The sequence below is a fragment of the Pituophis catenifer genome, unplaced genomic scaffold (assembly GCF_029215685.1).
Source record: "Pituophis catenifer annectens isolate HBS135680 unplaced genomic scaffold, rPitCat1.0.hap2 SCAF_2, whole genome shotgun sequence".
Taxonomy (NCBI): Eukaryota; Metazoa; Chordata; class Lepidosauria; order Squamata; family Colubridae; genus Pituophis; species Pituophis catenifer.
The window spans coordinates 8,789,642-8,861,730 of NW_027256882.1; the positions used below are offsets into that span (position 1 = coordinate 8,789,642).

Sequence of the window (72,089 nt, forward strand, 5' to 3'; positions counted from 1 at the left end):
CAATATAATACCAACTGGAGCATCCCACCTGAATAGAATATTTCTTTTTTTAAGTTCAGTCACCAGAAAACCAAATTTCTTTCTTTCCAATAACATCTTGGGCGGGAGCTCTTTGTATATCCAAATCTTTCTTCCAAACCATTGCAAAGTAGAGTTGTAAGAATTTTGCACAATATTATTTCTTATCTCCTTATCTGTAAAATAAATCACTTTTGGAGTTGGCGACTCCAAAAGAAATGGACATGGTTCCCCGAGAGATCCAGAAGTCCCTCACAATGCTGTTTTTTTAAGGGTTCTGAACATGTTGCTCTTTCTACCTGCTTCAATTAGGGAAAGAGCTAAATAGAAAGATGAGGAGCACTGAGGACAAAGATGAGAGAAATTACATTGATAAAAGTTCTCAAACTAATTCGACTAAAACAGATTTTCAGATATTACATCATGGGCTTTTTACTGAAAAGCTTTGTAGAGTTGGAAATGTGAAAAACGTGATGGGACATTTTATTATGCTCAGTGGACATGTAAAGAAGGTAATACAGAGGATTTTAAAGATAAATGTTCAATATTTTATTTGAGGATTGATGGAGGATCAGTTAGGAAAATGCCATGGAACATTGGTTTAAGAACATTCAGAAGTACCCAGCAGGGAGGAAAAGCTTGTGAAATTGACAGAACTTCCAGAGATGGACAAACTGCCTATTTTAAATAGAGAAAAGGCAAAATCTACATGTATTGATGACTGGAAACCATTATGGATTTAAAAAAAATAAATAAAGTTGTGATTTATGGTTTTCATACAGAGGAAAGTATAGATAAAAAGAGTCACAATGTAACTTTAGGAAAAGAGAGGTTAAAATATAATTCTACTTATAACTTCTGTGAAGAATATTGGAAAGTATTTGTTGATGTATTTTTTGACAATTTAGACTATTTAACATTTCTTAAAGATTATTGCTATTGCTATTTGTTCTAAAAATTTCTCAACCCATGCACAAAATTGGTGTTGGAGAAATCTCCATCTGGTTCAGTTCCAAGCAAGAAGAAACGCACCGGAGGCAAAGGAAGTAAGAAAAAGTCCAGGGATACAATAAAGCAAAAAATCTTATAACTAGAGCCACAGATGTTAAAGAGACCTGCTGGAGTTGAATTCAATGCACTGTTCTGTGCAAGTTTGTAAATTAAAGAGTACATCAGCTACATTTAGTCTTAGGTCAGCTGTTTAAAAAATATATTATTCAAAGGAGAACTCAGAGAAGAAAACCAGATTTAAAAAAAATGAACAATTAGAGTTAAAAAAAAACCATTTAACATTTTAGCATCTTTGAAAACTAGTTAATTGCATATGTGGTTAGAAGAAAAACATGTATATGATTAACAGTTTCTCTCAAAAACAGAAGAATAACAGAGGACGCTGTAGAAAACCTGGCCATATTACTATGTGTTTCTGAGCAAAAACTTTGACTTTCTCCACATTGGTTAAAGGTGCAGATTGTGACACAGTCCTTAAATGATACATATTTATCCAGATCCAAGAAGGAATGAGGAAGGTTGATAACTTCTTAGGTGCTAGAAATATACAGATAAATAAATAAAAAATATAAATAAAAAAATATACAGATAAATAAATAATAAATAAATAAAGACTAGAGGTGACATGATAGCAGTCTTCCACTATTTGAGGGCCTGCCCCAAAGAAGAGGGAATCAACCTATTCTCCAAAGCACCAGCAGGAAGGACAAAAAGCAACAGATGGAAACTAAACAAGAAGGGAAGCAACCTAGAACTAAGGAGAAATTTCCTGACAGTCAGAATAATAATCAGTGGAACAACTTACCTCCAGAACTTGTGGGTGCTCCAAAACTGGAGGTGTTTAAAAAAAAAAAAAAAAAAAAAAACCAGTTTCGGCAGCCATTTGTCTGAAATGGTAGAGAGTTTTCTGCCTGAGCAGATAGTTGGACTAGATAAGATCCCTTCCAACTTTGTTATTCTATTAGTCATGAACCAAATAACTCTGGAGTGTCCACCATCAGAAGAATGAGATGGATGAATTGCTGCATCTCTTTCTCTTCTACCTCATTTATGGGATATTTAAATATTTATTTATTTATTTATTTATTTATTTATTTATTTATTTATTTATTTATTTATTTATTTATTCAAACTTCTATACCGCCCTTCTCCTTCTGGACTCAGGGTGGTGAACAGCCAAGATAAAAAACATTTATACATAAAGTTAAAAATAGATTTAAAATAATTAAATAAATTTGGCCCGTAATTTAAAACTTATCAATTTAAAAATCCGTATCAAATTTTAAAACCAACCATAAAATCAGGACAGACCGGCTAACTGAAAAAAATAAGTTTTTAGGGCCCGACGAAAAGTCCGGAGGTCAGAGATCACGCGTATCTCTGGGGGTAGATTGTTCCAAAGGGTAGGTGCCACCACAGAGAAGGCTCTCCTCCTGGGGGTCGCCAGCCGACATTGTCTGGCTGACGGCACCCTGAGGAGGCCCTCTCTGTGGGAGCGAACTGGCCGGTGGGAGGCTATTGGTGGCAGAAGGCGGTCCCGTAAGTACCCCGGCCCTAAGCCATGGAGTGCTTTAAAGGTGATCACCAACACCTTGAAGCGCACCCGGAAGTCCACTGGAAGCCAATGCAGCTCGCGCAGGAGAGGAGTCACATGGGAGCACCCTGTCGCTCCCATAATCCCCTGCACGGCCACATTCTGCACCAGTTGGAGCCTCTGGGTGTACCCCAAGGGGAGCCCCATGTAGAGATTGTTACAATAGTCCAGACGAGAAGTGACGAGTGCTTGAGTGACCATGCGTAGGGAGTCCCGATCCAGAAAGGGGCGCAACTGGCGTATCAGGCGAACCTGATAGAAAGCCCCCCTGGCCACGGCCGTCATATGCCCTTCTAAAGACAGCCGTGCATCCAGGAGGACACCCAATATTGTCCATATTGTCCAAATATGGATACTATCAATTATTTAGGAATTGTTTTGCAAACCAATTTATACGGCTGAATTTCAGCTCCTCTCTTATTTTATTTCTACATAATTTGACCTGATGGCTAATCCAGATTATCCAGATCTTCCAATTATATTGGATAAGGATGGAGGACACTATCTTCCAATTGCCTTTTGATTATTTCAGCTCAAAATAGTTGCCCCTGCTTATGTAAGCTTGAAACAATTTATGTGCTTGGCCTGTTGGAATGTGTTGAAATTCCTCTAACTCACATTTATACATTTCTTCTGGTCGTAAGATACTCCTTTGTATTCAGGTCTGGTCTTAGAATGATAATGTAGCACTTGGGGATGAAGATGCAGACCAGCAGACCAGCACTGGAGGCCAAGATGGAGAAGACTTGCACAGCCACCATGTATTTCCCCTTGGTGCTCAGGTAGGTGGGCAGGAAGGAGATCCAGACATTGCAGAAGACCAGCATGCTGAAGGTGATCAGCTTGGCTTCATTGAAGGCTCCAGGGAGATTCCTGGCCAGGAAAGCCACTGTGAAGCAGATGGCAGCCAGGAAGCCCATGTAGCTGAGGGTGATGTAGAACATGAAAACAGAGCCTTCATTGCATTGCAGGATGATCTCTCCGGGCTGGGAGTGAAAGTCTGAGTCACGGAATGGGGGAGAAGTTCCCAACCAGATGGAGCAGATCATAATTTGGACACTAGAACAAGAAAGGATGATGGAGTTGGCCAAGCTCTTCCCCAACCATCTTTTCACTTGGTTTCCTGGTTTTGTGGCTAGGAAAGCCAGCACCACTGTGATGGTTTTGGCCAAGAGAGAAGAAACGGCAACTGAGAAGATGATGCTGAAAGCTGTTTGTCGGAGAAGGCAGGTGGCTTTTCTTGGTTGACCAATGAAGAGAAAAGGAGACAGGAAGCAAAGCAGGAGGGAGACCAGGAGGATGTAAGAGAGGTCTCGGTTGTTGGCTTTCACAATGGGAGTTTCTAGATATTTAATGAATATAATTAAAACAAGTCCTGTGGCTAAGAACAAGAATAGGGCAAAAGAGACCAGAATGATTCCCAGCTGTTCTTCATAAGAAAGGAAGGTTATAACTTTGGGGATACATTGGATTCGGTCCTCATTTGGATATTTTTCATCTGGACACTTGGTGCATTTTTCTGTATCTGAGTAAACAAAAAAAGGAATATTTGTAAAAAATATTCTGTACTTTCACCTTTCAAGAAATACTTTCCTGGGACCACATTTGTCCCAGCAGCATTTCTGAGATGTGTTGCTTAAAATCTTTTCAGAAAGAAGGTAAGAAGAATATCACTTTCTAAAAAAAACAGCAATATTTTTATAGTTTATGAAATTGGAAGAAGTCATGGAATGATTTCTTGTGTAATTTGCAGAACCTACATTATTAGAAGTAGATAATGAATCTTTCTAGACACATTTCCTGGATTTTGCCAGATGGCATTTCTTAATATACTTGATGCTGGATGCCTATCTTCTGAAATTGAATTAGCTAGAAAAAAAGGTTCTGCAAATAATCTGGAATCTGAACTAAAAAGCAGAAGATACATTTTTTTTTCCTGCTGGTAGAGAAGCTTGTCTAATCTGCTACACCCTCCTATCTCTTCCTACACCTTCCTTCAAGGATTTTCTGCTATTCCTCCCTCTAGTAAGAAATTGTGCAATTTGAAGATAATAGCAATAGTGCTTAGACTTATATACAACTTCACAGTGCTTTTACAGCCCTCTCTAAGCAGTTTACAGAGTCAGCCTATTGCTCCCAACAATCTGGGACATCATTTTACCGACCTCGGAAGGATGGAAGGCTGAGTCAACCTTGAGACAGTGAAAATAGAACTGCCAAACTGCTGGCAAAACAAAAAAAACAATTGAGCTTCAGTCTGTCTTTTAACTTGCACTTTTATGACAGTGTTTCAGATGAATCCACTTCCACAAGGCCTGTCCTTTTCCTTGGTGTCCCTCACCTTCATGGATGGAGATGGTCCCCTCAGGACAAGGAATACAGTCGTAGCAGCAAGCAGGCTCTCCTTCTCGCTTCCGCTTGACAAATCCAGGATGACAACTTTCCACACATTGGGACAGAGGGAGAGACTAAGCAAAACAAGAAGGAGCACCAAAGAAAATGTGTTAGGACTCACTATCCAGGAAAAATGGAGGTTGAGATGACATCTCCGGACTCTCGACTAAGCATAAAAGGAAAAAATGCCAAAGAAAAAATATTGGGATGAAGCATGCATGAAAATGGATGTAGACATTAACATTAGCCAAATAGTTCCTGGGCTTCATTTAGATAAATATGAAATCTTTGACTCATTCCAAACATATTTAGGAGAGATAAACACTGGCAGATAGTTTATTTACTCACTCCCCTTTGCTTTTGGCATCTATAACATTGAAATAAAGGATTTTTCTACTTAAGAACGACTGCAGGGATGGAATTGATTTCAGCCTTTTCAGCCTTAAGTGACAACCAGTTTGGTTCCTCCTCCAAGCCTTTTTAACATGCATTTCTCCATTCTTCACATAACTATGATTTAAACTAGAGTACAATGATCTTGCATTAAATGTTGGAAAATAAATTATTGTAAAAGATTTATTATTATTTTTATATCTATTTTTAGGTCGATTAAATAAAACTGTAACAAAGAAAGAAACTTCAGACCAGTAAGATCTGGATAGGCTTCTTCTGGAGTATATAAAACATTGCAAAACTGCTTGCCTTTGAAAGTAATCAAAACCATTCCCCAATTAAGATTTAAAAGAAAAGAAATCCTTAAAAATTAGGTCTTTCTTTATTTGTGGGTTTCTTTCCTCAATTCGCATGGCTCTCAACTAAGACTAAAACTGACTAGAACTGGGGTGAGATGAGATGCAGGAGAGGTCATGAGAACTTGTCCCTCAAAAAGGGGATCTTTTCATCTTCAGCAAGTGGGAGATTTGTGTCCAGCTCTGTATCTGGGTCTTTTTCTACTACAATTTGAGGACACCAACTTGCATGGAAAGAGAAGTCTGCATTTCTTATTACTTAAATTTGGATCCTCCTTTTGGCTCAGAGGGACTTAACATAGCTAGTTTTTTTCAGATGTATTACCCTCTTACAAGCCAAAACTTGTAAGGGAATTACAAACTTGGCTTTTCAAATTCCCTTGTAAGGGAATTAAAAACTTGGCTTTTCAAATTCCCTTGTAAGGGAATTAAAAACTTGGCTTTTCAAATCCCTTGACCTGGTCTGATGACGGGGTTTTAAGGGTTTTAATGGGTTAATTTTAAACTTTTTAGATTTTAGTTTTTATTTTTATTGTGGCTTGTGTTTTATTGTTGTGAGCCGCCCTGAGTCCATTGTGAGATAGGGCGGCATATAAGCCGAATAAAATAAAATAAATAAATAAATAAATAAAATAAAACCCAAATCTAAAGTAGCATTTTCTTTCAAACTCTTCCTTGTTATTTCCAAAATGAGGAAGGGCTTTTCTTTGAATCAAAGTTTTGTTTCACTGCTTCAGTTTGCCAGGTGATGGGCATTATCTCACATCAAATCACCCTTTATGGTTTCATTTGAACCATGAATATCTTTGGAGCTTCTTCAGAGGAGCAGAAGGCCTATTGCTTATCCTGGTGAAAGAGAGATATGGGTAACTCTGGCCAGGTTTGAGCTGCTTAAAAAGATTATAGAACATCAGTGACCTTTCAAGAGAGACATTTCTCCACCTGGACAAGGTGAGGCTTATTTCTCACATGGATCAACAGAACCTCTAACCAGCCATGACTATATTTCATTTGATTCAGTCCAAACCTTAATGCAGACACTGGTTGAAAGAACCTGAGGCTATTAGGAACACAACTGCTTAATCCATGGTCTCCATCCTAAAGAATAATCACCCAGCATCCAATATTGGACATGACTGAATCTGTTTAAAAGGATATTCCTTATCATGGCATCTGAAGGACACTTTTTAAGATAGTACTGAAGTCTCCACAATCCATCTAACAAAATGTTAAGTTTTCTCTTTTGTACATTCAACTCCCAGTGAGGATCATCTGCCATGGTGACTAGAATTAAGCCACTTGAAATGGGTCATAATCTTTAGAAAAAAGGAGAAAACACAGCAATATTTGACCCACCTTGTTGAGCAGATTTATCCATGAAAGAGCAATTTCGTTAATAATAATTCTCTGTCTATCAATACTCCCCAGTTTCCTTTTGATCAAATCCCCCTCAGGCGAAATCACCAAGAACTCAATGTCCATATCTGCAGCTATTTCTCCATTATGGTCTATGTAAAGATTCCAGAAGGAAAGATTGTAGAACTCATTCTTCTCCAGAAAGGGATGGAACTAGAATGGAAACATCCAGAAATTTTAAAAGCAGAAACCTTGGTTTTTTATCCCACCTGGTATTTTCATGTATGAATTTTTCTTCTAGTTTTTTTTTTTTAATTGCAAACATGCTTAATGCTGAACGGTTGTAGGAACTGGGCATGGCTAGTCTAGTGAAGAGAAGGACCAGGAGAGATATGATAGCAGTCTTCCAGTCTTCCAATATTTGAGGAGGGGGGTCAAGCTATTTTCCAAAGCACCCAAAGTCCAGACAAGGAATAATGGATGGAAACTGATCAAGGAGAGATTCAACCTAGAAATAAGGAGGAATTTTCTGACAGTGAGAACAATCAACCTATGGAACAGAAGTTGCCTTCGGAAGTTGTAGGAGCTTCATCACTGGAAGTCTCAAGAAGAGACCGGACTGCCATCTGTCAAAAATAGCATAGGGTCTACTTGGGCAGGATGTTGGACTAGATCAAGGGTCAGCAATCTGCCACTCTGGAGCCACATGTGGCTCTTTCATCCCTCTGCTCCGGCTCCCTGTCGCTCAAAATATGCTTCACAACTGCCAATGTGTGACAAGTGCCAGCACATGATTTATTGAGTTTTTCAAACCGCGGTAGGCCAACCATGGATAAATCCAAGAAAAGAAAAATTTTAGAAGAAAACAGAACATTTAATGGTACGTGGGCAGATTCATTTACTTTCACTGCTGATGAGACTGGTTTACCAGTATGCTTAATATGTTGTGAGAAATTGCAAACAACAAATGTTTAATATCAAACATATATCTGCTACCAGCTCCTTGGTAAATTATCACACGCACCCCAGCCACTAGATTGGCCAAATCTATTGCTCTTTTGTAGCACAAGGAGGTTGATCTGATTCCCCTCTTTCTCTAAAGGATTCCTTCTCCAGAGGAATTTAGTTTAGTTGGATCCTTGTTGGGACCACATACCTGCCACGGCTGCAGCCTTGGAGCCTCCAGTGTCTCTTGGGCCTCCTTCTTTCTCCTCCAGGATCTGGACAAATATGCAGCCTTCAAGACGTGGGCCAGAGTCATGAAGATAATGTAAACAGAATCACTGTTTTCAACGAATATCCCATTCAAATCATCTTCTGTCTCCACTGGAGTTTTTTGGGTGCATCTTTTCTGGCCTTTGACAGAAAAAACATGCTTTGGAAAAGAACACTGAAAATTCTTGTCTTCATACTGGGAGTCTAAAAAGGAAAAGGGTTCAAAAGCACCATATTTTGGGCTTATTTTTTGCAGAAATTCAAAACTCCAAATACTATGGATGTATTTGTGATATCCAAGATGAGTCATTATATAGTTTCCCAAACTTGTGGTGATCCAGATTTTCTCTCTAATGGGTCCTGACAAAATATCAAGTGTTAGATGAAAAATATGAAATGTATGTGAAACGATAATATGTTCTGTGAAGTGAACAAAGACATTGACTTGTTTCCACTGAGAAAAGCTGGAATCCCTCAAGGGTTCTGGATCTCCACTCATTGAGAATTGTTGTGATATAACGACACAAATTCCATTCCTGAGAAGCAAAGGAGGAAAAATCCTCAGGAAATTATCTCCCTCCTCTGTGTCTGGAGCAAGGAGGCCAATCAAGGTCCATCTGAAGTGTAGGAGCACTCGGACAATTGCTGAATACTGAAATACTTCTTTGAGGAGCATCCGGTGGAAAAAAGGGAATTTACTTTTATCACTCAGAGTCTCTGAAACAATTCTTTGACTGATCTGGAAAAACAATGAAGAAGGCAACTCCAAAATACGAACTTTTAATAAATCCAACTTTTTGTTTTGATAAACATCTTCGAATAGTTTGTTGATTGACCATTGTTTAAAATATTAAACACAGAATATTAAGAAGACTTTAGATAAAAATGGAAAATGAGAAACAATAACTAAAAAGAATAACAATCAAAATGCAAATCATATTTCTCAATCACTCCTACAATTGAATGCAGTGGAAGGGACAAAGAAAGAGATTAAGATGGACTTTGACTCGAACAATATTAAATGAAAAAGAGTTTCAACAAAATAAAAAGGAAAATAATTGCAAAATGTGTGGGATACAGCGAAAGCATACATTCGAGGGTTGGCAATGATTTATTTGGGAAAAAGAAATAAAAAGAAAAGACAATCTCAAAAAAAATTGGAAGAGGAACACAAGAAATTAGAGATGGAATTACAAAAAGACATGCAAAATAAGAGGATTAAAAATCAAATGGATTTGAAAAAACATGAAATGAATTTAATTGAAAAAGAGGAGTTGGCAAATAAAATAAAGATGTCCAAACAAAACTTCTTTGAAAATGCTAATAAGCCAGGTAGATGGTTGGCTTATAAAATGAAAAAGGAGAGAGAGAAAAAAAAACTAATTAATCAATTAATGGATAAGGAAGGAACTTTATGCTATCGAAATGAGGAAAGGAAGAAAATAGTACAGAAATACTATGAGAAACTCTATAAACAAGAGATAATATCTGAAAAGAAGATAAAGCAATACTTAGAAAAGTCTGAATTACCTAAAATACCAAAAAAAAAAAAAATACAAGAAGGGGATTAAAAAACAAAAGAATCGTAAAACGCTAGGTCCAGATGGTTTGCCAGCAGAGTTGTACAAAATATTACAGGATGTAATTAGCAATACAATGTTGGAAGTATTAAATGAACTTTTAGTAAATACAAAAATACCCAACTCTTGGATAGGGGCATATATACCGAAAGAAGACATAGACTTACAAGAAGTTAAAAATTATAGACCGATTTCCTTGTTAAGTACGGATTATAAAATGTTTGCATCAATAACGGCGAATAAATTGGAGATTGTTAAATGAATTTATTTACACAGATCAAAATGGTTTCTTACCAAAGAGACAGATCAGAGACACTATGAGAACAATCTTAAATACTTTGGAATATTATGAAGTACACCCAGAAAAGCAAATGGCATTGATGTTTCTTGATGTACAGAAGGCTTTTGATAATGTGAACTGGCAATTTATGATAAAACAGTTGCAGACTATGGACTTTGTGGGAAGATTTATAAATATGATTGAGGCAATTTATAGTAAGCAATCTGCAAAGGTGATAATAAATGGAGATATGACAGAGAAGGTTAATATTATGAAAGGAACAAGGCAGGGTTGTCCTCTATCCCCATTGCTATTTGTGTTGACGTTAGAGGTGCTAAATAGAAATATAAGACAAAATGAAGAGATAAAAGGGATGAAAATTAAAAAAGAAGAATGCAAACTACAAGCATTTGCAGATGATCTAGTGTTTATTTTAGAGGAGCCTCAAGAAGTAGGATCCAGACTGATAGAACAAATAGAAGAATATAGAGGGTTGAAAATTAATAAAGATAAAACAAAAATATTGGTGAAAAATATTACAGAGAAACAGAAGAGGGATTTAATGGAGGAACTAGATATTCAGATTACTAAAAAGGTAAGGTATTTAGGAATACAATTAACAGCAAGGTGTGTAACAATTAAAGAAGATAATTACTATAAATTGAAAGGACAAATTGAGATGGTTTGGAGAGATGGAAAAAATTGCAATTATCATCAATGAGAAGAATAGTGGTAATTAAGATGAATATATTACCTAGATTGTTGTTTTTATTTCAAACAATACCGATCGGGATTGTATTATCTTCAGCTGGTGCAAAATGCAGCCGCATGGGTTGTGATGGGAGAACCCCGATACTCCCATGTTACACCCCTCCTGCGCAGCTTGCATTGGTTGCCAGTTGCCCTCCGGGTGAGATCCAAGGTGCTGGTGATGACCTATAAAGCCCTACATGGCTTAGGTCCAGGATATTTGGCGGACCACCTACAGCCAGCAATGATATCCCATTGCCCGGTTTACGCCCATAGAGAGGGCCTACTCAGGGTGTCGTCAGCTAGACTGTGCCAGTTGGCGGCCCCCAGGAATAGAGCCTTCTCGGTGGGGGCGCCCACCCTCTGGAATCAACTTCCCTTGGAGCTCCAATTAGCGCCTGACCTTCGCACCTTCCATCATGAATTAAAAACTTGGCTTTTTAAATCGCTTGACCTGGTCTGATTGGGGGGGGGGGCTAAGGGTTAAATTTTAAATTTTTTAGATTTTAGATTTTATTTTGTATTGTGGCTTTATTGTGTTATTGTGAGCTGCCCTGAGTCCATTGGGAGATAGGGCGGCATATAAGCCAAATAAAATAAAATAAAATAAAATAAAATAAAATAAAATAAAATAAAATAAAATAAAATAAAATAAAATAAAATAATAAAATAATAAAATAATAAAATAATAAAATAAAATAAAATAAAATAAAATAAAATAAAATAAAATAAATAAATAAATAAATAAATAAATAAATAAATAAATTATCACATGTGGTGGACATGTCCAGAAGCAAGAAATTATTGGGCAAAAATTTGAATATGGCTAGAGAAAATGATAAAGGCAACACATTGATCTTAAACCAGAGCTGTTCCTGTTGGGTATCTTACCAGAGAAATTTAGTAAAGAAAATACATATTTGTAATAATGGTAGCAAGAATGGTATTTGCACAAAATTGGAAAGCAGAAAAAATTCCTACAAAGGGAGAGCTAATTAAGAAAATATTAGAATGTGCAGAAATGAGTAGATTAGCATTAGCGATTAGAAGGAAGGAAGAATCGGAGTATTACAACATATGGGGCAATTTTATCAATGGATAGAGACTGAATATAGACAATAGACAATGTAAAAATAAGAAACATGGGAAAATATGTTGTAATACATTAAATTTAAATGAAAGAAGAAAGAAAGTCCTCAGGGAGAAGGGCGGTATATAAATTCGAAATTAAATTAAATTAAAATGATGATAAATGTTGAATGTGATGACACACAAAAATTTGTATCCAGATGTTACACTGATTAATGATGAATTGTTTGTTTAAAAATAAAAAAAAATACTAAAAAAATCCTTCTGAATCTTGAGTCCATCTTCTAAAGTGTTAGCAATTTCCCCTGACTTGCTGTCATCTGCAAACTTGATGAATTTCCCCTCATCTAGATCATTTGTGAAGAAGTTGAAGAACACTTAGGCCTGAAGAGGGCCTAAGACAAAATCTTGGGGTACCACAGTGCATTCTTCCCTCCATGTAGATGCAATTCCATTGTGGACTACATGCTGAATGTGGTTGGTTAGTCAAAACTCTGTCTAAAATTTGAGGAACCATCTCACCCCAAAGAAGGCATGCTGCAGAACTCATCAGTCAGGGAATTCTGGTTGGCTGGGTCCAGGAGAAGAATGTTCTCTGTCATTGCTCCTGCCCTTTGGAACATCTTGTCCTACAGAGTGAGGACAGCTCCCAATCTCCTGACCTTCTGCAAGAGCCTGAAGACAGTTGGCTTGAGGCCCCAAATAGGTAGTCTTATGTTGGTTGATTGATCAATTGCAGATCCCACCTCCAAGTCTGCTCATCTACTCCCTCCCACCCCATGTTTTAGGTTATTAAAAGGTAAAGGTGAAGGTTCCCTCTCACATATGTGCTAGTCGTTGCCGATTCTAGGGGGCGGTGCTCATCTTCGTTTCAAAGCCGAAGAGCCAGCGCTATCCGAAAACGTCTCCTGGTCATGTGGCCAGCATGCCTAACACCAAAGGTGCATGGAACACTGTTACCTTCCCACCAAAGATGGTCCCTATTTTTCTACTTGCATTGTTTTATTTGTTTTCGAACTGCTAAGTTGGCAGAAGCTGGGACAAGTGACGGGGGCTCACCCCATTACAAGGCACTAGGGATTCGAACCGCTGAAGTGCCGACCTTTTGATCAACAAATCTTAGCCACTGAACCACCGTGTCCCTAGGCTATTACAAGTATGCTTTTCTGTAGTTTTTTCAATTTTAATATAGTGCAGCACACACTATCACATAATGTAGCACACATTATTTCGTCTCATGAAACCCATGACTGGAACATACTGATAGAAGAATACAAACTGTTCAAAAAAACCAGACCCCACAAAAGAGGAGGTGGAGTTGCACTGTATGTAAAGGAGCACTACATTGCTACAGAAAGGTATGGAACCAAAGACGAAAACCTCCTGGAATGCATATGAGTCAATATAAAAGAAAAAAAGAATGACATCACCATAGGTGTGTACTACAGGCCACCCAACCAAGCAGAAAAATTAGATGTACTTTTGCCAACCAACTAACAAATATATGTAGGAAACACACTACAATAGTAATTGCGGACTTCAATTATCCTGAATTGAAAGACTAATTCCACAACCAAGTGAGAACTCAAATAGGTTCCTGACCAACCTAGCTGACAACTTTGTTGTCCAAAAGGTAGAGGAGGGAACTCAAGGGACAGCCATACTGTCTTAATTCTTACAAATAGAGAAGAAGTGATAGAGGGAGTTGAAACAGCAGGAACCTTGGGTGAGAGTGACCATGTCATACTAGAATTCAACATAACACAAACACACGCAATAGAACACAATGATACCAGAGTCCTAGATTTTAAAAGAGCTGATTATAACAAGCTCAAAGAGAATTTAGGAAAGATTCCTTGGATGAAAATCCCTAAGGAGAAAACAACTCAAGAAGCTTGGGAAACTCTGAAAAATATGACCATAAAAGCCCAGTCCAGCACAATACCACTGAAAAAGAAAAACAAGAAATCTAAGAAGAAACCAGCATGGCTCCACAAAGATCTCTCTGACAAATTAAAAGACAAAAAGGACAAGTACAAAAAATGGAAAGAAGGACACATAACTAAGGCAGAATATCAGCAGATAACCAGAATCTGCAAAGACGAAGTCAGGAAAGCAAAGGCTCAGAATGAACAAAGACTTGCAACAAAGGTAATAAAAAAAGTTTCTTCCAACATATAAATAACAAGAAAAAAATCAAGGATGCAATCGGTCAACTAAAGAGAGAAGACAGCAAAGAAGTAACAGGTAGCAGAGAGAAAGCAGAGCTGCTTAACTCATGCATCAGTCTTCACACAAAAACAAACAATAGTCCAATCTACCAAAAACATAACATAACTGTAAAAGACAGACTAGAAATAAAAGTTAAAATAAACCCAAAAAATGGTAAGAGAACACCTGTCTGATCTTGATGAATACAAATCACTGGGACTTGATGGATTACATCCCAGAGTTTTAAAGGAGCTGGCATATATCATCTAAGAACCATTGTACCATATCTTCCAAAAATCCTGGAGCACTGGGGAAGTACCAGAGCACTGGAAAAGAGCTGATGGGGTTCCCATCTTCAAAAAAGTGGGGGGAACCAAACCCAGGAAAATACAGACCAATGAGCCTAACATCAATATCCGAGAAGAAACTGGAAAAGATAATAAAAAAACAGCTCTGCGAACATCTAGAAACAAGTAAAATAATAACTAGAAGTCAGCATGGGTTTGTTAAAAACAGATCATGCCAAAGCAATCTTATTTCATTTTTCAACATAGTGACTAAATTAGTAGACCGGCAAAATACTGTGGACAATAATATACTTAGACTACAGCAAGACATTCGACAAAGTAGAGCACAACCTACTTCTTGGTAAACTAGAAAAAAGTGGGATAGGTAGCTTCACCACCAGATGGATTCACAACTGGCTGACAAATCATACTCAACGAATAGCCCTTAATGGTACTACATCTATATGGAGGGAAGTAAGCAGTGGGGTACCACAAGGTTCCATCTTAAGCCCAGTACTCTTCAATATCTTCATAAATGTCTTAGATGAGGGAATAGAAGGGGAACTTACCAAATTTGTGGATGATACTAAACTGGCAGGAATAGCCAAAACCCTAGATGATAGGCTCAAGATCCAGATGGCTCTTGACAGACTTGAACACTGGGCCCTATTTAACAAAATGGAATTCAATGTAGAGAAAAGTAAAGTCCTACACATTGTTGTTGTTGTTGGTAGTTGTGAAGTCATGTCTGATCCATTGTGACCCCATGGACAATGTTCCCCCAGGCCTTCCTGTCCTCTACCATCCCCTGGAGTCCACTGAAGCTCAGACCAACTGTTTCAGTGACTCCATCCAGCCACCTCATTCTCTGAAGCCCCCTTCTTCTTTTGCCCTCAATCGTTCCCAGCATTAGGCTCTTCTCCCTGAGTCCTTCCTTCTCTTTAAGTGGCCAAAGTATTTTGAGTTTCATCTTCAGGATCTGGCCTTCTAAAGAGCAGTCAGGGTTGATCTCCTCTAGGACTGACTGGTTTGATCGCTTTGCAGTCCAAGGGACTCGCAGGAGTCTTCTCCAGCACCAGAGTTCAAAGACCTCAATTCTTTGGCACTCAGCCTTCCTTATGGTCCAACTTTCACAGCCATCCATTGCAACTGGGAAAACCATAGCCTTGACTATACATACTTTTGTAAGTGTAAGACAATTGAAACCATGTTTAATAGCAGTGACAGTGAGAGGGATCTTGGAGTCTTAGTGGACAACTAGGTTAATATGAGCCAGCAGTGTGCGGCAGCAGCCAAAAAAGCCAATGCAATCCTAAATTGCATTAACAGAGGGATACAATCAAGATCAAGGGAGGTACTGATACCACTCTATAAAGCCTTAGTAAGACCACACCTAGAGTAATGCATCCAATTTTGGTCACCACACTAGAAAAAGATGTTGAGACTCTAGAAAAAGTGCAGAGAAGAACAACTAAAATGATTAGGGGGCTGGAGATTAAAACATACAATGAACGGTTGCAGGAACTGGGCACGGCTAGTCTAGTGAAGAGAAGGACCAGGGTAGACACAATAGCGGTGTTCCAATATTTGAGGGACTGCCACAGAGAGGAGGGGGCCAAGCTGTTTTCCAAAGCACCTGAAGGCCAGACAAGGAATAATGGATGGAAACTGAACAAGGAGAGATTCAACCTAGAAATAAGGAGAAATTTTCTGACAGTGAGAAAAATCAACCCGTGGAACAAAAGTTGCCTTCAGACATTGTAGGAGCTTCATCCCCAGAAATGTTCAAGAAGAGACTGGACTGCCATCTGTCAGAAATGGTGTAGGGTCTCCTGCTTGGGTGTGGGGTTGGACTAGGTGACCTAAAAGGTCCTTTCCAACTCTGTTAATTTGTTAATCTGTTAAAAGCTTGATTTTCCTTGACAGCAAGGTTGATATTCTTAACTGCACAAACATTGATGTTACAAGCACTGATTAGTTTTAACTTGCTGAGGACTGAGATATTTAAATGTTTCCCCAGAAAATCTGTGAATTTAATGCCAAGTAAATTTTCTTTGATGTATTTTGATGTACTTCATGTATTTTCATGAATATGGCATTTGTTCAGCATTGTCATCATTTAACTAAGATCATGCACAAAATGTGAGCTTTCCATCAGTGCTGCACCTTTCTAATGTACAGAACCTTTGATTGGACACAGAGCCCCTCCTCACCTTCACAACTATGCAGCAGAAGCCCCCAAAGCAATGGGGATGCTACCAAGAGAGGATCTGACTGTTTTGATACATGCTCCCTGGCAGCCCTGGAAGCCATCTTTTCTTTGGATCTTCAGAGCTGCCACATTGAGTGCTGTGGGAAACTGCGAGAGGGGATTGTATGGAGTTGGGGAGATATATAGTCATAATAACATTCTTTTCTCTCAGAGTCAAGGACATTCTACCCTGTACCTGGAGTGGGATGACTGGGAGGCATCTCCAGTTGGGACGGTGCATTGATTGGACCATGTGATGGACATGTGGGTGCAGTAAAAGGGACTTGGACTTCCTTTTGGGTGGGGAAAACCTGGAAGCTTTCAGATTCAGGTTTTTCCAGATGTGCCGATATGACATCTCTAATAAAATGGAACTTTGAGGTACTTCTAGCCTCGGAGTCTTCTTTCATTGGGGGTGTTACTTGAAACCCTGACACTCTCATCCTAATGTGTATCCCCAGTTCCCAGCTACACCTACAGTAGACATAGTGAAAAGCAACTCTTGAATTCCATAGAGAAGATATGGATGGATCTATCATGCACCCACTACCACCCTACTCACTTTACTATATAGAGAAACATGCACACAAACCTGTGGGACTTTGTAGGTTCCTACTAATGTTGACATCTGGATGGAAAACTCCCTGTCAGCTGCATCAAGAAGAGCCAAAATATTGTCCTTCCTTCCACAGCTGTAGTTGGGAACATTGGCTTCTCCAGTAGAGAGCATGTCCAGCAAGACATCTGAAGTGCCACGCGTGTGCAAATAGTTATCATGGATATTGTAGCCAAGTGTGAGATTGCACAGGAGCTGGATAGTCTTGTTTATCTCTTGAATGGTGAAAATAAAGCGTTCTATTCCTTTGGAAGTATAAGTTTCACTAGTGTAAAAAAAATGCTTTAATTAATACAAGCATCATCAACAGCAGTAATAAAATACCTTTTTTTCCAATTTCATCCTCTTTATCAATACATGACTATTGAATCTGAAGCCAATATTGATAAAAAACAATGGTCACACATTCAACATTTAATATTTGTAAATGTTGAGAAAATGGGAAACACATAAGAATCACAAATAATCTATTATTTATAGCAGCACTAATTTTCATCAACGCAGTACCCAGTCGGCAAAATAATTCCTTTTTTTAAAGTCATTCAACCATCATAAAAGGAAGAATATATTTCATAAGTGACCCAGAAAAGCTGTTCTAAAAACAAGTCATCCATTATTCCTATAAGGATCGGAAGGAGCAGTTATAAAAATATAGAAATAAGCTGCTCAAGGTTAACTACAACAATCACTGCTTTAAACAGAAGTCAGTACTCAAATCATGAATTCTAGATTGGACATAGAGAGGGAAATAATGTGGACTTCTTTCAGATCTTTTTTTTTTCTGCTCCAACTTTGTATTTGTGTCTCTTCCACTAAATAAGACGAAAGAGGAAACCCATGGAAAACCGATCAATCAAAAAAGTTAATCAGTGTCAGAACTGCAGATGGAAGGAATACAATTTCATCACATTGAATAACTTACAAGTAAGACCGACTATAAGGAAGCAGGTTGAAAAACAACATTTTCTGGTTTAGTGTTACTGTACTGGTGACTATACCGATGAGATGGTCTCCTGGGCTCCATGGTCTTTCTCTATCCAGGTGCACCATATTCAGTGGACACTTCATTACAAGCTTCCCAGAGACTGCCTGGGACACCAGTAGCATTGAAAGCAGAAGCAAGAGGTCCATAATTCATGGAGCTGAATCAATCGCCTGTTTCCAAAGAAGAGTTAGATAATTTTAAAGCACTCTCAGAAAATGGAATATCCAGGAGCTTTCCTTATTCAAACAGAAACAAATTGAGCTTTATCTGGAAAAGAGGGAAAGATACATTCAGCAGCACAGCCCCTACCTGTGTCCTAAATCTTTTGCAAACCATTCAGCATGAGTAGAGGCTCATATCTTTTTCTGATGCAAGATTCGTTCCATGTTGCTTCAGTCTGATGTTATATCAAAGGCAGACACTGAAAAAGTAGCAGTAAATGTCTCAAAGTCTGGGATTGTGATAATTACTGTGAGTGATAATTTGTCCTCTTCCAGGGCTCCATGTACTGAGGGACAGCTGGTAAAAAGTATTTTTCTGCCCTGTTGCAGATACACCCCTGGAGACACTCTTCTATAATGGCTGTTATCCTTCCTGTCAGGACATGTCCAGAAAGTGATGCTGGAGGAAGATGCTTCAATAGCCAAGGAATTGACTTCTGCTCTCCACCATTGTGTCATATGGTCTCCAGAGTTTGCTAAAGAAGGTCGCCTGGAGCTGTGCAGTTTGGTGCAATCTAGGTTCTTAACACTTAACTCTACTGCTCTATGACACCTTCTGCACCCTTGAACCCTGCCTAATGTTAAAAGCAGGTCTTCTTCGTGATTTTTGTTTCTATGACATCTCCAGATATTAATCCTTTTTTTTTTTATTTTAAAAAGCAAAACTTTATTCATTCTTAAAAAAACATTTAAAACATACAAAAGCTTGATTAAGTTAAGAGTTAACTTAATCAAGAAACAAATTTACATATACATATACAATAAACGACTTCAACTACTAACTAATTTCTATAATTATATATACATATATACAAACCTACAGTGACATATTTCATTTTCTATCTATCTGACAGTGCATTTTTTAATTATGTTAATTTCCTCTAAATTTCATCTCAACCCATTTGGCCTCCTCTGATTTATCCACTGGTACCATCTATTCCATATTATAAAATATTCTGAGTCCTCCTTATCCTGTAACTCTAAGATTAATTTGTCCATTTCTGCACATGTGTATATCTTTTGTATTAGCTCCTGATCAGTTGGCAATCTATTTGTTTTCCAAAGTTGTGCTACTGCTAGTCTAGCCGCCGTTATTATGTGACGTATTAAATATTTTATGTCATTCCTAATGTTCTTTTTAATCATACCTAATAAAAAAAATTCGGGTTCTAATTCAATTAGGCTTAGGACCTGGCTACTTACGGGACCGCCTACTACCACAAACAGCCTCCCACCGGCCGGTACGCTCTCATAGAGAGGGGCTCCTCCAGGTGCCGTCAGCCAAACAATGTCGACTGGCGGCCCCTAGGGGGAGGGCCTTCTCTGTGGGGGCACCTACTATCTGGAATGAGCTCCCCCCGGAGATACGGAGGATCCCGGATCTGCGCACCCTCCGCCGTGCTTTGAAGACACTCCTATTCCAGCAGGCCGGCCTGGCCTAATTTTCTCCCCTTCTTTTAAATTTTTAAATTGAAATTTTAAATTGTTTTAAATTGTTGGGAATTTTAATTGTCTCGGGCAAAATTATTTAATTTGGTTTTAATTATGTTTTTTAACTTTTGTATTTATGTGTTTTATTTTGTGCCTGTTCATTGCCCTGAGTCCTTCGGGAGTAGGGCAGTATACAAATTTAATAAAATGAAAAATGAAATGAATGAATTTCATAATCTGTTATTTCTGCTATCCATGTTTTTATCTTGTTCCAATATTTCTTAATTTCTGGGCAGAGCCACCAAGCGTGATAAAAAGTTCCCTGTGCTTTTTTACACTTCCAACAGGTCGGATTTACATTTGGGTACATTTTTGCTAACCTTGCAGGGGCCAGATACCATCGATACTACATTTTATAGTGATTTTCTTTGTAGGCCAACAATTTTGTCATGGTATAGTTATTTTCCCACGCTCTTTCCCATTCTTCTAGTTGTATACTGTGCCCGATGTTCCTTGCCCAGGCTATCATCTGCCCTTTAACCAATTCTTCTGCCAGATCACATTCGAGTAAATATTTATAAATTTTTGAAATTAATTTCCCTTCTTTGGATTCTAATAATTTGCCCAATCGATGTTGTTTTAAATCTATTCCTCCCTCCTCCTGATCCTAATTTGGATCTGATTTAAAAATTCCTTGTGCCTGAAGTGACATTTCATTTCCATCTGTTCTAGAAGCATAATTTTTTGGATGAGAGCTGAATAAGGGTTAGGAAAGTTATAGTCTGTAGATTGTATTCTTGGGTAAATGGGGAAAAATTTACAGAAGAGATAGAAATTTTTATTTTCCTTGACACTCTGTTATCCTTCAATATTCATGGAAGACATTGAAATCCTTTATATTTTGAAGGTTCATAGTTTATTAAATAAAGAGTGGGTGTGAAGTCTGCAACTGAGATGGTGGTGGTGCTCACAGCATAGTGGATGGTGTGAGTTGATTTCTTGCCAGACCTACCCAAAAACTGGTTTAGAGATACACAGTGGCCCTTTCTCTGCTTCTATGAATGCACTCAGTGGGATGGGCCCCATTTAACATTCCCATCTCTCAGGCTTTGTGCCTAATACTCCTTCCACACACAAGTGCTTTGAGGAGCAGTTGGGAGACCTATGTTCCTGGATTATCTGGGTGATTTATTGTTGAAATATTTGAAACAATACATTTAGACTTCAGAAAGGCATTTGACAAAGTAGACCACAACATACTTCTTGGTAAATTAGAAAAATGTGGGATAGATAGCATCAGCACCAGATGAATTTGTAACTGGCTGACAAACCGTACTCAATGACTAGTCCTTAATGGGTCTACGACTCTACATTCAGTGGTGGGATTCAGCTGGTTCACCCCATTCACCCAAACTGGTAGCTAACTGCTTATACAATTAGGAGAACTTGCTGAAAATAAAGTGCAAGAATGTTTTTTTTTTCTTCTTTCTCCCTTCAATTAATAGCTCCAGGTAGACAGCCAAGAACCACTTAACAGGCTACCTAGTTGTAACTGGAATTCAGCCAACACACACCTTGAATAAAGTCAAAATACAACAGAAACTGATAGGATTAGGGCAGGGAAACCCCCAGGAAACCCATCAATCACCCATCTAGGGATGGAATTAATCTCTTCTTTTCAGGAAGAAGGACAAGATTACAAACATTTTCATTATAAAAGGGTATTAAGTAACACTTCTCTGATCAGCTAATACTCCCTGGAGTTCCCCAAGACCTTTTATAGCTGCTGCAGTGTTGGCTACTTCTTGTTTCTTCCTGGGGGAAAAAGATACAGAAGGGGATAATGGTGCACCTTGATCATACAGGTCATGAATTTAATGCATGTGTGGTCAGTGGCGGGATTCAAATAATTTAACAACCGGTTCTCTGCCCTAATGATTTCTTCCAACAATCAGTTCACGAAACTGCTCAGAAAGTTAACAACCGGTTCTCCCGAAGTGGTGCGAACTGGCTGAATCCCACCACTGTGTGTGGTCCAGCCTGCTGAATTGCTTCTTCTGTGAAGAACCCAGTTTAGAACATAGAGAACAAAAAATAATAGAGTTGGAAGGATTAATGCTTTTGGCAGCACACCAAGGCTTTCAATTAGCCTGAATTGCTCCTCGTACTTTCCCTCTCAGCTGCTGCTTTTGCTTTGGGGTTTTAGCTTTTTAAAAAAGGGGAAATGGCTGTTTTAAGTTTTCTGCATTGTTTTAGTGATTCCTGGCACTGTCCTTTTGGGGTGTACTTCCCTCAATCTTTCCGAAAGCCTCTAGTGATGGAGCACCCACAAGTTCTGAAGGCAAGCTATTCCATTGGTTGACTGGTCTCACTCTTAGGAAATTTCTCTTACACTTAGGCAAGAAAAACCAAAAGTACACATATAGACTGGGTGAAGCCAGGCTTAATAGCAGTAATTGTGAGAGGGGTCTTGGAGTCTTAGTGGACAACCAGTTAATTGTGAGCCAGCAGTGTGCAGCAGCTGCCAAAAAAGCAAACACAGTCCTAGGCTGCATAAACAGAGTCATAGAGTTGTTGTCTCATTGGGATCCAATTCTAAAAGAACATGTGTTGCAAGCTAAAAGAGTCACAAGAAAAGGGAGGACGACTTCAAGTACATTATCTCAGTGCCAATTCCCAAAACTAGTTAATTGCTGAATGTTCCTCACTTGTAAAGCAACACATGTTGGCAGACAGGAAGACTGCAAAGTACTTTGCTCTTATTGTTAATTCCATGCCAGATTCATCCCATGTTGAACAAACATTTATTTTGCATTATGTAATACCATGTGAGCAGGGACGCAATGACTCAGTGGCTAAGACACTGAGCTTGTCGATTGAAAGGTTGGCAGTTCAGCAGAATCAAGATCATGTGAAGTGTTAATACCACTTTATAATGCCTTGGTAAGGCCACACTTTGTCCCAGACCCTTTGACATGGCCCATGTCGAAGAGAGAGAGGGAGGGAGGAAGGAAGTCAGGCATTTTGGCAAATTCTTTTACACCTCTCTTCTTTCACTGGATTTAAATCCTAGCATTGAATGTAGTGAGACTTACTTCCAAGTAAACCAACTGTTCCTCCCTGTATTGGGGGGGGAGAGGAAGGAAGGAAGGAAGGAAGGAAGGAAGGAAGGAAGGAAGGAAGGAAGGAAGGAAGGAAGGAAGGAAGGAAGGAAGGAAGGCATTTTGGCAAATTCTTTCACACCTCTCTCCTTTGGCTGGATTTCTATTACACCCCCTCTAGCCAATTGGTTGGGGGCTAACTGTCACAGAGGGTGGAACACCCAGGATGAACCCCCTTTCTGCGAATAGGCTGTGTTGAAGGGTCTGGGACCCTATCTGAGGAGATAAGTCGGGGGAGAATCGCCCGAGGAGAATCGCCCGAGGAGAAAGAAAAGTCAGGGACTAAAAGTCCTAGACCCGAATCAAAGGCTTTGCAGAAGTCTATGTAAATTGCGTCTATTGCTTTACCCTGGTTGAGTTGTGTAGTCCAAATGTTTCTGCAGTGTAGGAGTTGCAGATTACAGGACAATTTTTTTCCTGAAAGCAAACTACTTGTTAGAGAATAGGTTGTTTGTCTCTACATAGAGGGTAATGGAGTGGTTTATAATTGATTCCATGACTTTGCAGGTGGCACATCACAGTGAGATTGGTCTGTAATTTTTAACTAGGCTGGGGTCTCCCTTTTTGAAGATAGGAATGACTGTGGCTAATGACCATAGGTCGGGCAAGGAGCTGGTTCTGAAAGAAACCTCATAGATTGTGCTTAGTGGTTAGGCTATGGCAGTGGAAAGCTTTTTCAAGAAGTAGGCACATAATCCATCAGGGCCAATAGATAGAGATCATTGCAATTAGATGTGGCATGACTAGGAAATGTGGGGCATGAGTCATTTCTGTTGACAAAGATTGAACTGAAGAATGTATTGAACAGGTTGGCCTTAACTGCTCCACCTTTGCAAACAAAGAACACCTTTTTTTCTCCAATGAAGAAAAATGTCTACTCTTTTTCACAATTGAAATGTCCCAACAGTAGAGCCCAAAGTCAAACTTTCGATGACTATAATGGATAAAAGTGATTTTTCAGGGATTTTGTCCTGGTCTGGAACTGTGTAAGAGAGAAGATAAAGTCATATGAACAAAAACAGCCACCCATCTCTTAACAAAGGCAAACCAGAATCAACTGTATCCATATTGAGGATTAACATTTCAGACTCAAGCCAAAATTCTCTCTTGAGACTGGAATGTATCAAGAGTTTTTCTAAGGGATGTCAGGGAAATACTTTAAGAGCTGAACAGCTGCCATGATGCTGTAATGCTGTAATGATGATGCAATGGTAGGAATGAGATGTTTGGGAGAAAGTTCTCCTGTCTCACCTCTTGTCTTATTTTCAGAGTTTCACCCCATTTGTGACTCCTCCCATTGGGCACCTGCTTGTTGACTCAGAGTTTAGAGAGATGAAGTCTCTCCTTGTTCTCATTATCCAAATCATAGTGATTTATTTATTCTCTTGGGGCTAAATCTCAAAAGACATTTTGGATTACTTTCAGATATTGCACAAACACAGCCATAACAGGCTTCCACTTTGATATCACATCAACACCTTGTTGGCTGATCTCTTTGCACTGGAAAATCTTGGGTGCATAAATGGCCCTGAAGAAATAGAGAACCTTGAAAGCTTTTATGACAGGCAGGGGATACAGATATGAAGACTTGCACAGACTCTGTCAGGATTAGGAAATCTTTGGAGCTTCTGTCTCGAAAGAGGGCTTTGGTTTCTTCCACCTCTTCCTATCACTGTGTCTTCAAAGCGAGGCTGGAGACTCCATCAGGAACACAAGTCATGTTGCTGCTGCTTCTGCTACTTCTGCTGCCCCAGGAAGTTCTGGCAAGTCTCAGAGCCAAATGCCTCCTGACTCTGAAGAGGGACCAGGTGCATCCAGAGAACTATTACAAGCCAGGAGAGTTTCTCATTGGTGGCATTGTCTCTGCAACAAGGATGCGATTTGAACCATTAAGCTTCAACAAATCTCCTTTGACTCATGCTTGGTATGTCAAATTTCGTGCACAGACTTAGAGCCTCTCCATTCCACCCTAAGTTCTAAAGTTTCAGCTCCCTCTCTTACAATGAATGATCTCTTTGATCTGCTAGTTTTTCTCTCTTTCTGTCTCAGTTCATCCTTGGCTCATCCTTTTCAGCTGATGAGCCTGATTTGAAATTCTCAAAGAAGTAATCAGTAGAGATCTTCCGATTTTCTTGATTTTGAAGAAGCATTTGCTTTTCTTGACATTCTCTCAGCAGAGCTGGACTGTGGATGGAGAAGAGAGGATGGTTCTTCTCTTCTAACACTCTCATGCCCAATAAGGTCATCAGAATGGATAGAAAAATGTAGAAATGTTGAATTTTTTTCTCTGAAGTAAAAATGAGATAAGCTTGATGATTTCATTCTGTACCACCAATTAAATGAATGGGTCCCAGTTTAGAATGGACTTTTCTTAAATATGTGAATTTCATTTGAGGGGATGCCAGCATCCCAATCATACAATGAGTTGTTTGTCAGCTAAGTCTCTATGGTAGACATGTGGGTCCTATAAACACCTCCAGAAATTTAGCACTTACTGCATTTGTTAACAGTCATAGTTGCTTGTTTTATGTGACATTGTGGGTGTCTGTGTCTGAATGTGTCCTTTAATGATTTTATATTTCATGTGGAATAATAGGTCACACTTCCAATGATTAATTATTGGATAGATAAATAGGCAAAGGCATAGAAAGTGATTGAAAGTCAGTCTGAAATCTTAATGCAACAGCAAGAAAAAGGACAATATGAAGAATAAGCTAAACTGAATTTGAAACTGAATTATGTAAAAATGGTGAACATGTAATAACAAAAATGTATAAAGTTTTAAAGATTTGAAACAGAGGATGAACAGGCTCAATTTGTATGACTGAATTCACTGTTAAATTCAGGTTTTAAATAAAGATGTAGACAATTTGGGTAATTGATATTCGGTTTACACTCTGTCATAGGTTAAGAGAATTTTTTTGACATAAGATGATGTATTCTTAGTATAGGAAATTAGAGAAATAATAAAGAATGGCTAAACATATTTCAAACCAATGTAAGGTTTGTGAAAAGAATGGGGAAACATTTTTTCATGCAGGGTGGACTTGTGAGAAAGCTCAGAAATTTTAGATACAAATTGACACAATGCAAAGAACTTGAAAGACTAAAAATTGGGAAGAAACTAAAATTCTTTTTTACTGGGACTTCTGAGCAAAGAATGAGATAACATTCATAGTGTTTATAAATGGTAACTGTGGCAAGATTCTCACAGTGGAGGACTAGATTGTGAAAAATGTAGAATTTGCAGAAATGAAAAAAAAATATCTGTTGTAAAGAAGGTGGGAAATCAGGTTTTTTTTTTTTTTTAAAGAATTCTTGGACCTTTCCTTCCTTTCTCTATTTTTTCTTCCTTTTTTCTTTTGATTAATATTTCATTTTCTTAAACAATTCTTTATAAATATCAATTTAAAAAAGAATTAGAGAAAGCTAACAATAACAAGGCTAACTCAGAAATAATATGCATTCGGTATCCAAAAATAAAAGAAAAATGGAAAGTATCCCAGAGTTCTATTCAATAAGTGAGATTTTTTTGGGTGAATGGGATTTAAAAATGCCTCCAAACCTCTCAGGCTTAGGTGGATTAAAAATACAATTGTTAAATTTAACAGTTCATTAAAATGTTGCTTCCATTGATTATGTCCTGATACATTCATACTTTCAGGAGACCATCATCAGAGTACTGGAAAATGCTATCCTTCCTTTTCGCAATCCAAGCAATCAACAAGAATCCCAACATTTTGTTCAATGTCACCCTGGGATACAACATCTATGACAATTATTTCACAGCACAAATGACCTCAGAGGCTTTGCTGGACCTGCTTTCAGAGGGGGAGGCCAACGTTCCCAACTACAGCTGTGGAAAGCAGAAAAACATGGTGGCTGTCCTTGAAGCGGCTGGTACTGACATCTCCATCCAGATTTCAACCATGTTGGAAACCTACAAAGTCCCACAGGTTTGCCTTTCTTTTGAAGACCATTTTTAGAATAGAATAGAATTCTTTATTGGCCAAGTGTGATTGGACACACAAGGAATTTGTCTTTGGTATATATGCTCTCAGTGTACATAAGGAGAATAAAATACATTCATCAAGAATAAAAATTTACAAGACTTAGTGATAGTCAAGGTTACTGATAAACTATCAAATCGTACAGGGAAACAAATAAAAATAATATAAATTGAAAGATACAAGCGACATGGTTATAGTAATAAGGGGAAAGAGATAGATACTAGTAAGGAAGACAAGAATAATAGAAACAACCCCTCCCCCATTAAAAACTCTGAAGCAAGAATTTCTCAAAGTTCTTTTTAATTGAGTAGGTATAGTGGCACATCTGGGAAAACCTGAATCTGAGAGGTCCGGGTTTTCCCTCAGTAAATCAAAACCCCCAAACCATCCCCTCACTCCTCAGATGATCACATGCTCCAATCACCATCCGTCCCATCTCAAGACAGCACTCCAACCACTCCTTCTCCAGATGCAGGATTGTCCTGACCTTAACCGAAAGGAAGAATGCTATTTTGTCTAAAACCAATCCTTCTACAAAAATCCCCCCTCCTACTTTCCCACACAGGTGGCAACGTGGAAGCTTCCGTCCAAATATGACTTCCAAAGCTGACAACAGTCTTAGTAAATTATTTCACAGTGTTGTGGGAATTAGTTGTTAAGCAGAGTGATGGCATTCGGGAAAAAATTGTACTTGTGTCTAGTTGTTCTGCTGTGCAATGCCCTATAGTGTCGTTTTGAGGGTAGAAGTTGAAACAATTTATATCCAGGATGTGAGGACTCTGTAGATATTTTCCCAGCCCTCTTAGACATGCAACTTACAGCCAGACATCCTCTGCTGTAAATGAAGAGCAAAGTTCTATTGTGGGAATTGCATGGAATAAGGATGACGGTTCTATCAGATAGTAGAGAAGGATCGAAGCAAAAAATCCTCTCTCTGGCACACTCGTAATGCAGACGATGCATCTCTGCTAGTGATTTGCAATAGCCAAATGCTTCATTGAAGAGCTGCGGTGGCTCAGTGGTTAGAATGCAGTACTGCAGGCTATTTCTGCTGACTGCTGCTCAAGGTTGACTCAGCCTTCCATCCTTCTGAGGTGGGTAAAATGTGGACCCAGATTGTTGGAGACAATATGCTGATTCTGTAAACCACTTAGAGAGGTTGTGAAGCGGTATATAAGTCTAAGTATTTTTGCTATTGCTATTGAAGTGAGAAGAGAGGCAATGTAAACAGAATAACCAGGAGTAGAACAATTCCTCCATTTGGGCTGGATATTGTTTTTATGATCTCTCTCAAAAAAAAAATAATAAAGTTAACTTTTTTTTTCAATTTCAGATCAGTCACGGTTTTGACTCCCAGGTTCTGAGTGATGAAAATCCTTTCTTCTACCCAATGCTCCCTGCCGAAGGAGCCCAATATCCAGGGATGGTGAAGCTGGTCCTCCATTTCAGGTGGACCTTGGTGGGTCTCCTTGCTCCAGACACTGAGAACGGACAAAGATTCATCAGGATGTTGGCTTCTCTGTTGAGCAGGAATGGCATTTGCCCAGTTTTATCACAAACCTTTTCCCCAGCTTCTCAGGAAGCGAAGATAGAGTGGCATTTATTCCGCAGTTGGAGAAAGATCAATGTCTTTATTTTTGCTGCAGACTTGAGTTCATTCAATGTAGGAATTTTGCTTCTGAATCTAGTATTTGAAAGGATTACAGAACCTCCTAGAGGAAAAGTCCTGCTCACCACAATCCGCTGGGACTTCACTATTTATTTGAAAAAACAATCTTTTCCAGTCAAATACTTCCATAGCATATTTTCCTTTCCTATGCAGAAAAATCAATTTGCAAAGTATGGTAGGCAGTTGAAGTTTCATTCTTTTATGAGATACTATGTAGAGACTTCCTTCCTGTGTTCCTACACCAATGATGCCTTTTGGGTGAAAGTCTGGAGACGGTGCAGGCAAAGAGAAGATCTGGAAGCTCTCAGGGAAAAGGAGATGGATCCAATCCTGACTCGGGACAGCTATTTAATTTACAATACAGTCTGGGCTGTGGCAAGGGCCTTACATGCAGCTTATTTATCCAGATCCAGGAACACGTTTAAAACTGGTAAAAACGTGAAAACTCCAAAGCTGAAGGCATGGCAGGTACTTATTTTCTATTGCATAGCTCTCCATTGCACTTGAGAATCTATGTTACCATTGACAATAATTATACTGTATTTGGAATATAAAAATTATGTGAAATTTCAATTTTTCACTGCTCTCCTTTCTGCAATTAATTTCACCCTGCTCATTTCTTCTCCGATTGTTTTTTACATGCTTCTTTGTAAAAATATTATTCTTCCATCTCTTTCTTCTTTGACTTTTTTTTATAAGCAGTACCATTACCATGTTGCACACAGTCTAAAAATGTGTGTTCTGTATATTAAGCTGTCTAACATCTGTCACTCTCTCACTTCCTGGGCTTTACCCAGAGTGGGACTCATTCTTTGGCTAAGAATCCCTTTGATTTTCCTTCCCCGGCTCAAAGCTCCCAGTAGAAGCCTCTTTGGGCCAAGAAGCTAAGCAGGCTAAGGTCAGGTGAGAAGATGAAGGTTGGACTGGGAAAAGTCTGGAAGCAACAAGAATATTCCACAAAATATTCCAAAGATGTTCCATAAAATTGAAGGAGTTGACCTTAACTGGTACCAGAGTTCATCTTTCACCATGAAGATATTGGGGTCTCTGCTCCATGGCAAGTTGCCCATCTGTCACCTCAATGGAGAGTTTCATAACCACAACTTACTAGTAGAGCAAAGGTCGCACATTCATCCCCAAACTCAGCAAAAAAATTTCTCTTCCTAGCTGCCGATTGACCTGTAAACCAGTTTTTTTATAACATTGTTTCTGTGTGGGGCATCTGATTTCATTTTGGCTTTATTGGCAACATTCCTTCAGTGTTGTTGAGCACAACTTCCATTTCCTTTAGGGTTTTAATTTTGAACCTCAATACTTCATACTGCATCTATCCTTTGCTTTGGTTACTTCCCATTGGTTTTCCAAACTCTGCAGTGACAACTACAAATGGAAGAGATAAAGAACATTCTTCACTCTTCTTATTTTCCATGTTGTTCTTGGTCCTTCTAACAAGATTTTTATTCTATATCCTCATGTAGATCCTTCATGCCAGCTCAAATGGGGGCATCTTACCAAAGAGCTTTCTATGTCCTGTGTAACGTTGCCCATTTTCTCTTCCATTCCAGTTTCATTCTTTCCTTCGAACTGCTGAGTTTTATAATAATTCCATAGATGGGGTATATTTGGATGAGAATGGAAAGCTGGTAGCAGACCTGGACATTGAGAACATGGTGATTTTCCCCAATATGACTTTTATCATAATGACACTTGGGAGGCTAGAAAGAGTGGGATCCTTGGATTTCAAGTTCATGAGGAACCTGAATGCTATTGCAAAGATGGAGATGCTGAACAAGGTGGGGAAAAGACTTTATTCTGTTCTTTCTGAAGGTCTTTCCAACACAATTGCAGAATTGGAGCAGGGGTGGAGTTCTCCCAGAGAGGAAACATCTTCCCGTTAGATGTCCAGGTGTCTATGAGAAAAATCTTCCTAACTATTCCAGTTAACTGTTCATCAAACTTCTGGAAGGAAGCTGGATTTATATCATGGGACAAAGTGATTGATTTTGTCAAAACAAAAATCCATTCAAGTTTCTTTTCAGTAGGTACATTGAGAATTTAATCTAAAATTGTAGTGGGAGAAAAATTAGAAGAGAAGGTAAATAGAGAAACAGCAAGCAACCACAGCAGTTTGAGGAGCTCTAAGTTTCTTGTAGTCTTCAAATTTAGCAATGAATTGAATTGGCGATCCCCAAACTTTTCCTTATACATATTTTAGGAAATAAAATAATTCATGTTCTGGATATTATTTCCCCCCCTCTCTCTGGCCAGCCGTTCCCTCCTTCCAGGTGTGTGGAAAGCTGTCCTCCTGGATTTATGAAGGTGGCTCAGGAAGGGAAGTCCATCTGCTGCTACAATTGTCGTCCTTGTGCAGAAGGATCCATCTCCACCATGGAAGGTGGGTGACAGGAGAAAGGGACAGACTTTGGGGAGGATCAGAAATCCTGATATTCTCCATTAACATGCATTTTGGAAGGCTTGGCCAGAGGGTTCCCACCTCTTTGAGTCGTGATCAAGATATATAAATTTATGTCATAGTGAATTATAAGAAAATATATTATTTTAAGATATGGGGCAATTTTATCATTGGTTAGAGAAGATATATATATATAGGATAGATAATATGTATTAAATGGGGGAGAAATGTTACAATAAATGAAATGATAATATCAAGATACAATAAAGATTGGAGGAATAAGAAGAAGACACCAAAGATGTACTCAGATGATACACTGAATGATTGACTATATGTTGTATGTTTGTCTATAAAATAAAAAAAAACCTTTATATATATAAAAAAGAAAATATCTTGGAGATTAATCTGATATGTAGGTCAAGCAAACAGGGATACAGATCATAGATGAATATATGGGATAAGTGAGGGTTGAGTGTTGTGAGAGAGATGACTCTATTTGAAAGAGAGATCTTTGAAAGAGGATTGATCAGATTCTTGCAAGTGTCCATTTTGGGCAGCCACAGTTTCACATTGTAGCTACTTGCCTTTAATCAAAGTATGTATTTCTTTGCTAAAGGAGTTGTCTGGGTTCCAAGTAATAGACCCATAGAAAGCAAAACTCCGAGGCAGGTAAATTCCTCAAAGAATAGCTTTATTGGATATATCTTTTTTTTTAATTTAAAAAAAAACAAACTTTATTGAATTTAAAAATTTTAAAATACAAAATTATACAAATTTTTCTCAATCGTAAAATTGCATATACAATACACAACTCCACTGACAAGCTAAATATATGTACCTGTGTGTACATATATACATACATATATAAACAGTGATTTATTTCTTATTCTATCTACCTAACGGTGCTTATTTGTTACCTTTGATTTTTCCTAAATTTAGTCTTTACCCTTTTTTCTTTTGATTTATCCACTTATACCATCTATTCCATACTTCAAAATATTTTGAGTCTTCCTTGTCTTTTAATTTTAAGGTTAATTTATCCATTTCTGCGCATGCGTAAATTTTTTGAATTATCTCCTGGTCTGTTGGCAAACGATCTGTTTTCCATAATTGTGCTAGTACCAATCTTGCCGCCATAATTATGTGTAGTGTTAAGTATTTTATGTCCTGTCTAATGTTCCTTTTGATCATGCCTAATAAAAAGATTTCTGGTTCTAATTCAATTTCTTGATCTGTTATTTCTACTATCCATGTTTTTATTTTCCTCCAATATTTCTTGATTTCTGGGCAAAGCCACCATGAATGGAAGAAAGTACCCTGAGCTTGCTTACATTTCCAACAAGCTGAATTTACATTCGGGTACATTTTCGCTAACCTCGAAGGAGCTAGATACCATCTGTACCACATTTTATAATGATTCTCCTTATATGCTACTGATTTTATCATACTGTAATTGTTTTCCCATGCCCTTTCCCATTCTTCTAGCTGTATACTGTGCCCAATGTTCCTTGCCCAAGCTATCATCTGTCCTTTAACCAATTCTTCTGCCAAATCGAATTCTAGTAGATATTTGTAAATTTTTGAAATTGATTTTTCTTCTTTGGATTCTAATAATTTGTCTAATCGATTTGGTTTTGGGTCTATTCCTCCCTCCTCCTGGTCTTTTCTATAGCTTGTCTTAATTTGTGAGTAGGGCCACCAGTTTATTAATATTCCTTGCTCTTTTAATTCCTCTCTTGTTTTCAATATTCCTTGTGGGTCTAGTATCTCTCTATATCTTAACAATTTTTGTTTGGATACTGTATTAGGGTATGTTATTGCTTCTATTGTTGATATCCAACCGGGTACTTTCATATAATGTTTACATTTGGTTTCCTGCCATGTACTAATTAATGATTTCCTAATTACATGATTATTGAAATGTTTATATATTTTATTTCTAGGGCTCTATAGAAAGGCATGCCATCCCTTCATTAAATCGTGGCCTTCTAATTGTAATAATCTTTGATTTCCCATGTTACCCATTCTCTAATCCATGTTAAACTTGAAGCTTTATAATATTTCTCCCATGCTGGAAGTCCGAATCCACCTCTAATTTTATCATCTTGTAATATACTTAATTTAATTCTTGATTTTTTCTCCTCCCACACGAAATTAGTAGTTATTTTATCCAAATTAATAAAGAATTTCTTGTCTAATTTTATTGGGATTGTTTGGAATAAATAAAGGAGTCTTGGCAGTATATTCGATTTTATTGCTGCAATTCTTCCCAGCAATGACAATTTTAATTTCCCCCATTTTGCCAAATCCTCTTTTATTTTTTGAACCAAAGGGTCATAATTATTTTCTTTTATCGTTACACTTCTGGCTGTCAAATGTATCCCTAGGTATTTCACCTTTTTAACTACTTGTAATCCTGAATCTTTTACTAATTTCTCCACCTGTTTTGCTATCATGTTTTTCGTTATCATTTTAGTCTTTTCTTTATTGATTTTTAAGCCCGCTACCTTTCCAAATTTCTCTATCTCTTTTATTAATTTTGGTGTTGTTTTTATTGGGTCTTCTATGAAGAAGACAAGGTCGTCCGCAAATGCTTGGACCTTGTATTCTTCTTTTTTTATGTTTAATCCTTTTATTTCTTTATTTGACCTAATCCTAATTAATAAGTTTTCCAAAGTCAAAATAAAAAGTAAAGGCGATAGCGGGCAACCAAAGCAGCAAAAGCGGAGGCTGACACATATACCACAACCCCTCTTTTTTTTTTCTTCAGTCAAAGCTGCATATGCTTTGCCTAACTTCTTGTATTGTACATATTTTTCGTCTTGTTTTCTTATGTGTACCTCCTGGAGGCACACAATATCTGTTTTTTGTTTCCAATTTTTTTTTTAATGTTTGATGTCGCTTGGATGGTGAGTTAAAGCCGTTTACATTTAACGATAGAATTTTGGATATATCATATTGGCAAAGATCAGGAGAAAACAGACTGAAAGTTCCCACAGTTTTCACCTAATTAAAAGTAAAAGGTTTCCCTGAAACCCAAAACAACCAGTCACATGGTACAATCAAGGCACTGTCTGGTTGCCTGTTGACATCACTCCTTCCTCTGGCCAGGTGGTAGAATGTCCTTTGTTCCCAAGAGAAAGTATTTTATTTTGGCTACAAAACCCCAGCTATCTCTAATCCCCCCTCCCTATCCCTCAGCTCCAGTGTGACAGCACAGAAGCTCCAAGATAGCTCCAGTCAGGTCAGCTTCAGGGTTGACAGGAATCTCACAGAGTGTCTTTGATGGGCTCTTCATTCTACTTGCTGGCAGGGGGGAGTTGGTAGCCTTATGTCATAATCTGTTGACTGTTCCATCTGTTCAGGTGATGCCTTTTTGGGTCTGCTTCAGGTGACTCCTGGGTTTATACTTCTTGAGTTTGACATTGAAGAGGTTCTGCTGGAGGCTTCTCTTAAAGTAATTTTCAAACTCATGGCCCATGGAGAGGAGAGAAGAGGAGAGGAGGGGAGGAGAGGGGAGAAGAGGGCAGGGGAGAAGAGGAATCATGAGTTGGGGTTGAGACAAACCTCCTTCATATTATTGAAAGATGTTCCTCTTTCTGATAATAAAAAAATGAGGAATGCATTTTGATGTCCTCACTCCATATCCAACTCTTCTTCAAGGGCCACTCCACCGGACGTTTCTTTCTCCATGGCAAAATCAGTGTTTATTCATTTTAGCTGGCATAAGCTACATTTAGTGATCCTTCACATGTACTTAATTCCACTATAAGATGGATCCCATTGGTGCCTTAAAGCATTGACAAAAGGCTGGGCTGCAATTTTCAAGAGATTTAGCAATGAAAAGATAAGATGGTGGAACTGCCAACCTTCCTTGAATCCTTTCTTCTTCCCTTCTTCTCTGTCAACAAATTCAGTTGCTGAAATGGTAACCATAAAAAGAAAAGAAAAAAATTGTTCTAGCTGGAGGGGAATGAAGAAATATATTGACTTCACCTACACACAGTCATTCATACTAACAACAGGTTTACCCAAACAATGCAGTTTATTAAAGGACATGTTGAAGGAAGACTCTACTCTTGCTCTTTTTCAGATGCAGACAAATGTACCAAATGTCCAGAAGATCAACATCCAAACACCTGTCGAGTTCACTGTATCCCCAAGATGAAAAGTTATCTTTCTTATAAGGAAAATCTGGGGATCATCCTGACTTCCATTGCCTTGTTCCTCTCTTTAACCACAGGCTTTGGCTTGGGGATCTTCATTAAATTCATGGAAACACCAATTGTCAAAGCCAACAATCGGGACCTCTCCTACATCCTCCTGGTCTCCCTCCTGCTTTCCATTTTGACTTCCTTCCTGTTCATTGGCCGGCCAAGGAAGGTGACCTGCCTCCTCAAACAAACCGCCTTCAGCATTGTCTTCTCACTTGCCATTTCTTCAATCTTGGCCAAAACCATCACAGTGGTGTTAGCCTTCTTGGCCACAAAACCAGGGAATAAAGTGCAGAGATGGTTGGGGAAGAGCTTGGCCAATTCCATTGTCCTTTCTTGTTCTGGCCTTCAAGTTGTCATTTGCAGCATCTGGTTGAGCACTTTCCCCCCATTCCCTGACTCTGACATGAACTCCCAACCTAGAGAGATCATCCTACAATGCAATGAAGGTTCTGTCACCATGTTTTATGTTGCCCTTGGGTACATGGGCTTCCTGTCTGCTGTCTGCTTCACAGTGGCTTTCCTGGCCAGGAACCTCCCTGGGGCCTTCAACGAAGCCAAGCTGATCTCCTTCAGCATGCTGGTCTTCTGCAGTGTCTGGGTGTCCTTTGTGCCTGCCTACCTGAGCACCAAAGGGAAGTACACGGTGGCTGTTCAGGTCTTCTCCATCTTGGCCTCCAGTGCTGCTTTGCTGGGCTTCATCTTCAGTGCGAAGTGCTACATTATTATTTTTAGATCTGACCTGAATACCAAAGAACATTTGATGTCAAAATAAAATTTGTAAAAAATGACTTTTAGAAATCTATTGTTTTTCAAAAATGTCAAGGTTTGATCATTTAATGTTTGTTGGTTTATTCATTTATTAAACCTAAATGCTGCCCATCTTGGGTAGAGATGAATCTAGACCGCTTCCAACTGAGAAAAAAGGTCAGAAATTAAAGCAATAAATAATACTTTGTTTTAAAATCAACAAATATGTGAAGGAAAGGTTCAAGATGCCCATGGGGTGAGCCATCCGTCTTATTTCTAAATGAACTCTTATTTATATCCCTTTATAATCCCAAAGGAACCAATACACCATCTTATTTTTAGTCACAATAGTGTAGATAAATTTAGCTTTTGGATGAATGGGACTTTTTATTAGGCAAATGGAGATGTAAGGAATGTGGCCTTGCAGCTGAGAGTGATAAGTTCTATCAAATGTTCTCATAGCAACCCTGGAATCTGAAGATGAAAATGCTCCTTATAACTAAGGCCATTTTTACTTTGTAGATAATAGAAGGGCAAGATGTAATCTGAGTTTTCTCGTGTTAATATTTATGTATGTATGCCCTCTTTTCTTCTCCTGTTTTGCATCCTTTCGCCCTCCTTTCTGAAATGTATAAATATTTATATATCCTCATTAAATAAATTCGTAAGGCTGCCACATTCACCCATAGGTGCCACTGGACAGCTTACAACTTTAAGGATCACTCATTAAAATCCCATCCCAATAAAGAATTGTATTCTGTGAGTTGGATGTGAGTGAATTCCTTGTTTGAAGGAGTTTCTCACTATTTTTTTTCTCTTTTTTTGACAAGATCACTCCAGTGGTGGGTTGCTACCAGTTCGCCCTGGTTCGGGCGAACCGATAGCAGCAGCAGCAGGAGGCTCCGCCCATCAACTGGACATCATCAAATACGATCTGCGCATGCGCAAAAGTGGTGCACGTGCGAGTGAAGCAAGCATGTGTGCACGAGCGAACTGGTAGCAAAGGTAAATGAAACCCACCCCGATCCACTCCCAGTATGTGCTATGTAATAAGGACTGCAGTGAGCTTTGATTGCTTTGCTTTGGATCGTGTGTTTTGATTCCACGGAAACTGGTGTCAGAAATGGGATTCACAATTTTTGAGCTGGGACCCTGGACAATAGCAGGGTGCCCTATATTGTTGGGAAGAATTTGATCCCATGTCCTTTCCTGCTTCCAATAAAGAGCACAATTTAGGAGCGTGTGCCAGGCAATAGTAGGGTAGTCACAGGAGCTACCTGGTGCTCCCATATAACACCTCTCCTGCGTGAGCTGCACTGGCTCCCAGTGGTCTTCCGGGTGCGCTTCAAGGTGTTGGTTATCACCTTTAAAGCGTTCCATGGCATAGGAACTAGTTATCTTCGAGACCGCCTGCTGCTACCGACAGCCTCCCATTGACCCGTGCGCTCCCACAGAGAGGGCCTCCTCGGGGTGCCATCAGCCAAACAATGTAGGTTGGTGACCCCCAGGGGGAGGGCCTTCTCTGTAGGGGTACCTACCCTCTGGAATCAGCTGCCCCCAGAGATAAGGAGAATCCAAGACCTCGGTGCCTTCCGCCGTGCCCTTAAAACTCTCTTTTTCCAGCAAGCCGGGCTGGCCTAACACTTTTTAAATGTTTTAATTGGTTTGTTACTGTTTTTAATTATGGGACCAAATTTATATATATCTTTTAATGGTGTTTTAATATTTGTAGTCTATGTTTTTATGTGGCTGGACACCGCCCTGAGTCCTTAGGGAGAAGGGAGGTATACAAATTCAAAAATAAATAAATAAATAAATAAATAAATAAATAAATAAATAAATAAATAAATAAATAAATAGTATGTGATTGTTAAATGTGTGTGGCCCCCTTTTTCATTCAATTGTCAGCTTTCCTGCAGAGAACTCAACTGAGCAATGACTGGAAGTGTCTGACAGGGGGAATTTGACTTTGGGGGAGTGATTGTGAACCCCTCTGTGTTGAAACGAGTCCTGAGGCTCTGTTCAAACTCAAATTTTATCCTGCTGTCTCTTTGAATGAAGTTGTCTTAGTTGCTACTTGGCAGGTAAGGCAATATAAAGCAAACTCCCTTTGAGAGAGACAGTGTATGAAAATGTAAGTGTTCATAAAGAGGTAACCCAGTGGTAGGTTGCTACTGGTTTGCCCCAGTTCAGGCGAACTGGTAGCAACAGCGGTGAGAGGCTCCACCCACCCAACTGGACATCATTAAATACGCTCTGTGCATGCACAGAAGCTTCTGTGCATGAGCGAAGCAAGCTCGTGCGCATGAGTGAACCGGTAGCGAAAGTAAGTGAAACCCACTCCTGAGGTAACCCTCCCAAGTTAAGAATAGTCTATCATGTGAATCCAAGGACCAAATAATTCTGCAGAGAAAGAAAAGGAAAAGAAAAGAAGGAAGCTGTCAGATCCTTAAAAGTGATATTGCCATTCAATTGGAAGAAGAGGGAGAGGTGGATTCAATTTACTAACATTGCCTGTGTCAACAGATATTTTACTGCATTAATTTACACATACACATACACACATACACAAACAATATAATTACAGATAGATAGATAGATAGATAGATAGATAGATAGATAGATAGATAGATAGATAGATAGGTAGGTAGGTAGGTAGGTAGGTAGGTAGGTAGGTAGGTAGGTAGGTAGGTAGATAGATAGATAGATAGATAGATAGATAGATAGATAGATAGATAGATAGATAGATAGATAGATAGAATAATTATATAATTGTATGTATGTATGTATGTAAGTAAGTAATAGAATGTTTCAGCATTGACACTGCTTGGGTGATTTTCCCAGCCAGTTGGGCTAATTTTGGAGATACATTCTGGAAAATTTCAGACATATCTCTACTGTGGTTTGTGGGCTATTTCGAGCTACTTTCAAGAGCATAGAGAGTTTCTGGGCAATATATAAAACTGCCATGAATGATAATTGCAAAATGCATCACAGTGACACACATGACATAGCATGATGAGTCAGGTCGACTTGTCTCCTCCCATCTCACTGCACCACCAGAATCTCATGCCCTAAATCCCAGCTTCTCCTTTCTCCGCCCACTTTCCACCTCATCTCCCAAGGACCCCTTTTCAAAACTGGAGGGGGGCTCATGGCTTGCAACCTCCAACCTCCCTTGTGGATGCTCCAACACTGATGTTTTTAAGAAGAGACTGGATCACCCTTTGTCTGAAATGGCATAGAGTTTGCTGTCTGAGCAGGGATTTGGACTAGAAGACCTCCAAGGTTCCTGTTATTCTGATATTCTGGTGAGGAATTTCCTGCAGCAGACATTTTTATAGCCTTACCCTTCATGACAGGACTGGCAAACTCTTACTCTTTGTCAGTTCTCAGCTGACTGTCTGCCCTAGCACTGTCTAGCCTATCCCATATTCCTAGTTTCTGTGAAAGAAAAAAAAATTCAAAAGCCTTTTGGTTGGTGTGTGGCCTCTGCTGGTTGACAGAAGAAGAGCTCTCCATCTGTAAAAGCCACCCACAAAGGTGAAATGGAAGGAGACAGGTGGGAGGAAGACAAATGGTGTGGAGGCTTTGACGTTGGGATGCGAAATGTTCAGGAGAGATTGGGGAGTCTGAATATTAAGGGGAGGGAGGTTGGAGGTTGCAAGCCATGAGCCCCCCTCCAGTTTTGAAAAGGGGTCCTTGGGAGATGAGGTGGAAAGTGGGCGGAGAAAGGAGAAGGTGGGATTTAGGGCATGAGATTCTGGTGGTGCAGTGAGATGGGAGGAGACAAGTCGACCTGACTCATCATGCCATGTCATGTGTGTCACTGTGATGCATTTTGCAATTATCATTCATGGCAGTTTTATATATTGCCCAGAAACTCTCTATGCTCTTCAAAGTAGCCTGAAATAGCCCACAAACCACAATAGGCATATGTCTGAAATTTTCCAGAACGTATCTCCAAAATTAGCCCAACTGGCTGGGAAAATCACCTAAGCAGTGTCAATGCTGAAACATTCTATTACTTACATACATACATACATACATACATACAATTATATAATTATATTATCTATCTATCTATCTATCTATCTATCTATCTATCTATCTATCTATCATTATATTGTGTGTGTGTGTATGTGTATGTGTATGTGTATATGTATGTATGTATGTATGTATGTATGTATGTATGTATGTATATATGTATATTTGTATTACCGTATTTTTTGGATTATAAAATGCACCAGACTATAAGACACACCTAAATTTATAGGACGAAAAGAAGAAAAAATACTTTTTGGCATCCGTGTGTCACGTTTCCACCCTCCCAGGCCCCCAGAAGCACTCTGCAGTGGTCCGCACAGCCCGTGTTAGCCAAAAATGGGCCCATTTTCACCAAAAACACACCCGTTTTTGGCCTGCAGAGTGCTTTTGGGCAAAAATGTGATGCGCGGAGGGCTTGGGAGCCCCAGAACAGGTCATTTTTGGGAAAAACAGGTTGTGTAGAGCATTGCAGAATGTTCTGGGGGCCAGGGAGGGCAAAAACATAACACAGAGAGGGTTTGGGAGGCCAAAAACGCCCATATTCAGTTTTTATAAGATGCACCTAAATTTTCACCCACTTTTGGAGGGAGAGGTACATCTTATAGTCTGAAAAATACGGTATATTAGGACTGCAGAGACTCAGGTTTAATCCACTCTTTGGTGTGGAGACTCATTGAATGACTTCAGGCAAACTAAGCTTACAAGATTTTCTTCTGGGGATAAAATTAACCATACAATTGGAAGGCTAATGCAATGGGTTCTACATGGAGCTGCCCTTGAAGATCCCTCAGAACCTACAGACGGTCCAAAATTCAGTGTCACTGGCAGTTATGGGCATTGCCTGGATGTACTTTATGAGTTGCACTGGGTGCCATCTGGCTTCTGGTTGTGATTTAAGGTGCTCAGTTTCATGTACAAAATCCTCTCTGGCATGTAGTCTGGCCATTTATTTATTTATTGTTTATTTATTGGTTCAATTTATATGCTGCCCTTCTCCGGGGACTCAGGGTGGCTTACAATGCATTAAGCAATAGCCTTCATACTTTTGTGTATACCTGCTTAGTAGGGCTTTCGCCCCCCCCAAGCGGTGTTGTTTTTTAAACAAAGTCAGCTTATTGCCCCCACAATCCGGGTCCTCATTTCACCTACCTCAGAAGGATGGAAGGCTGAGTCAACCTTGAGCTTGGTGAGATTTGAACTCGCAGTAATTGCAGGCAGCTGGCAGCTAAGTGCTATTTAACAGCGCTTTAGTCCGCTGCTCCACCAAGGCTCCTTTGAAGGAATGACTGTTTCCTGCAGTCTTTGCCTGTCCCATATGGTTTGACAGACTCAGCATATGCTCTGGGACACAACAATGAAGCAATGCCAGATGGCGGGACTGAGGAAGAGGGCAGGTGGTCAAGCTAGATGATCTACAGATCCCTTCCAACTCATCCATACTATGATTCTAAGAAGCTGGCTAAGCTCTTTTATCTCACTCATTAGAACATTTTAATTTCTTCCTAAGCACCATAAAATGGGACGCAGTGGCTCAATGGCTAAGACACTGAGCTTGTCGATTGAAAGGTCGGCAGTTCAGTGGTTCGAATCCCTAGTGCCGCGTAATGGGGTGAGCTCCTGTTACTTGTCTCAGCTTCTGCCAACCTTCGAAAGCACATTAAAAAAAAATGCAAGTAGAAAAATACAGACCACCTTTGGTGGGAAGGTAAGAGCGTTCTGTGTGCCTTTGGAGTTTAGTCATGCCGGCCAAATGACCACAGAGACATCTTCAGACAGTGCTGGCTCTTTGGCTTTGAAACGGAGATGAGTAGCGCCCTCTAGAGTCGGGAACGACTAGCACATTTGTGTGAGGGGAATCTTTACCTTTAGGCACCATAGCATTAGGCAGAGTTTAGAGTGATGCTTTTTCTCCTTCCCATTATCAAAATCATAGTTGTTTGCTCATTCCCTTGTGCCAGACTCCAAGGAACGGCCCCCAAAGAGAGTTATGGATGTAAACATCAGCCTAAAGGACAAGAGCTGAATACTAGAGGAGAAATGCTACATGCCTAAAGAACCACGATGAGTGTTGGAGAGCAAGCATGTTCTGTGCCAGTGAATTGACCCCCCCTCCCCTTTGGTGCATCCACAGGACCCCATTTGACTTAGGAAAATAGGGAAAATCTCCAATCCTTTTACAACGAGGTGTTGGTTTCTGCTTCCTTTGAGAAAAAGAAAAAAAAGCTGCAAGGCAGAGGATTGATTCAGGCAGACAAATGGTCCTTTTGCTTCTCCTTCTCATGCTGCTTCCTCACACAGCCAACAGGAAGCTCACTTGGAAATGCCCTCTGAATCTGAAGAGGAATGAGCTTGATCCACTGAATTATTACAAGCAGGGAGACCTTCTTCTGGGCGGGGTCATCGGGGTAACGAATGCAGTATTGCAACCTTACGATTTCAGCAGGACCCCTTCCATAAAAGTTTCCGGGTAGGTCATCTCAGTTACAATGAGGCTTGTTTTTCTGCTGGTTTGCAGGCTTCCAGACAACCCCAGGTGTCACTGCACTGTTTCATTGTCATCCTTCATCCGTTGCTGCCTTCAAATCCTAGAATCAGAGAATAATAGCATTGGAAGCAACGTCTTTTGTGTACATTTTCAGGTTAGATCAGGCTTCCTCAGTTGGTTGCTCTTGGAGGATAAAAGTTTGGGATGCATCACTGCAAAGGCATCAGCCCTCCTCCTGTCTTTTGAGGTCTCTTTTCAATGGCGACAGAGTCCTATCTCCCTTTAGTGGAGAACCAGACACCCATTTTCTTTTACCTTATCTGAACAGAGAAACCTTAACTGAGATAGCAGAGCAGGTCTTCCCTCCTTGCCCATACACACAAACCCATAATTGATCATTAAACAGGAAGTATTGTCAATGTGGGCATTAAATTCTGTGGGGGAGATTTGAAAGTGACCTCCCTTTCTTCTGGAACCGAGAAGGTGATGGAGACTTGGGATAGTTGCTTCCCAGTGTCTGACAGACAGCCTTGCAGAACCAAGAGGAAGGGGTGGACATTTCAAAGGGAGAAGGAGAAGGCAACCATTAGGAAAAGCTTTGGAAGCACAGAAGCTATTTCACAGCTCAGAAAGTGGTGACCTCCCTCCCTGGTAGCACCTCAGCTAGATTAGCATCTGTCAGATAGATTAGCTCCCTGGTAGCAGCCCATCAAGTCTAGATTAGCACCTGTCAAAAAAACTCTTTCTTTTCACCCTGCACTGTAAATAAGACATTGAACCATTAGATGTCATGCACCATCTTTTCTGGAAGAGAAAGGACCTGAAAGGACATCTATGATTTTCTGTGCCAAGACTTGCACAGAAGAAAGCAAGCTTCCAACAGTTTAGTGATAAGAAAGCTTTTTGGGAGGGAGGGAAGGAGGGGGAGAGAGAGAGAGAGAGAGAGAGAGATGCTTTTAACAGCATCTCAAGGCAGTGACTGAAACTGTAGTCAACAGGCTGGACTTGAGTCAAAACCCAAGACCTCCAGTGAACAGGCAAAATATGCAAGGAGGAATGGGGTGGAGACAGCAGTTGCCTAGATGGAATCCAGGTTTGGAACAGCAAGCCAAACGCAGCAATGCTGAATCTTGAGAAGTTGTTCTCAGTGTTTCTGCCCAGAGAGGAGCCCAAAAATGAACCAGCTGGGACTCTACCCCAATGCACAATGGGGGTGTGTTACACACTAGAGTCAGCTCTTCTGCTGGGCTGCCTTTTGGCAACTCTGCACAGAGCTATCCCTCAGTTCTTGAGAGCCTTAAAAGCCTGTCTCTGCTTGGGACTGGATGGGTGGGTGAACTTCAGGATTCTAGAATCAGGCAAGGAATCCTGAGGACCTGCTGGATCTCCCTTACCCAAAGTGGAATCATTGTCTTCAACGCTCCTGGCATCACATCCTCCAGACCTTTCATCCCTGGATGCCCCTCGCTAGACTTCTTACTCCATCAGAGAACATCATTGGGACTGAACGTCCCAACATTGATACATTTCACCTTTTCTGATGTGAAAGAACTCTATTACAATGGTTTCTTCCTGCTTTATAATGCACTTTCTTTGCTACCTAAAATGCATTTTATTTCATTGTTATTTTCGCTATTCTTTGTAACTCCATAGTTCTTACTCAGAAAGCTCTTTCAGAAAATTTTTGGGTAAATGATGATTGTGATGATGTTAAACCGTAGGGCTGATGGTTTACTACTGTATATGCAGACATGAAGTTTGACATGTTGGTTGGTGAGATATGGAAGATGTAGACAAACAGAAAAACCCTATGTAATTAAAGGGATATAAACATGAGATCTCATTCATTCATTCATTCATTCATTCATTCATTCATTCATTCATTCATTCATATGTTACAATTAAAATACCCCTCCCCCCCAAAAAAATCTTTAAACAACAAAAACAACAGAAGCATCCAGATTAAAGATACATAGGAGCAAAATACTTGACCAGTCAGGAAGTGTGGCCCTTAATACATTCAGACCCCCAAGCCTGAAGACATAGTCAGGTCTTCAGGTCCGTATGAAAGACTAACAGGGTCGGGGCCATTCTGATCTCTGAGGAGAGGATATTCCATAGAGTAGGGGCCACTGCAGAAAAATCTTCAATGCTTAATCATTAATGATGGTGTAAAATGTATATATTTGCAGGAAAGCAGCTCTGTTTCGCTGGAAAATTGCCTCCTTTCTATTTACCTTCAGGGAGATCAACCAGGATCTCCAGGTCTTACCCAACATCTCCCTGGGCTACAACCTCCATGACAACCATTTCAACCCAATGATGACTTCAGATGCCTTGCTCGATTTGCTATCTACTGGAGAGGCAAATATTCCAAACTACAGATGTGGAAGTCATAATAGACCCTTGGTCATTTTGGATGGGTCCAGTGCTGATATCTCCATCCAGATACCAAATATGCTGGGAATTTATAAAATTCCACAGGTTTGTATGTGCCTCTCAGAGTCTGCATGTTTTTGCAATCTAAATCTACTCTGAATCCTCCATGAATCTCAAGGAAAGCTTTTGATCACGGAAATATGAAGCTTATTGCAATCGAAGTGGCTCTGGATTCAGCCAGAGAACAAAGGGTCAAAGCAGCCAGATTGAAAACACTCTTCTAGCTATGTTCCTCCTATTTGTGCTCATGTCCATAAGACACAGGAAGAAACACTTCAAATTCAAGGTTGTTTGGGAGGAGGTGCAACCTATGAATAGACTAAGTATACAAACTTCCACCATTGTATAAGAAACACCATTTTTTACCACAGATTTCATCTGCTATTATTTTGGCTTGGATTTGACTCAGCATATAACCCACACTTATTTTTTTTCCAGATCAGTTATACTTTTCTGTCACAGGCTCAGAGTGATAAATTTCTCTTCCCTTTTTTCTACCGAGTGGTCCCCAAAGAAGGAGCTCAGTACCCCACAATTATCAAACTGCTCCAGCATTTCAGGTGGACGATGATCAATCTGATTGCACCAGACTCTGATGGTGGAGAGAGGTTCATGAGAAGTTTGACTCCTCTGCTGGTCAGGAATGGCATCTGTGTTGTTTTATCCCAAAACATCCCTGTAGCTGTCAATGAAGTACGCCTTGAACCTTTTAAATTGTGCAAATGGACACAAGTCAATGTCTTTGTTTATTTCGCAGCGATTGATACCTTCATAATGGGAATAATGATTATGCAGAAAATAATTGAATTCTGCACGAAAGCCACAATTGGGAAGGTCTGGCTCACTTCAGCTATGTGGGATATTACTTTCGATTTACAGTATAATTCACAGATTATTCCATTCATCTATGGCTATATTTCCTTCTTAAACCAGAATGGCAGAAATACCAAATATAAGGATGTTAGGTCTATTTATTATTCTGCCATAGACTTTATGGACAAAGCGTTTGTTTGTTCTTATTCCAAGCATGGCTTGTCCGTGAAAGGCTGGACAAGATGCCCAGAGATTAAGGATGTAGAAAGTCTGTCCCAAGAGGAGATTGAAGGAATCCTGTCTCTGGACAGCTTCCTCATCCATCGCTCCATCTGGAGTGTAGCCAGGGCCTTAAATGCTGCCTATTCATCCAGATCCAAGAGGAAAGTGAAGGATGAAAAAAATAGGTTGGCTGCTCAGCATTTACAGCCATGGCAGGTATTTCCTTTTGTACAACCCTGTAATGCCACACTTTTCTCTTTTTTTAACTGGAAGTTCATTATTTTGTCCAGAGCTTCAGTTTTCCTGACTGTAGTCCTGGACTAACTGCATGCATTTCCCACTTTCCGGCTATCTCTCTTTCCGTCTGCTATTAATTTTCCTCTACTTTTATTTTTCAGCTCTTCATTTTAATATAGAGAGTTAGCTTCTCCTCTCCTCCTCTCCTCTTTGCGTTATTGGAGTTTCTTGTGATTTTTCTTGTAATATCCTATTTTTTAATGTTACATCCTGAGCTCTTTTTTCCATTAATTTTGCTTTATTGAAATTTGCTCTTAAGTTTGATTGCTTTATCCTGATATCCAGGTATTATATGAATTTGAATTCATTTAGATTTAGAAAAAATTCAACAAATTGATAAACTTTCTGAGGTCCTTCACTTTATTGCCACAGACTTTTCCTTTATTTAAAAAAAAATAATAATAAAGGAAATTCCTTATATGCATCTCTTCCCAATGCCATGGAGCAATGGTGAGATTCAAAAAATTTTATACCAGTTCTGTGGGAGTGGCTTGGTGGGCGTGGTATGGCTTGGTGGGCATGGCAGGGGAAGGATACTGTAAAATCTCCATTCCCATCCCACTCCAGGAGAAGGTTACTGCAAAATCCCCATTTCCTCCCAATCAGCTGGGACTTGGGAGGCAGAGAATATATGGGGGCGGGGCCAGACAGAGGTGGTATTTACCGGTTCTCCGAACTACTCAAAATTTCCACTACCGGTTCCCCAGAACTGGTCAGAACCTGCTGAAACCCACCTCTGCCATGGAGTTTATTAGTATTTGTTGTTTGAATTCCCAAGGCAAGTGTTTGCTATGTTCTCCGTTAGTACCTAAAATCAAGAACTCCAAAGTAACAAGGTATTTTTCCTCCAATATTCCTGTGACTCTAATTTATCAATTTCCCTATGGATTTTTATAAAACCGGATTGCCCATTATTCCTCTTTATTGGTTCCTTCCACTACCTTCATAAGGAGAAAGTGTTCAAGACATTCAGTGAGGCATTTCCTGGAAGGATTAATGATCCCACAAGTGATGACCTCCATCATTTGCCAGGACTGTTTTAGTCAATTTAGGATCTCAGATAACAGTTTTAAGTAACCCAAAGAAAGCGTTGATTGGGTTAATTGCACCCATACAGAAATCCCTGCTAATATTAAGCATTATTGTAAGAACCTATCCAGAACTTTGTAATTATTAAGAATTATACTATTGGAATTCATGTCCTGTTTTCTGTGTTCTTCCCTCATCTTTGTTATTTCAGCTTCATCATTTCCTGCAAAACCTGTTCAAGGTTCACAATAACTCACAGAATAGATTATATCTGGATCAGAGTGGAGATCTGGCTGCTGATCTTGATATCATGAGTTCAGCCCAGTTTCCCAACAAGTCAGTTGTCTGGTCAAAATTTGGGAGCCTAGCAAAACAAGGATCTGGAGAAACCATGTTTACTGTTGACCAGGATGCAATGGTGTCCCCAAAATGGCTCAACCAGGTGAAGCATATTTTTCTTCCCCAATTCTTTAACATTTCACAGGCCAAAGTCAGACAAAGTCAGACAAAACTGATTCTAATGATATTATCTTTCAGGACTGATTCTACTATCTCCCTCCCCTTCTGATACTCCAGTGAATTAGGGAGGTGTCTTCCTGAGCCACTTCCAAGTGTTCTTGCTCTGGAGTTACAAGTGTTTCAGACTCCTTTGTCTTGAGAACCATATTTCCATCTGTACAATTCCTGTCAGCACCCCATCAGATGGTGCTATAACCCATCTCTGTCCATCAAAGATAAAGCCACCAGGTGGCTATCAGAATTAACAAGGATACACCCAACACATTTCCTACACATTGTCCTCAATGTTCCTCCTGTTTTCCCTTAGTCTCTCCCTGAATCCAAGTGTGTGGAGAGTTGCCGTCCAGGATTTGTCAAGGTACCTCGGGAAGGGGAACTCCTTTGCTGCTACGACTGTGTTTCTTGTGCGGAAGGGACCATATCCACTCAGGAAGTTAAGTGGCTCTGAAAGGGAGGTTTCCCCAGTGGGAGTGGTCACTGTAGTCTCTCAAAGTATTCAGTGGGAAAGTCTGATTTCTCTGGTGGGGGTCTTTCATATTTTTTTTGCCTCCTTGTCTTAAAATCCAGAACTAGTTTCATAAAGTTAATTGAGGATCTTTCAGTGGTGGGTTGCTACCGGTTCTTGAACTGGTAGCAGCAACAGCGGGAGGCTCCGCCCACCCGGACATCATAAAATACAATCTGCACAAAAGCAGAAGCTTCTGCACATGTGCAGAAGTGGCACACGCACAAGCGAACCGGTAGCAAAGGTAAGCGAAACCCACCACTGGGACCTTTATATGAGAAAAGGATATAACTTTGCACATTCAATTCTGATATTTGCTAGTTTAATGAAATGCTAGTTTAATGAAAAGAAGGACTAGGGGAAACATGATAGCAGTGTTCCAATATCTCAGGGGTTGCAACAAAGAAAAGAGAGTCAAGCTATTCTCCAAAGCACCTGAGGGCCGGACAAGAAGCAACGGGTGGAAAATAATCAAGGAGAGAAGCAACTTAGAACTAAGGAGAAATTTCCTGACAGTTAGAACAATTAATCAGTGGAACAACTTGCCTCCAGAAGTTCTAAATGCTCCAACACTGGAAGTTTTTAAGAAGATGCTGGATAACCATTTGTCTGAAGTGGTGTAGGGTTTCCTGCCTAGGCAGGGGGTTGGACTAGAAGACCTCCAAGGTCCCTTCCAACTCTATTATTCTATTGCATTGCATTGCATTGCATTGCATTCTATTCTATTCTATTCTATTCTATTCTATTCTATTCTATTCTATTCTTTTAGCAAGGTTTCTTAACAAATTCAAGAGGGCATATTTAGGGAAAAGTGCTAAAAACACAGCCACATGAAAAAGAATAGTAAAGTTGGTAAAGTTCTCAAGAAAAGGTAGCGCTGAATGAAATTGATTGCTCAGAAAATATAAAAAACAAAATCTATGGAATTGATCAATTTTATACAATGCATTTACGGAAGAGAAGATAATGGTGGACAAGGGAGACAGAAGGGGAAAAGGCCAACATTTCAGGAAGTGGATAAATCACATTTATCTCATCTCTCTTCTTTGCAGATGCAAAAGTGTGCATCAAATGTCCAGAGGATCAGTATCCAAATGAGAAACGAGATCAGTGCATCCCCAAGATCATAACCTTTTTATCGTACAGAGAACTTCTGGGGATGATCCTGACTTCCTTTGCCCTCTTCTTGTCGTTAGCCACACTGCTTGTCTTAGCAATCTTCATTAGATACTTGGAAACTCCAATAGTCAAGGCCAACAACAGGGACCTCTCTTACATCCTCCTGATCTCCTTATTGTTCTCTTTCCTGACCTCCTTCCTCTTCATTGGCCAGCCAAGGAAAGTCACGTGTCTTCTCCGTCAAACTGTTTTCAGCATCGTCTTCTCAACTGCTGTCTCCTCAGTCTTAGCGAAGACAATCACAGTAGTGTTGGCCTTCCTGGCCACAAAGCCAGGCAACACCATGAAGAGGTGGCTGGGGAAGACTCTGGCCAACTCCCTTATACTTTGTTGTGCTGGGATTCAAGCACTCATTGGCTCCACCTGGCTAGGAGTCTCTCCCCCCTTCCCTGACTCTGACCCGCACTCCCTGCCTGGAGAAATCATTCTGCAATGCAATGAAGGCTCTGTTACCATGTTTTATGTAGCCCTGGGCTACATGGGCTTCCTGGCTGGCATCTGCTTTATTGTGGCTTTCCTTGCCAGGAATCTCCCTGGGACCTTCAACGAAGCCAAGCTGATCACTTTCAGCATGCTGGTCTTCTGCAGTGTCTGGGTCTCTTTTGTACCCACCTATTTGAGTACTAAAGGGAAATACATGGTAGCTGTGCAGGTCTTCTCCATCTTGGCATCTGGTGCAGGGCTGCTGGGCTGCATCTTCATCCCCAAGTGCTACATTATTACCCTGAGGCCAGATCTCAACACAAAGGAGCAGCTTATATTAAAAGTAAAATAAAAATGCTGGGGATGCTACTTTTTGTATTTGAAGATGATAATTTAAGATTCTTCATGACAAATTCCGACATCTGTCGGAACCTTCACAACAATTTTATTTTGTATTGTATTTTGTATTGTGTTGTACATTTAAAAAATTCAACTTGCATCTTTTCCCCTACTACTCTGGGTTAGATTTGGGGTATGGTGATAAAAACAAAATAGAGGCTGAACTTCTTCCACATGATATTTTACAAACGTAGGCCTCAAAATCCATTAGTTTGTATTATAAATGTTTTGGGTTTGGGGTTTTTTTATTCCCAGAAATTATGCTTACTTTTCCTTGTACTTTGTTTACAATTCAATAATCTCTTTTCACCTTACAGCTTCAGGACACTGTCACTCGAAAATACAAGAATGCATGATTATATTGGGCAATTTCAGTAAAACTGAATGAAATTAAACAAGGAAAATAAAATTAATAAAATGAATATAGGTTATATTATGTTTGACATTTCTTGGTTTGTCTTGTTGTTCCCAACTTGAGTCTACTGACATTGGTGTAGGCTGGAAACATTGTTAGTAAGGTAATGCATCAATGGAGATTTTCAAGAAGAGGCTGGACAGCTATTTGTCCAAATCGTATTGGGTCTCCTGCTTGAGCAAATGGTTGGACTACAAGACCTCCAAGGTCCCTTCCCGCTCTATTATTCTATGTTCTATTCCTTGCAGCAGAGAACTCAATGCCTCTCTGAAGCTAAGAAATGATTATGGATTCCCCAGCTTAACTGATTTTGAGACATGAATTTCCATTTTCAGTTCAAGTAGAGAGAAAAAACTTAAGCTAAGCATGATTGAGGAATGAAAGTATTTATCTTAATGATTTGTTTAAAGATGGAGCCTGGATAGCTCAACAGACGGAAGCACTGTAATTTAACACCAGCTGCCTGCAATTAAAGTAAGATCGAATCTCGCCAAGGCTCAAGGTTGACTCAGCCTTCCATCCTTTCTAAGGTAGGTAAATTGAGGACCCAGTTTGTGGGGGCAATTAGCTGACTTTGTATAAATATACAAAGGTATGAAGGCTATTGCTTAATGCATTGTAAGCCGCCCTGAGTCTCTGGAGAAGGGCGGGATATAAATCATTTAAAAAAAAAAAGATGTTTTCTGCTTTATTAAATACAAAAGCTGCCTATTTCTTGAGTGATTTCCTAAGCCTTTCCACAAGGACATATTTAGTTGTACTTATCTGTTGAAAACAATGAGCAAGATTTATTTTTCCCCAATTCTCAAAACTTGATTGGTATCTGAATTACAAAAATGGTTGATGTCCAGTCTTTGGTTGGAGGCTGCAATTCTGACTTTCCAACAAATATTAAGTAATGGCTATCCTATGGATTTCTCCTGACTTGGATTTTGTCTTCACAATAATGACTATATCTCCAACATATGAACATTTTAATGTATCATTGTGGATCAGACTATTTGGCTGCCTCAAAGGCACCTGAGATGCTTTCTTATTTGATGGGATCCATTACAAAAGTGACATATCTCTATAAGACAATCAAAGTGGTGTTGGCCTTCTTGGCCACAAAGCCAGGCAACACTATGAGGAGGTGGCAGGGGAAGACTCTGGCCAACTCCATCATCCTTTCTTGTTCTGGGATTCAAGCTCTAATTTGCTCCATATGGTTAGGAGTCTCTCCCCCTTTCCCCGATGCTGACTTCCACTCTCAGCCTGGACAGATCATCCTGCAATGCAGTGAAGGGTCTGTTACTATGTTCTATGGAGCCCTTGGCTACATGGGCTTCCTGGCTGCCATTTGCTTCACGGTGGCTTTCCTGACCAGGAATCTGCCTGGGGCCTTCAACGAAGCCAAGTTGATCACCTTCAGCATACTGGTCTTCTGTAGCATCTGGATCTCCTTTGTGCTTGCCTACCTGAGCACCAAAGGGAAGTACATGGTGGCTGTTCAGGTCTTCTCCATTTTAGCTTCCAGTGCGGGACTGCTGGGCTGCATCTTCATCCCGAAGTGCTATATTATTATCCTGAGGCCAGATCTCAACACAAAAGAGCCTTGGTAGCACAGTGGACTAATGCACTGTTATTAACATCTACTGCTTGCAATTACTGCAAGTTCAAATCCCACCAGGCTCAAGGTTGACTCAGCCTTCCATCCTTTAAAAGGTAGGTAAAATGAGGACCCAGATTGTGGGGGCAATAAGCTGACTTTATATAAATATACAAAAGTATGAAGGCTATTGCTTAACGCATTGTAAGCCGCCCTGAGTCTCCGGAGAAGGGCGGCATATAAATTAAAGCAAAAAAAAAAAAAAAAAGATTTTTTTATATAAAAATAGACCTCAAAATGTATTATTCTGTTTTACAAATACTTTTGGTTTTGGCTTCTCATTTCCAAGAATGATGTTTATTTTTGTTTAATCTTTTCTTCATCATTTATTTACAATTCAATAATTTCTTTTTACCTGATAACTTCCGTACATAATGACACACAAACAGAAGCATGCACAATTGTATCTGAACAATTTTATTTATTTATTTTATGATAAGTAATACTAAATAAAAGTTGGAAAGTAATGTTAAAGTTGTTTAGGTTCATGGCATTTACTTTTTCATTGCAGTTATTAATGTGCTTGTATGCTTCCAGGGACACGGTATGTATCCAGGGACATGGTGGCTCAATGGCTCAGATGCTGAGCTTGTTGATAAGAAGGTTGGCAGTTCAGCAGTTCGAATCCCTAGTGGTGCTTAACGGGGTGAGCTCCTGTTACTTGTCCCAGCTTCTGCCAACCTAGCAGTTCAAAAGCACATAAAAAATGCAAGTAGAAAAATAGGGACCACTTTGGTGGGAAGGTAACAGCGTTCTGTGCGCCTTTGGCCTTTAGTCCTGCTGGCCACATGACCACGGCAACGTCTTCGGACAGCGCTGGCTCTTCGGCTTTGAAACAGAGATGAGCACCGCCCCCTAGAGTCAGGAACAACTAGCACATACGTGCGAGGGGAACCTTTACCTTTATGCTTCCTTTGCATCCATTTGACAATTAAAATTATTTAAAACCAAAGGAAATAAACTTAAGAAGTGTATAAATCTAATGAAATTAAATTCCAACATAATCCTCAAACACTAAAATACCTGAATTAATAATTAAATTTTCATGCAGCTAATGAAGGACAGGATAAGAAATGAGTTTTGTTAACAAAAAACAGCTGCAGAACAAAAGAGGGGAGTCCTTTTCCTTAGGTGGGATGAATATGGAAATCTAAGTTTGTATGAACAAGCTCTTGTTCCTCTCTATGACCTATTCTTGTAAGTAGATGGGGATAGTAGAGCTGGATGTGAAGAACGTGCAGATGACCCTAGTGGCAACACTCTGGATGACCTTCCCCAGTTATCTCACTCTGTCAAGGACCTTGGAGTACTCATATCTAATGACCTAAATCAGGGGTGGGTTCTAAATTTTTTTATTACTGGTTCTGTGGGCGTGGCTTATTTTGTGGGTGTGGCTTGAAGGTCATGTGACTAGGTGGGTGTGGCTAGCTGGTCAGAGTCATTTCTGGAAGGTCCTCGCACTTACGACCAGTCCTCACACTTACGACCTGACTCATTTGTTTGCTTTTAACACTGATCAGCTGTAGGATGGCCCTTTGAAGCCCCGCGGCAAGAGTTTAAACAGGTTTTTTCCCTCTAGTCATCAGCTGGGACTCAGGAGGCAGCAATAGATTGGGGGTGGGACCAAAAAGGTAAGAATAACGTGGGTGGGTGGGGGGGTGGGAGGGCGGGGGGAGAGAACCGGTTCGGTGACGTCATATCGTCACCGCTACCGGCTTGGCCAAACCGGACTGAACCGGGAGGAACCCACCACTGATCTAAGTGCCAAAGCCCACAGTAACAGCATTGCCAAAAAGGCATTAAGAGTTGTCAACTTAATCTTGTGTAGCTTCTTCTCCGGTAATATTACACTACTAACCAGAGCATACAAAACATTTGCTAGACCAATTCTCGAATACAGTTCATCTGTCTGGAACCCACACTGCATATCACACATTAATACAATTGAACATGTCCAGAAATATTTTACAAGAAGAGAACACCACTCCTCTGCTCGCAACAAAATACCTTATGCCACCAGACTTGAAATTCTGGGCTTAGACAACTTAGAATTACGCCACCTTCGGTATGACTTAAGCGTAGCTCATAAAATTATCTGCTACAATGTCCTATCTGTCAATGACTACTTCAGCTTCAACCACAACAATACACGAGCACACAATAGATACAAACTTAAAGTGAACCGCTCCAAACTCGATTGCAGAAAATACGACTTTAGCAACAGAGTGGACAGTGCCTGGAATGCACTACCTGACTCTGTGGTTTCTTCCCCAAACCCCCAAGCCGACCAGGTGGTTCTGCCCCAGGCGCCTGATGGACTCTGATAGGTTCCAGATGGAGCTTGGGCCATTTCCTGAGACTCTAGCTCATGACTCGGCTGATGACCTGGTGGCCGCCTGGGATAGGGCGGCTGCCGGGGCTTTGGACCGGGTCGTGCCTTTGCGGCCTCTGACCCGGCACCGAACTCACTTAGCTCCTTGGTTCTCCGAGGAGCTGAGGGAGATGAAGTGCCGGAAAAGACGCCTAGAGAGCGGTTGGAGGGCCAGTTGTTCCGAATCTGACTTGACACTGGTAAGGTCTCATATTAAGACCTAGCTAGTGGCGATAAACGTGGCGAAATCTAGCTATTCATCAGATAACTGCCCAGCCGCCCTGTTTAGGGTGACCCGCTCCCTTCTCCATCTGGGAGCACGGGAGGACCCCTTGCAGGGCCGAGCTGAGGATTTTGTACAGTATCTGGATGATAAAATAACTCAGATTCGGGAAGACTTGGCCGCCGACTGGGTTAGTTCAGACAAGATGACTGAGGCAGGCCTTGAGAGTGTTATCTGGGAGGAGTTCGACCCCGTGGCTCCCGAGGACGTGGACAGGATCTTGGGACGGCTGAACGCGACCACATGTTTATTGGACCCGTGTCCCTCCTGGTTGGTCCTGGCTTCCCAGAAGGTTACACGAGGCTGGCTCCAGGGGATTATCAACGCTTCTTTGAGTGAGGGTGTCCTGCTGGCCGCCTTGAAAGAGGCGGTGGTGAGGCCTCTCCTCAAGAAGCCATCCCTGGATCTGGCTGTTTTGGCTAACTATCGTCCAGTCTCCAACCTTCGCTTTATTGCGAAGGTTGTTGAGAGTGTGGTGGCACGACAGCTTCCCCAGTACCTGGATGAAGCTGTCTATTTGGATCCGCTCCAGTCCGGCTTCAGACCTGGGTACAGCATGGAAACGGCATTGGTCGCATTGGTGGATGATCTCTGGAGGGCCCGGGATAGGGGTTATTCCTCTATCCTGGTCCTATTAGACCTCTCAGCGGCTTTTGATACCATTGACCATGGTATCATGTTGCGCCGGCTGGAGGGACTGGGAGTGGGGGGCACCGTTTTGCGGTGGTTCTCCTATCTCTCCGACCGGTCGTAATCCGTGTTGACAGGGGGGCAGCAGTTGACCCCAAGGCGCCTTGTTTGTGGGGTGCCACAAGGGTCGGTCCTCTCGCCCCTCCTGTTCAACATTTATGTGAAGTTGCTGGGTGAGATCATCCGTGGTTTTGGGGTGGAGTTCCATCAGTACGCTGATGATACTCAGCTGTACATTTCCATGACAGACCACCCCGATGATGCCTTGGAAATGATGTCCCAGTGCCTGGAGGCCGTGCGGGTCTGGATGGGGAGAAACAGGCTTCGACTCAACCCTTCCAAGACCGAGTGGCTGTGGCTGCCGGCGTCCTGGTATAGCCAGCTGACGCCATCGCTGGTTATTGGGGGCAAATCATTGGCCCCCACAGAGAGGGCCCGCAACTTGGGTGTCCTCCTGGATGCACAGCTGTCTTTAGAAGGGCATATGACAGCTGTGGCCAGGGGGGCTTTTTGTCAGGTTCGCCTGATACGCCAGTTGCACCCCTTTCTGGACCAGGACTCCCTACACATGGTCACTCAAGCACTCGTCACCTCTCGTCTGGACTATTGTAATGCTCTCTACATGGGGCTCCCCTTGGGGTACACCCGGAGGCTCCAACTGGTGCAGAATGCGGCCGCGCGGGGGATTATGGGAGCGACGGAGTGCTCCCATGTGACTCCTCTCCTGCGCAAGCTGCATTGGCTTCCAGTGGACTTCCGGGTGCACTTCAAGGTGTTGGTGATCACCTTTAAAGCGCTCCATGGCTTAGGGCCGGGGTACTTATGGGACCGCCTTCTGCCACCAATAGCCTCCCACCGGCCGGTTCACTCCCACAGAGAGGGCCTCCTCAGGGTGCCGTCGGCCAGACAATGCCGGCTGGCGACCCCCAGGAGGAGAGCCTTCTCTGTGGTGGCACCTACCCTATGGAACAATCTACCCCCAGAGATACAAGTGATCTCCGACCTCTGGACTTTTCGTCGGGCCCTAAAAACTTACTTTTTTCAGTTAGCCGGTCTGTCTTGATTTTAGGGTTAGTTTTAAAATTTTGATATTGATTTTAAATTGACAAGTTTTAAATTACAGGCCAAATTTATAAATTATTTTAACTCTATTTTTAACTGTAATGTTATGTATAGATGTTTTTATTTTGGCTGTTCACCGCTCTGAGTCTGAAAGGAGAAGGGCGGTATAGAAATTTGAATAATAAATAAATAAATAATAAAAATTTTAACCTAAGACTGTCTACTGTTGACCTCACCCCAATTCCTAAGAGGTCTGTTAGGGGCATGCATAAGAGCACCAGAATGCCTACCATCCCTGTCCTAATGTTTTCTCTATTTGTACCTATTTTATGTATCCAATCCATGTTTTATACTTATTAACTAATATGTACCTGACAAATAAATACATAAAAATATTTATGTTGTTATGAAGTTGTTTGGTGACATCATAACCCTTGCGGAACCTCAGAATTCCATGACTTCAATGTTGACTCATCACTCTCCCAACACCCTTTCTGGACATGTCCCTAAAGGATTGACCCCACCCAGTTGTGGGTTTCTACCAGTTTGCCCCGTTTTGGACGAACTAGTAGTGGTGGTGATGGGAGGCTCCGCCCACCCGCCCAGACATCATCAAAAACTATCTGCACTTGCGCAGAAGCACAACACACTCGTGAAGTGAGCACATGTGCCCATGCACTACCAATAGCAAACCGGTAGCGCTGGGACTTGAAACCAACTACTGACCCCACTACAAAACAATATCTGGAAGACTTAACACTCTCTGTGAAAACTTGATCCAGGAAAAAAGGAAGAAAACAGGCTAAAACGTATTAGTCTCTTATCCAAGTAAGCCTCATGATCCACTGGCCTCCAAATGAGAAGTAGAAATCTTCATTGTGGACTTCCGGTCTGGAACCATGGTGACACAGTCGGGGGAATGGCGGGCTCTAACGAGCCCGCGAAAACCCCGACTGACGATCCATTCTCTGATCGGTCTTTGACCAACCCCATCCTGTAGGGATGGGGGGAGAAGAGGAGCACCTCGTTGGGCCAAGAGTAACAGGCAAGTTCCTCGGAGGCCAGAGGAAATCCTCTAAGCCAGAGATGGGGGTAGGCAGCCATGGCGGCTTTCGCAAAGCCACAGCAGACTGGGAAAAAGATCGTGCTGGAGAGAAGAGGAGAGAGCAATACCTTGAAGCCAGGTGAGTGACACCGACCCAGGCAAAGTAACAGAATTAAATGGATTGGGGAAAAAAAGACCCCAAGAGAAGTAGAAATCTTCATTGTATTTAAAATAGTGATCAGGCAGAGATCTAGCAAGGCACATGTGTGGTCTGGGCTGAGGTTGGTTCTGTCACCTAATGTGCTGTCTTGTAGCAGTTGTTTCTTCACTACTGTGAGAATTTTTAAATACAATGAAGGTTTCTACAGACAAAATCACAGCTGTGCCATGGACTCACCTGTGTCCCCAATTGTAGCGAAGCTCGACATCAGTGGTGGATTGCTACTGGTTTGCCGAAGATCAGGCGAACTGGTAGCGGCGGTGGCGGTAGGCTCCGCCCACCTGTCCAGATGTCTCTGTGCATGTGCAGAAGCTTCTGCACCTGCGAGCAAACCAGTAGCAAACAAAATTGAAACCCACTACTGCTCAACATGGAGGAAGTAGAAACCAAAGCTCTAAAGTCCTGCACAGGAATTCCTCTCATTCGTTGGTATAGGTATGTTGGAGATACATGGGTCAAGATTAAAACACAGGAATTGGAAGCTTTCTTCAAACACATCAACTTTGCGAACTCAGTTCCCGCACCTGTTTTCCTTCAGAAACCTAAAAGGAAGGGAGGGAGACTAAATAAATAAAATAGGGAGGGAAACGTCTCCCATAATCAAATGGAGGGCTTAGTTTGAGAATGTTAAATTCAAAAATAAAACATTTCTTATTGCAAATCTATGGGATTGTTCTAATTGCATAAGCAAGGTTGGCTTTGTATCTCTATATACCATTTTGATTTATTTGATTCCACTCATATAAGAAGTGGGTTTATTCCTCCATAGTCTTCCTCCCCCATTTTGACCTCAAGGGGGTCAAAATGTTTTTCTGGGAAGATAATAGACTTTACTCTTACATTCTTCTGGAAACAGTGACTAAAATTTCCTACTAAGCATTGTTCTGGTCAGAGTAATAGGATAATATCAGTCAGAAGAACTGGGCACCTAAGGACCATGTTTTACAACCATGTTTTGTCCCAGGCAACCATCCGTCACTAATTAAGTGCAATTACCCCAGGGGAGTATCGAAGCTGATTTACGCTTCAACACAAACTGACTACTTTGAATAGAGAAAGGGCAATACCTATATGTATTGATAACTGGAAACCCATTATGGATTTTTTGTGTAAAAATGAAGTTGTGATTTATGGCTTTTAAACACAGGAAAGTATAGATAAAAAGAGTTGCAATGTAACCTTAGGAAGAGAGAGGTTAAAACATAATTCTATTTATAACTGCTATGAAGAATATTGGAAGGTATTTGTTGATAACATTATTTGACAATTTAGACTGTTTAATATTTCCTAAAGAAGAATTGAGGCCTTTGAACTATGTTGCTGGGGAAGACTCCTGCGAGTCCCTTGGACTGCAAGGTGATCAAACCAGTCAGTCCTAGAGGAGATCATCCCTGACTGCTCTTTAGAAGGCCAGATCCTGAAGATGAAACTCAAATACTTTGGCCACCTAATGAGAAGGAAAGACTCACTGGAGAAGAGCCTAATGCTGGGAACAATTGAGGGCAAAAGAAGAAGGGGACGACAGAGAATGAGGTGGCTGGATGGAGTCACTGAAGCAGTCTGAATGAGCTTAAATGGACTTCGGGGGATGGTAGAAGACAGGAAAGCCTGGAGGAACATTGTCCATAGGGTCATGATGAGTTGGACACGACTTCACAACTAACAACAACAGCAAAAGATTATTGCTTTCTCCCTACCTATTTTTTGCAAACATTGGTCAACCGATGCACAAAATTGGTATGTTGTTTAAGTAAGAAAAAGTCCAGGGATACAATAAAGCAAACAAAAAATTATTATAGCTAGAGTCATAGATGTGGAAGAGGCCTGCTGGAATTGAATTCAATCCACTGTTCTGTGCAAGATTGTAAATTAAAAATTAAAAATGTACAGTATTTAGTCTTAGACCAGCTGTCAACAAAATACATCATTCAAAGGAGAACACGGAGAAGAAAAACAAATTTTAAAAATGAACAATTAGAGTTAAACAAAATAAAAAAAGACATTTAACACCAATCTTTTAAAACTAGTTAATCACATACATGGTTTGAAGAAAATTGGCACATGTATATGACTAACAGTTTCTCTCCAAATCAACAGAATAACAGAAGACATGGTACAAAACCTGACCATGTTACTACATGTTTCTGTAGGTGCATCAGCAAAAACAGACTTTCTCCACATTGGTTAAAGGTGCAGATTGTGACACAGTCCTTAAATGCTACATCTTTATCCAGGTCCAAGAAGGGATGAGGAAGGCTGGAACTTTTTGGGTGCTAGAAAAATACAACCATGATAAAGCCAAGAAGGGAGATACACCCAACCAAATACTTTTCTGCTAAATTTGAGACACTATGTGATAATTTCAGGAGGAATTCCTTCTTTGAATGGGATGTCCTTACAAACTTCCAGTTCCAAAAGTTAAGAACAGGTCTTCTGAATCAGGTCAGGATCCACCTTTATCTCTCAGTGCCTTGGTAAGACCACACTTGGAATTCTGTATCCCGTTTTGGTCACTATGATGTAAAAAAGAGGTTGAGACTCTAGAAAAAGGGCAGAGAAGAGCAACAATGATGATTAGGGGACTAGAGGTAAAACATATAAAAAATGATTGCTGGAATTGGTTACTTCTATGGGTGACATGATAGCAGTCTTCCAATATTTGAGGGGCTGCCCCAAAGAAGAGGGAGTCAACCTATTCTCCAAAGCACCAGAAGGCAGGACAAGAAGCAACAGATGGAAACTAATCAAGAAGAGAAGCAACCTAGAACTAAGGAGAAATTTCCTGACAGAATAATAATCAGTGGAACAACTTGCCGCCAGAACTTGTGGGTGTTCCAACACTGGAGGTTTTTTTTTTTTTTAAAAAAAAATAATAATTGGGCAGCCATTTCTCTGAAATGGTAGAAAGTTTTCTGCCTGAGCAGATGGTTGGACTAGACAAGATCCCTTCCAACTTTGTTATTCTATTAGTCATGACCAAAATAACTCTGGAGTGTTCACCATCAGAAGAATAAGATGGATAAATTGTTGTACCTCTCTCCCTAACAGGACATTTATGGGATATTTAAATATGGATACTATCAATTGTTGATGAATTGTTTTGCAAACCAATTTATATGGCTGTATTTCAGCTCCCCTCTTATTATATTTCTACATAATTTGACCAGATGGATAATCCAGATTATCCAGATCTTCCAATTATATTGGATATGGATGGAGAACACTATCTTCCGATTGCCTTTTGATTATTTCAGCTCAAAATTGTTGCCCCAGCTTATGTATGGGGAACAGCTTGAAACAATTTATATGCTTGGCCTGTTGGAAAATGTTGAAATTCCTCTAACTCACATTTATACATTTCTTCTGGTTGTAAGATGCTCCTTTGTATTCACGTCTGGCCTCAGAATGATAATGTAGCACTTGGGGATGAAGATGCAGACCAGCAGACCAGCACTGGAGGCCAAGATGGAGAAGACCTGCACAGCCACCATATATTTCCCCTTAGTGCTCAAGTAGGTGGGCAGGAAGGAGATCCAGACATTGCAGAAGACCAGCATGCTGAAGGTGATCAGCTTGGCTTCATTGAAGGCTCCAGGGAGATTCCTGGCCAGGAAAGCCACTGTGAAGCAAATGGCAGCCAGGAAGGCCATGTAGCTGAGAGTGATGTAGAACATGAAAACAGAGCCTTCATTGCATTGCAGGATGATCTCTCCAGGCTGGGAGTGAAAGTCTGAGTCACAGAATGGGGGAGAAGTTCCCAACCAGATGGAGCAGATCATAATTTGGACACTAGAACAAGAAAAGATGATGGAGTTGGCCAAGCTCTTCCCCAACCATCTCTTTACTCGGTTTCCTGGTTTTGTGGCAAGGAAAGCCAGCACCACTGTGATGGTTTTGGCCAAGAGAGAAGAAACGGCAACTGAGAAGGTGATGCTGAAAACTGTTTGTCGGAGAAGGCAGGTGGCTTTCCTTGGTTGACCAATGAAGAGAAAAGGAGACAAGAAGCAAAGGGAGACCAGGAGGATGTAAGAGAGGTCTCGGTTGTTGGCTTTCACAATGAGAGTTTCTAGATGTTTAATGAATATGATTAAAATGAGTCCTGTGGCTAAGAACAAGAATAGGGCAAAAGAGACCAGAATGATTCCGAGATGTTCCTCATAAGAAAGGAAGATTATAACTTTGGGGATACATTGGATTCTCTCCTCATTTGGATATTTTTCATCTGGACATTTGGTGCATTTTTCTGTATCTGAATAAAACAAAAAAGCAACCTTTTAAAAAAATATTCTGTACTTTCACCTTTCAGGAAATACCTTCTTACGACAAAATTTGTTAACAGCAACATTTTCTTAAAATCTCTACAGTAGAAGAGAAGATAAGAAGAATATAATTTTCTAAAAAAACAGCTATATTTTTATAGTTTATGAAATTGGAAGAGGTCCTGGAACCTGAATGATTTCTTGTGAAATTTGCAGAACCTACATTATTAGAGGTAGATAATGAATCAATTATTTTTTCTAGATTTATTTCCTGGATCCTGACATATGGCATTTCTTAATATACTTGACTCTGGATGCCTATCTTTTGAAATCTAATTAGTTAGAAAAAAGCTTCTGCAAATAATCTGGAATCTGAACTAAAAAGCAGAAGATATATATATTTTTTCTGACGGTAGAGAAGATTGTCTAATCTGCTACACCCTCCTATCTCTTCCTAGGCCTTCCTTCAAGGTTTATTGCTATTCCTCTAGATAAGAAATTGTGCAATTTGAAGATAATAGCAATAGCGCTTAGCCGTATATACAACTTCACAGTGCTTTTACAGTCCTCTCTAAGCAGTTTACAGAGTCAGCCTATTGATCCCAAGAATCTGGGACATCATTTTACCGACCTCAGAAGGATGGAAGGCTGAGTCAACCCTGAGCTGGTGAAAATAGAACTTCCAAACTGCTGGCAAAAACAAATAACAATTGAGTTTCAATTTGTCTTTTAACTTGTATTTGTATGACAGAGATTCAGATGAATCCACTTCCACAAGGCCTATACTTTTCCTTGGTGTCCCCACCTTCATGGACGGAGATGGTCCCCTTAGGACAAGGAATGCAGTCATAGCAGCAAGCAGGCTCTCCTTCTCGCTTCCGCTTGACAAATCCAGGGTGACAACTTTCCACACATTGGGACAGAGGGAGAGACTAAGAAGAAAAAGAAGAAACGCCAAAGAAAATATATTGGGAAGAAGCATCCATGAAAATGGATGTAGAGATTAACATTAGCCAAATAGGGGCCTGGTGGCTCAGCAGACTGATAGCATTGTGATTAACACCAGCTGTCTGCAATTACTGTAAGTTCGAACCTCACCAGGCTCAAGGTTGACTCAGCCTTCCATCCTTTCTAAGGTAGGTAAAATGAGGACCCGGATTGTGGGGGCAGTAAGCTGACTTTGTATAAATATACAAAAGTATGAAGGCTATTGCTTAACGCATTGTAAGCCACCCTGAGTCTCTGGAGAAGGGCAGCATATAAATCATTTTTTTAAAAAAATATAGTTCCTGGGCTTCACTTAGATAAATATGAAATCCTTGACTCATTCCAAACAGATTTAGGAGAGATAAATACTGGCAGATTGTTCATTTACTCACTCACCTTTGCTTTTGGCATCTATAACTTTGAAATAAAGGATTTTTCTACTTAAGAAAGACTGGAGGGATGCAATTGAAAATATTTCAGCAATATTTGACCCACCTTGTTGAGCAGATTTATCCATGAAAGAGCAATTTCGTTAATAATAATTCTCTGCCTTTCAATACTCCCCAGTTTCCTTTTGATCAAATCCCCCTCGGGTGAAATCACCAAGAATTCAATGTCCATATCTGCAGCTATTTCTCCATTATGGTCCATGTAAAGATTCCAGAGGGAAAGATTGTAGAACTCATTCTTCTCCAGAAAGGGATGGAACTAGAATGGAAACATCCAGGAATTTTCAAAGCAGAAACCTTAGTTTGTTATCCCATCTGGTATTTTCAAGTATGACTTTTTGTTCTACAGTTTTTTAATATGCCAACATACTTAATTAGGACAAGTGTTACTACTAAGTTCATAAGTGAATGAGAAAGGTTCAGCAAAATTTGTCAATCATATATTGAAAAAATATGTATTGAGAGAATATAATAGACACATTTGATCAATTATAGGACACCAATGAATCTGATGATATTACAAAGGTACGCAACATCATCAGCAACTGTCAGACACCAACCATCACTACGCTGATGATACCCAATTGTATATCTCCACCCCGGACCAACCCAGGGATGCCCTTTCCATGATGTCTAAGTGCTTGGAGGCGGTGCGGGTCTGGATGGGTAGAAACGGGCTCAGACTCAACCCCTCCAAGACTGAGTGGCTGTGGATCCCGGCACCGCCTGATCTAGTTATCCCATCACTTTTGATGGGAGAGAAGTTACTTACTTCCTCTGAAAAGGCTCGCAATCTTGGCATCCTCCTTGATTCACGGCTGTCCCTGGTGGATCATCTGACGGCCGTGACAAGGGGGGCCTTTGCACAGGTTTGCCTAGTGCGCCAGTTGTGGCCTTTCCTAGACAGAGATGCCCTCTGTACAATCACTCAAGCTCTCATTGTCTCTCGGTTGGAGAGACATGGGGCTGCCCTTGTGGTGCACCCGGAGGCTCCAGCTGGTCCAGAATGCGGCCACGCGGGTTGTTACAGGAGCTTCCCGTTACTCTCATGCAACACCTCTCCTGCACGAGCTGCACTGGCTGCCGGTGGCCTTCCGGATCCACTTCAAGGTGCTGGTATTAACCTATAAAGCCCTACATGGCATGGGCCCAGGATACTTGCAGGACCACCTCCTACCGGCCTCCCACCACCCAGTGCATTCACATAGAGTTGCCCTCCTCTGGGTGCCATCGACCAGACAATGTCGGCTGGTGACTCCCAGTATGAGGGCATTCTCTGTGGCTGCACCGACCCTCTGGAATGAGTTACCCACCAAGCTCCGGACAGCTCCTGATCTCAGCACTTTCCTCGTTGGCCTGAAGACATGGCTGTTCCAGCAAACTCCCTGATCAACTACGAGGTTTTAATTTTGGGGATTTTAATTTTCATATTGGTTTTAAGTGTTATTGTTGTTGTTTTATTTGTGTGAGCCACCCCGAGTCCTTCGGGAGAAGAGCGGCATATAAATTTTAATAATAAAATAAATAAATAAATAATGGATACCTTCTCCAGAGGAATTTAGTTTGTTGGATCCTTGTTGAGACCCCATACCTGCCACGGCTGCAGCCTAGGAGCCTCCAGTGTCTCTTGGGCCTCCTTCCTTCTCCTCCAGGATCTGGACGAATATGCAGTCTTCAAGACGTGGGCCAAAGTCATAAAGATAATGTAAACAGAATCACTGTTTTCAACGAATATCCCATTCAAATCATCTTCTGTCTCCACTGGAATTTTTTGGATGCATCTTTTCCGGCCTTTGACAGAAAAAACATGCTTTGAAAAAGAACACTGAAAATTCTTGTGTTCATACTGGGAGTCTAAAAAGGAAAAGGGTTCAAAAGCACCATATTTTGGGCTTATTTTTTGCAGGAATTCAAAACTCCAAATACTATGGATGTATTTGTGATATCCAAGATGAGTCATTATATAGTTTCCAAAACTTGTAGTGATCCAGATTTTCTCTCTAATGGATCCTGACAAAATGTCAAGTGTTAGATGAAAAATATGAAATGTGCTTGAAACAATAATGTGTTCTGTGAAGAGAACAAAGACATTGACTTGTTTCCACTGAGAGAAGCTGGAATCCCTGAAGGGTGCTGGTTCTCCAATCATTGAGAATTGTTGTGATATAACAACACAAATTCCATTCCTGACAAGCAAAGGAGGAAAAATCCTCAGGAAATTCTCTCCCTCCTCTGTGTCTGGAGTAAGGAGACCAATCAACGTCCATCTGAAATGTAGGAGCACTCGGACAATTGCTGAATACTGAAATGCTTCTTTGAGGAGCATCCGGTGGAAAAAAGGAAATTTACTTTTATCACTCAGAGTCTCTGAAACAATTCTATGACTGATCTGGAAAAGCAATGAAGAAGGCAACTCCAAAATATGAGTTTTTAATAAATCCAACTTTTGTTTTGATAAACATCTTAGAATAGTTTATTGATTGGCCATTGTTTAAAATATTAAACACAGTATATTAAGAAGACTTTATACAAAAATGGAAGATGAGAAACAAATTAAGTAAAAAAGAGTAACAATCAAAATGCAAATCATATTTCTTTATCACAATTCAATGCAGTTAAATTTCCATGTGCAGATGTTAACTGAAGTATATTGTTCCAATAAAGGGCCATATTATATTTAGCTTTTTAAAGATTGCTACATCTTTCTCTGCTTTTATAGTTCATATTCTTTCTGCAGCCATCTTTTTACTTTCTTCTCCAGTAATACAAGTGACACAGAGACCATAGTTCCTCATATAATTTCTCAGTTGTATAAGCCAAGAGGTCTTTAGTTGAAACTTTGCCTGTTCTAACAGACACAAATTTGGGAGTCCATAGCTTCCATAGCTTTCATTTTGCACCAATAATTAATGATGTTAATTGATGTTGATTAACATTATGTTGGTTAATTGATGTTGATTAACATCAGACCAACAATAAAGAAGTAAACAATGCCCCAAACAAGGAACTGCCAAGCAAACTAACAGTAAACAGCCCATCATAAACCCTCCAAGACAGGTTATGTCATTGAAAGATAAAATGTCTACAAATAAAAAAGGAAGAATACAAAGTGCAAGCATTCGCTGACGATTTAGTATTTATCGTAGAGGAACCATTGGAAACAGGACCTAAACTAGTTCAGAAAATAGAAGAATTTGGCAAAGTGGCTGGACTTAAAATAAATAAAGTCAAGACAAAGATAATAGTTAAAAATCTGACCAATAAACAGAAAAAAGAACTAGAGGGGAAAATGTATATGCAGATAGCCAAGAAGGTTAAATACCTGGGAATCTGGCTGATGGCAAAATGTTCATCGATTAAAGGGGATAATTACAAAAAGTTACTTCAGCAAATAAAAAAGGACTTGGAGAACTGGAGAAAACTACAACTCTTGCTAATCGGAAGAATTGCCACAATTAAAATGAACATATTACCAAAAAATTTTATTTTTATTTCAAATGATAAAATTAGGAAAGAATTTTTTTGAAGAACTAAACAAAATAGCAACAAAATTTATTTGGCTAGGGGAAAAAAACAAGAATAAAATTAAAAAACTATTACAAGATAGTAGAAATAAAGGTGGTTTTGGACTCCCAGAATGGGAGTTATATTATCAAGTTGACATGGATAAAAGATTGGATAAACCTAAAAAATAAGAGGATTCTGGCAATAGAAGGCCATGATTTACAAGTAGGTTGGCATGCCTTCATATGGGAGGGGAAAAACAAAGCACATACCTTATTTTCAAAGACATCAAATTAGAGATGCTCTCTTACTAGTATGGGGAAAAATAAAGAAGAACCACTACAATAAAATACCAGTCTGGCTATCAACTATGGAAGCATTAATATACCAAATGTGTTGGACTTAGGCAAAATAGCAGGATATAAAGACATACTAGATGATCAAGGAAAATTAAAAATGAATCAAGAATTAAAAAAACCAGGGAATTGAAACAGATTGGTGTCTGTACCTGCAAATCCAAGGGAGATATAAAAAAAGACATAGAAAAGTATGGTTTCTCTAGGAACAACAAGAGCTTGATAAAATATTACAGGGAACGGAGGAAAAATGATTTAAAAAACAATTATTTATTGATGTTTAAAATGGAGAAAGAAATGGTTAAATAAACTATGATAACCTGGGCAAAAAAATTTTGGCTATACCATAGAATTAGAGAAATGGAAAAAATTATGGGGAAAAAAATTATAAATTGACGATGTCAGTGGCATATAAAGAAAATTTATATAAAATGTTTTATCACTGGCATTTGTCCCCAGCGAGATTAGCAAAAAATGTTCCCAAATATTCCAACCAGCTAATTGTTGGAAATGTAAACAGAAGCAAGGAACATACTACCACATGTGGTGGACATGCCCAGAAGCAAAGAAATATTGAATAAAGATAAGAAATTGGCTAGAGAAAATTACCAAACAACAAATAGATCTAAAACCAGAGTTATTTCTATTAGGTATATTAATAGAAAATTATAATAAAAAAGTCCAATACATAATGCTACATATAACAACAGCGGCAAGAATTGTTTATGCACAAAATTGGAAAAATGAAAGTATACCTTCTGATGGAATGGTGATAAGGAAAGTGCTAGAATGTGCGGAGATGGATAGGCTGACAATGGACATAAAAGACAGAGGAAAAACTGACTACTATTTGATTTGGAGTTTATGGTACAACTGGTTAGAGAATAGAAGATTAAGGATGTTAAAGTAAGATGAGATGTGATAAAAACGAATATATATTTATGTAACTACAACAAGAACACAGTGTACAGATCAAGATACGTTGTTAATTTAGAGGTATTAATTATAATGTATATAAGATGAATAGAAATAACCTGTATGTACATATGAGGTATACTGATACTGAAGTGCAGTAAAGAAGGATATCGTGATAGAAAACGGAAAAATTGTTTAATAAAAATTATTTTTTTTAAAAAAGAAGATACAATTGAGAGCATACCCCACACTCCTTACTAGCACTCATGATCTTGCCTAATTTGGGTAATGAAACCTCTGTAAGAAAATAACCAAGCTCAGAAAACAACAAGAAACCCTCACTTCAACACCAAAATACAAATATTCTCCTTTATCAATTTGATCCCATCCCTCTGTTGATGCAGCCTATGTCTGCCTTGGCTTCTTTGGCAGCTGCAACATACTGGTGCCTCCTATTTAACTCATGGTCCAGTAGGACGCCTAGATTTCTCTTCCAATTGCTAACGCTCAGCCAGGTATCAACTATTCTATAACTGTGCATTTAGTATTTCTTGTCTAGGAATAGGACCTTACTTTTCTCACCATTGAGAACTGCATTTCATTGGATAGGGCCCAGTGCTTCAGTCTGTCAAGATCCTTCTGAATCTTGAGTCCACCTTCCATAGAGTTGGTAATATCTTCCCCAAAGCAATAGAGATGCTATCAAGAGAGGATAGGACTGTTTTGATACGTGCTCCCATCCCGGGGTGAAATGCTCCTGGTTCGGGGCGATCCGGTCCGAACCGATCCAATAGCGATGGTGGCAGGTGGTTCGGAGAACCTGTAGCAAAAATCCCTGACCCTACAACCTCTTTGGCCGAAAAAAAATGCTTTTAAAAGTTTAAAAAAAAAAGCCTCTGATAATAGCGTGGCTCAGCTGGGATCTCCAGAGGCTTTTATTTATTTATTTATTATTTATTTATTAGTTTGATTTATATGCCGCCCTTCTCCGGAGACTCAGGGCGGCTTACAATGCTTTAAGCAATAGCCTTCATACTTTTGTATATACCTGCTTAGTAGGGCTTTTGCCCCCCCTCCCCAAGCGGTGTTCTTTTTTTATACAAAGTCAGCTTACTGCCCCCACAATCCGGGTCCTCATTTTACCTACCTCGAAAGGATAGAAGGCTGAGTCAATCTTGAGCCTGGTGAGATTTGAACTTGCAGTAATTGCAGGCAGCTGGCAACTAAGTGCTACTTTAACAACACTTAGTCCACTGCGCCACCAGGCTCCTTTAAAAGCATTTTTTCTACAACCTCTTCGGTCGAGGCTTTTACAAGCATTTTTTTCTGCAACCTCTTCAGCCGAAGAGGTTGTAGAAAAAAAAAAGCCTTTTAAAGCCTCTGACGATCCCAGCTAAGTTGCCTGATCATCAGAGGCTTTTAAAATCATTTTTTTCTGCAACCTCTTAAGGTTGCAGAAAAAATGTTTTTAAAAGTAAAAAAAAAAATGTTGGCCACGCCCACCCAGTCACATTACCCTCCCAAGCCACGCCCACAGAACCGGTAGCAACAAATTTTACATTTCACCACCTGTCCCATCCTAATGTGTATCCCAGTTCCCAGCCATGACACCTACAATGGACCTAGTGAAAAGCAGCTCTTGAATTCCATAGAGAAGATATGGATGGATCTCTCAGGCAGCCGCTATCACCCCATTCTTTTTACTATATAGAGAAACAAGCACACAAACCTGTGGGACTTTGTAGGTTCCTACTAATGTTGACATCTGGATGGAAATCTCCCTGTCAGCTGCATCAAGCAGAGCCAAAATGTTGTCCTTCCTTCCACAGCTGTAGTTGGGAACATTGGCTTTTCCGGTAGAGAGCATGTCCAGTAGGACTTCTGAAGTGCCAAGAGTTTTCAAATAGTTGTCATGGATATTGTAGCCAAGTGTGAGATTGCACAGGAGCTGGATAGTCTTGTTGATTTCTTGAATGGTGAAAATAAAGCGTTCTATTCCTTTGGAAGTGTAAGGTGTACTACTGCAAAAAAAAAAAATGCTTTGGTTAATACAAGCATCATCAACAGCAGTAATACAATACCTTTCTTTCCCCAATTTTATCCTCTTTATCAACACATGACTATTGAATCTGAAGCCAATACCGAGAGAAAACCAGAGGCAAATGATAGTCACCCATCAAATTTAATATTTGTAAATGTTGAGAAAATGGAAAGCAGATAAGAATTACAAATTATTTATAGATGCAGTGATATTCATCAGCACAGTACCCAGTCTGCAAAATAATTCCTTTTTTAAAGTACAACCATCATAAAAGGAAGAGGATATTTCATAAATGACCCAGAACAGCTGTTCTAAAAACAAGTCATCCTCTATTCCTATAAGGATCAGGCATTGAATATCAATGAACAATTATAAAAATAAGGAAGTCAGGGTTAACTACAACACTCACTACTTTAAACAAAAGGCATTATTCAAGTCATATATTCTAGACTGGACTTGGAAAGGAAAATAATGTGGAGTTCTTTCAGGTATTTTTTTTTTTTTACTGTTCCATCTTTGTAGTTCTGTCTCTTCCCCTAAATAAGACAAAAGAGGAAACCCACAGAAATCTGGTCAATCAAGAAAATTAATTACTTCCTGAAATATAGGAGTAAGCAGAATAAAGAGAGGAAAAAATGAGAGCGTTAGAACTGCAGATGGAAGGAATGCAATTTTATCACGCTGAATAACTTACAAGTAAGACTGATTATAAGGAAGCTGGTTGAAAAATAACATTTTCTGGTTTTGTGTTACTGCACTGGTGACTATACCGATGAGATGGTCCCCTGGCCAGTAGTAGCTCCATGGTCTTTCTCTATCCACGTGCACCATATTCAGTGGGCACTTCATTCTAAGCTTCCCAGAGACTGTCTGGTACACCAGTAGCATTGAAAGAAGAAGCAAGAGGTCCATAATTCATGGAGTTGAATCAATCGCCTTTTTCCAAAGAAGAGTTAGATGATTTCAAAGCACTCTCAGAAAATGGAATATCCAGGAGCTTTCCTTATTCAAACAGAAACAAACTGAGCTTCATCTGAAAAAGAGAGAAAAATAGATTCAGCAGCACAGCCCCTACCTGTGTCCTAAATCTTATGCAAATCATTCAGCATGAGTAGAGGCTCATATCTTTTTCTGATGCAAGATTCATTCCATGATATAATGTCAGTCTGACATTATATCAAAGGCAGACACTGGAAAAGTAGCAGTAAACGTCTCGAAGTCTGAGATTTTGA

At 40.1% G+C, this 72,089-nt stretch overlaps 2 protein-coding genes across 2 annotated transcripts; one reads left to right on the plus strand and one right to left on the minus strand.

Annotated features, from left to right (window-relative positions):
- Window positions 1–3,243: 3,243 nt before the first annotated feature.
- Window positions 3,244–9,013, minus strand: LOC139309278 (vomeronasal type-2 receptor 26-like). Its single transcript, XM_070933332.1, has 4 exons — window positions 8,279–9,013; window positions 7,123–7,335; window positions 4,965–5,091; window positions 3,244–4,148 (listed from the first exon to the last, which is right to left on the minus strand). Exons 1-4 carry the CDS (start codon window positions 9,011–9,013, stop codon window positions 3,244–3,246), a joined length of 1,980 nt encoding a protein of 659 aa, XP_070789433.1.
- A 15,766-nt stretch (window positions 9,014–24,779) lies between these two features.
- LOC139309821 (vomeronasal type-2 receptor 26-like) lies at window positions 24,780–52,628 on the plus strand. Its single transcript, XM_070934024.1, has 9 exons — window positions 24,780–25,123; window positions 26,864–27,155; window positions 30,444–30,671; window positions 31,164–31,273; window positions 45,031–45,271; window positions 46,253–46,477; window positions 48,414–48,510; window positions 49,664–50,556; window positions 52,281–52,628. Exons 1-9 carry the CDS (start codon window positions 24,780–24,782, stop codon window positions 52,626–52,628), a joined length of 2,778 nt encoding a protein of 925 aa, XP_070790125.1.
- The last annotated feature ends 19,461 nt before the right edge of the window (window positions 52,629–72,089 follow it).

What these genes read in the sequence shown, in the direction of transcription:
- LOC139309821 (XM_070934024.1), top strand. Translation starts at nt 24,780, where the DNA reads ATGAAGACTTGCACAGACTCTGTCAGGATTAGGAAATCTTTGGAGCTT. An exon ending in AGATGGAGATGCTGAACAAG is followed by an intron (nt 30,672 to 31,163) that starts GTGGGGAAAAGA and finishes CCCTCCTTCCAG; the next exon opens with GTGTGTGGAAAGCTGTCCTC. An exon ending in ATCCATCTCCACCATGGAAG is followed by an intron (nt 31,274 to 45,030) that starts GTGGGTGACAGG and finishes ATTTACCTTCAG; the next exon opens with GGAGATCAACCAGGATCTCC.
- LOC139309278 (XM_070933332.1), bottom strand. Translation starts at nt 9,013, where the DNA reads ATGCTCCTCAAAGAAGTATTTCAGTATTCAGCAATTGTCCGAGTGCTC. An exon ending in GGATAAATCTGCTCAACAAG is followed by an intron (nt 5,092 to 7,122) that starts GTGGGTCAAATA and finishes TGTTTTGCTTAG; the next exon opens with TCTCTCCCTCTGTCCCAATG. An exon ending in GACCATCTCCATCCATGAAG is followed by an intron (nt 4,149 to 4,964) that starts GTGAGGGACACC and finishes TTGTTTACTCAG; the next exon opens with ATACAGAAAAATGCACCAAG.